We start from the raw sequence: 72,089 nt of genomic DNA, 5'->3' as shown, positions 1-72,089 counted from the left end.
GAAGGGAGCTGTCTTCATCAGCCCTCTGCGTCCCTGTGTCTTCTAGGAAGTGGGGGATATAGTGGTCAATGAGACGAGACCTTGACCATGTCAGGCTTGCCTAAGATCCTATAACCTAATTTTGCATTTTAACAAAGAGGAAACTGGGGTCCTGGACAGGGACTGCCTCCCGTCAGAGATTCACAGGTAGTCAAGCCGCTGATGTTGAAATGCCATGTCCTTCCCTGTTCTGCTTCGGGTTTGGGCTGCACTCAGTGATGGACAGGAGGCAGAGGCAACAGGTACATTTAAGTTTTGTAGGACTCTGTTAGAGAGGTTTGGCAGCTGGTCAGAAAAGAACTGCCTCCCAAACATTAGGAGAAGCATCCTGTCCAATCCCAGTCACCTGCTCTTTCAACACTGAACGGGGATGAATGCCAGATACCCTTCAGATATCAAGCGGAGACGAATGAAAATCTTTCAGGCCGTTATGTGAAAAAAAAGGAGAGCACAGATCAGTGCTTTAGGACACTCTATTCCTAGGAAAACAGTAAGGACAGAGCTATATGTTTGCACAGCCATAGAATATTTCTAGAACACACACACACACACACACACACACACGAAACTGCTAACATCGGCTGCCTCTGGGAGAAGACGAAGGTCTGGGGCGGAGGGAGATGTACTTATCATTCTGAACTGTTTTTCACACCAGGTGCAAATTTTTCCATGAATTACATTTCCAGTTAAAACAGGGAAAATTAGGACAGAAACAAGCAAAAGCCATAAATAGAACAACTCCTTCTTTGAATCTGACTGTAAGAGAGGGGCCAAGGTGGTGACAGTGACATGGCTGTTTGGGAATCCCTGGCTGCTGACACGCATTTGGCCTCTAAAGGGGCAGCTCTTCCCAACAGCCGTGGCGGTCTCAGCCCTTCAAGTTTAACAACAAAGTCTATGGTCTCCATTGTTCTCCGAATTCTTTGTATGCCCAGGCGACGAGATGAAGCTGAACAGCAAAGCACAACGTTCTTTTAGACACGGTCCCAGTAAACAGAGCCTTCGCTGCCAGGCGGGCGGGCTGGCTCCTCTTTCTGAAGATTTGGAAATACGTATATGCATATCTAGAAGCCTTTATTTTTTTTTTTTAAGATTTATTTATTTATTTGACAGAAATCACAAGCAGGCAGAGAGGCAGGCAGAGAGAGAGAGAGGAGGAAGCAGGCTCCCAGCAGAGCAGAGAGCCTGATGTGGGGCTCGATTCCAGGACTCTGGAATCATGACCTGAGCCAAAGGCAGAGGCTTTAACCCACTGAGCCACCCAGGCACCCCACTCTAGAAGCCTTTAAAAGTGAGAACCTATCAACCCCAGCGCTATGAATATATCACAAGGAGAGAACTAGCCCCATGCATGACTGGCTCAGTCGGTGCAACATAAGACTCCTGGCCTCGGTGTTGTGGGTTCGAGCCCCACATTGGGTGTAGACATAACTTAAAAACAAAATCTTTTTTTTTTTTTAACATTTTATTTATTTATTTGACATGCAGAGAGGCAGGCAGAAAGAGAGGAAGAAGCAGGCTCCCCACCAAGCAGAGAGCCTGATGTGGGGCTCGATCCCAGGACCTGGGATCATGACCTGAGCTGAAGGCAGAAGCTTTAAGCCACTGGGCCACCCAGGCGCTCGAAAAATATAATCTTAAAAAGAAAAAAAATAATAATAACTAGCAAGAACACAAGACTGGTTAAAACACACAGGCACATTTTTATAATGGAATACTGTATAGCCACCAAAAAGAGTAACAGGATTTATATTCACTGATATGCAGAACGACTTGTTAAGTAAAAAAACTAGATATAAATGAAACAGCAAATATTTACATGGCACTTGCTATGTGCCAGGGCTCTTCTAAGCACTTTACATACAGTACTTCATTTTTTATTATGATTTTGGGATGGGTACTTTTATTGTCCCCATTTTGTAGATAAGAGAACAGAGCCAAAGAGCTAACATGACTAGTCAAGGTCATATAACCAGTAAGCAGTAGAACAGGATTGGGACCTAGGCCATGTGGCCCCAGAGTTTGTGTTACTTATTTTATTTTTTTATTTTTATTTTAAGATTTTATTTCTCAGAGAGAGCACACAAGCAGGAAGAGTGGAAAAAAGAGGGAGAAGCAGGCTCCCCACTGAGCAAGTTGCCCGATGTGGGACTTGATCTTAGGACCCTGGGATCATGACCTGAGCTGAAGGCAGATGTTTAACCCACTGAGCTACTCAAGAGTCCCTGTGTTTTTTTTTTTTTTTTTTAAAGATTTTATTTATTTATTTGACAGAGAGAGATCACAAGTAGACAGAGAGATAGGCAGAGAGAGAGAGCGAGGGAAGCAGGCTCCCTGCTGAGCAGAGAGCCCGATGCGGGACTCGATCCCAGGACCCTGAGATCATGACCCGAGCCGAAGGCAGTGGCTTAACCCACTGAGCCACCCAGGCACCCAGCTGTGTTTTTTATTTTAAAGATTTTATTTATTCATTTTAGAGAGAGAGTAAGAGTCCTCGCAAGTTGGGGGAGGAAATTGTAGATTAATATTTGTTTTTTGTTTTTTTTTTAAGATTTTTATTTCTTTATTTGGTAGAGAGCTACAGAGAGAGCACAAGTAGACAAAGCAGGAAGCAAAGGGAGAGGGAGTAGCAGGACGTCCGCGGAGAGCCCAATGTGGGGCTTGATCCCAGGACCCCAGGATTATGACCTGAGCCAAAAGCAGTCGCGTAACTGAGCCAGCCAGGCGCCCCAATATTTCGTTTTCTACATGAATGACATTTGTTACGTTAATCTTCTTTTTTTTTTTTAGATTTTTAGTAAAATAAAATACCACACCCCACATGGGGCTCGATGACCTAAGATCAAGAGTCGCATGCTCCGCTGACTAAGCCAGCCAGGCACTCCAAGTCAATCTGTTCTTATTTTGGTGTTAAAAAGTATATATTCCCTTTGATTCAAAAACTCCATTTCTGGGGCGCCTGGGTGGCTTAGTGGGTTAATTCCTCTGCCTTCGGCTCAGGTCATGATCTCAGGGTCCTGGGATCGAGCTCTGAGTCGGGCTCTCTGCTCAGCGGAGAGCCTGCTTCCCTTCCTCTCTCTCTGCCTGCCTCTCTGCCAGACAGATCTCTCTCTGTCAAATAAATAAATAAAATCTTGGGCGCCTGGGTGGCTCAGTGGGTTAAGCCGTTGCCTTCAGCTCAGGTCACGATCTCAGGGTCCTGGGATCGAGGCCCGCATCGGGCTCTCTGCTCAGCAGGGAGCCTGCTTCCCTCTCTCTCTCTCTGCCTGCTTCTCCATCTACTTGTGATTTCTCTCTGTCAAATAAATAAATAAAATCTTTAAAATAAATAAATAAATAAAATCTTTAAAAAAAAAAAAGAACTCCATTTCTCAGAATTCATCCTCAGGACAGGATAACGGAAATGCCAGCCAGCTAAGACGGATGAATAAAGATGCATATCACAAGATAAATGTAATAACAGAAAATTAGAACCAATCCAAATGTCCAACAAGGGGTTGGTGAAGTAAAATGTGCTATCTGCATATGGTAGAAGAATAAATATTGACATAGTGAGATGTTTATGCTCTACTGAGGAGTGCAGAAAACAGCGAGCTACGTTTGTGAGATACAGCCATAAATGTAGAGAATATGTGTGGGAGGAAACATAGGGAAAAAGCGCCAGCAACCACCTCGGGGTGTTGAAATGGTGCCTTTTTTAATTTGTGGTATTTCTGAATCTTCCAATTTTCCTGCCTTGTGTGCGTTTTACCCCTATAGTAGCAAAAACTGTTATTTTTATAAAATGGTTGTCACTATTACCCTGCTGAAATACCAGATCTGAGGCAACAGAGTCCCCGGGGGGGTTACACTGCCTTCACTAGGACTCTCAGGAGACTCGACGCAGGGTTCTACTAGTGAAAAAAATAATAATAAATTAAACTAATTTCTACCTAAATAGCCAGCTTCTGCCAGAATATCAGGAAAAAGTCAAGAGACATTCGATGCTGCGGTGCCTTCAGTGTCTCCCCCGGCGGCAAGCCAGCCAGCAGCCCCTCTCTGGTCTGACGGTGCTGGGGAGTGCAAAAGGTTGATCAAATACGGATGCGCAATTCAAACATTTACTTTTCAAACATCTTCAGAAAGTTTATCATACACAAACAAGCACGAGAGAGAGAAGAAGGGTTCAAGTTCAAGCCAATTCATTTGCCCAGCAGCCCCAGGGAACACAAGCATCATATAGTCAGTCGACCATGAAGTGCCGCAGGGGTGGCTCCTCTTTGGATGGCCAAAGAGCTTAGCTGGCAGGAAAAACTCAGATTTGGTGGCTGGCTACAAAACATACTGTAGACTAAGTATATCCAGAGTCATCACCAGAAAGAGTAAGATGCCAAGTGAGCATGAGAGGGAAAATAATGGGAAAATAATTCAAGGAAAACGTTGGTGTGTCCACAATTGTCCGTAAGTGGCTCGTGCAATGTAGTTCAGTGAACACTCATATAACTTGTATAACTCGTATAACACGACGTATAATCAAGTGAGGAAGATTTTAAGGAAAACTGCAAGATAATATGCAAGCAATGCTTCTTTAGAATCTTATTTCTCAGATCAGATTTTTTTTCTCTTTTGCAAACCATTTGCTCATAAGGAAAGAAAATTATCCTCCATCCATCTTGAGCAGAGTAATCACGGAATGTTAAATGAGCATCTACAATACATACAGCAGGATGCTGGACAACAGCAAACCTCCCGGCTCCTTAGGGCACATGATCCAATGCCAACCTGAGAACAAAGCTGAAAGTTATCTGGTGTGACCACAAGCTCCTGGGCATAGACAAAATCATGTGACAGTGTGTATTATGCACCTGCTGGGTTCCAGGCACAGAGGCAGAGAGCTCGGTCCTGTCTCCTGGGGGCTCATAGTCTGTTGCAGAGACAGACAGGGGGACCCTTGATGGCATCAACAAGATAAATGCTGTCACCAAAGGCCTTCCCAGAATAGAAACTAGGAAAGAAATGTCACCCTGGGACGTCTGAGGCAGCTTCTGAGAGGAAGGAACATCGAGGTGAGTCCAGAAGGTAGAAAGGAATTGGGTGGGTACACTAAAGGCTCAGGGTCAAGGAGTTAGGGTAGAAGCCATAGCACAGGATTCATGGGGACAGAGACGGGATATGAACGTGAGCCCGCACACGGAGGTCCCTGTAAGCTGGGCATAGGAGTCTGGCTTCAGCTCACACCCAGTGCTTTTCAAAGTTCACATAGACACACACACACACACTCTCTGAGAAAAACACCGCATGAACAGATAAACCTCTATCACCCTGGATGTTCTCTCGGCACCAAAGCAAACCAAAGAGAAATTCAGGCACTTAAAATCGCACAACGGGATCACTTATAAAATAGTGATCCAGATAATCTAGTATAAGCTTTTATTAAAAATGTCTTAAAGATTATCATGAAAACTGAAACATAAAATCAAAATAACCTCATAGAACTCACAGTCATCTTGGTACAATTTTAAAGACCCCCAGGGGTCTGTGTCTCTAATTTGAAAAACACTCCTATAGGCATTGAAAAGTTTTTTTTTGTTGTTGTTGTTGTTTTTAAAGATTTTATTTGAGAGAGAGAGCATGAGCAGGGGAGAGGGGCAGATGGAGAGGAAGAAGCAGATCCCCACTGAGCAGAGAGCCTAACACAGGGCTAGTTTCCCAGGACCCTGAGGTCATGACCTGAGCTGAAGGCAGATGCTTAACTGACTGAACCACCCTGGTGCCCCAGTGAAAAGTTCTTAGCATATATTTGGGGTTGGGAAAAAAACAATGGGGACTGGATTAGCTTTCCACCACTTTCCTAACACTGACTCAGTGATACAGAACAATGCTACTCACATGAGGTAGGAGGGCTGGAGTGAGGGCACCAGTGGGGGGCACCTGCAGCCCCAGAGGCATTGAGAATGGAGGAGGAGACTATATTTCCTGGACATCTTCTATTCTAAGGCCCGAAGCTCAAACATGGAGACTGCAGAGAATGGGAACCTGACTCCTAGAATATGGGGAGGCTAGATGAAGATGTAAGACAAAAGAGCTAATAAATCATTAAAAAAAAAAAAACAAAAAAACAAAACAAAAAAAAAAACTGGGGCACCTGAGTGGCACAGTAGGTTGCACACCTACTTTCAGCTCAGGTCATGATCTCAGGGTCGTGGGATCGAACCCCGAATCAGACTCCCTGCTTGGTGGAGAGTCTGCTTCTCCCTCTCGTTCTGCTGCTTCCCCAGCTTGTGCTCTCTGTCAAATAAAGGAGTAACATTCTTAAAAACAAAACAAAACAAAACAACAAAAACGACTTAAATGTCCGTCAACAGATAAATGGGTAAAGAAAATGTGGTATATGCATATATAATTTTTTCCCTTAAAAAAGAAAATACCAGAGCGCCAGGTAGCTCAAGCAGTTGAGCATCTGACTTTTTTTTTTTTTTAAGATTTTATTTATTTATTTGTCAGAGAGAGAAAGCAAGCACAAGCATGGGGAGTGGCAGGCAGAGGGAGAAGCAGGCTCCCCACTGAGCAGAGAGCACGATGCAGGATTCGATCTCAGGACCCTGGGATCATAAGCCGGGTCAAAGGCACATGCTTAACCGACTGAGACACCCAGAAGCCCCATCTTTAGACCCATTAAGAATGGCACATAAATATATACAGCTTTTTTTATGTCAATCACACCTTAATATAAATATATATATGCATACATACATACAAAAACAAAATGAAAAAGTTAAAAGTCCATCAGAGAAAGTGGGATTTGGGGTGTCTGGGGGGCTCAGTCAGTTGTGTCCAGCTCTTGATCTCAGCTCAGGTCTTGATCTCAGGGTCAGGAGTTTAAGCCCTGTGCTGGGCTCCACGTGCTAGGCATTGAGCCTATGAAAAACAAACAAAAACTAGAAAAAGTAGGATTCTATGAAGGGCAGACTTTCCTTTGAACAATGAGTCCACTCCCCATAGTAAAGACTTCAAGGCGAATGAGAACTTAAGACATTAAAGCTTGGAAAATTGGGGCATGAAAACACTGTCCACAGAAACAGAGAAACAGCTTCCATGGAACGTGCTGGAAATCAAAGGAACAGATCCTGCTTGCGGAGGTCAGTCTACAGGTCCTCCTGAGTGCTTATGGAGCAGCGCAGTGCTTTCCACCAGACATATTCAAGGAAACCCCAGGGCACCCCACTTTGTTGCCACCTCATCAGGGCCTGGCTTCTAATCCCCCTCCTTTGAAAGCACAAGTCAGGGTGAAGTATGGTGCCATGAGATGGTTCCAGCAGGCAGAGTTTCTCTCCGTTCAGAAAAGCAAACTTTTAAACTGCTTTTAAAGGTTACTTTCCTCTGGCTGGATCCTGCATCATAAATACTTCCCTTATGAAACCACCCTCAACTTTTAGTCTGTGGACGTCTGTACCCGCTCTTGCTGGGGACAAGCGGCTTTTTCTACCTGCAGTTTCTCATCTGCCCAGTATCCTTCCTTGAGGGCATCCTAAGTAGGCTCTGCAGCTTCCCTTTGGTAGCCTTGGTCAGATCTGAGCCCCAAGCACAAGTTCAGAGACCGACCCTATAGACTGATGGAAAGGGCTTTCCCCACACCAGCCACCAACCTAGATTCCTTAAGACCTATGAAAGGGGTAGAGTTAAGAGTTTGAAGAATCGGGTGCCTGGGTGGCTCAGTGGGTTGGATCCTCTGCCTTCGGCTCAGGTCATGATCCCAGGGTCCTGGGATCAAGCCCCACATCGGGCTCTCTGCTCAGCAGGGAGTCTGCTTCCTCCTCTCTCTCTCTGCCTGCCTCTCTGCCTACTTGTGATGTAATAAATAAATAAATAAATAATAAATTTATATATTTATATATAATAAATAAATAATAAAATCCTTAAAAAAAAAAAAAGAGTTTAAAGAATCCCAGAGGGTACATGTGGATGGTAGTGGAGGGAAGTAAGTTTCCAGCATTGTTGTACAGACTTTGTAGTGAGACAACTCCTTTCTGCTGTTGGACAACAGTGTTGGAAACCATTAGCAGCCCAGATGGCCAGCTATTAAGGAAAGAATATGTTTTAAGGTTGAAGAAGAGAAACAGAGAAGACTCCAACAGGAGAGATCCCTTCTGAAAAGCCAGTGGTTTTGAATAAAATGGATATAATCAAGGTGGGGATGAGCAGAATTGCTCACGTATCCACTGGGGTTTAGGGACTGTCTCACATAAAAAGGTAAAGATTCATTATTGCCCAATTACTAACTCTTTGTATAGGAAAAAAGGTGTAACAATTCTAGCTCACCTCTCCTGTGACTACAGCACTCAAAACTCACAAACACCTTCTGTGGTAGGCAGAAATCTAAGATGACCCCCAAGATTCCTGTCCCCTGGTACACATACCTTGCATAATCCCCTCTTTGACTGTAGGTGGAACCAGTTAATATTACGGGAGATCACCCTGAGTTCACCAAATGGGAGACTGTCCTAGGTGGGTGGGCCTGATCTAATTAGGCAAGCACTTTAAAAGGAAGCCCCCAGGGACGCCTGGGTGGCTCAGTTGGTTGAGCAGCTGCCTTCGGCTCAGGTCATGATCCCGGCGTCCTGGGATCGAGTCCCACATCGGGCTCCTTGCTCAGCAGGGAGTCTGCTTCTCCCTCTGCCTCTGCCTGCCATTCTGTCTGCCTGTGTTCACGCTCTCTCTCTCTCTAACAAATTAAAAAAAAAAAAAAAAAAAAAAGGAAGCCCCCAGGGGGGGCCTCGGTGGCTAAGTTGGTTAAGTATCTGTTAGGGTCAGGATCTCAGGGTCCTGGGACTGAGTAAGCGCGCACACACACACACACCAATCCCATGGACTTGGCCCCCAAGGAGTTTTACTCAAGTCACCCATCAGCATTTTACTCTACTGACATGCTCTGATCCCTTAACTGCACAGAACCCCTGATGGACCGACACGTTTAGGCAGGTCCAGCAAGGACCCTCACCAGCACAAGGCAGATATTAAAGACCAGAACTCCACCCAAAGGCCAATGATTTGTCATTATCCATGTGTCAGGGGGAATGCAGAGGCCAAAGCCTTGAGAAACAAAAGCCTGAGTAAGACACAAGGGCCCACAGCGGCCACTGGGCTGAATGCAAACAGGCCCATCAGGGGACCTACCTCAAAATACCCATAAGCCCTAGCTGACCAAGGGGCTACTTACAACTAGGCACAGGTACCAAAAAAGAAAATTTCTATACATCCGCATACCTCCTCACCTGCCCTCTTAAGTGCAGCACCCCCACAAGTGCCTCCTGGCAGACAGTCTCTCCATTGCTGTCCTGCCCTCTGCTCCCTGGCCGTGTATTCAGTACACTTCTATCTCCTTAAAAATAAAACATTTAAAAAATGTTTTAAGTTAAAAAAAAAAAAAAGAGGCCTCAGAAGCCTAAGCCTCAGAGGCTCTCCCAGTGACCTGGAGAAAGCAAAAGCCATGTTATCTGAGGAAGGGACACACAGCAATGGATTCTTAAGAATCCCGAGGAGCGGAGAAGGTTCTCTAGCTGGCGGCCTCTAACTGGTAACCAGTAAGAAAATGGGGCCCTTGGTCATACAGTCACACAAGGCAATTAACTCTGTCAACAACCAGTGAGCTCAGATCATGATCCCAGGGTCCTAGGGCTGAGCCACAGGTCCGGTTCCCTGCTCATTAGGAAGCCTGCTTCTCCCTCTCCCATGCTTGTGCTCTCTCTCTCTGCTCTCTTGCTCTCTCTCAAATAAATAAATAAAATCTTAAAAAAAAAAAAAAGAGAGAGAGCGAGAGTCTGACTACTGATTTCAGCTCAGGTCATGATCTCAGGGTTGCGGAACTGAGCTCCAGTTTGGGCCCTTCCCTCAGTACGGGGTCTGCTCTCTCCTACTCCCTCAAATAAATCAATCTTAAAAAATAAAAATAGACAAACCATAAGTGACTCTTTTTTTTTTTTTTTTTTTTTTTTTTTTTAAGATTTTATTTATTTATTTGTCAGAGAGAGAGTGAGCGAGAGCGAGCACAGGCAGACAGAGTGGAAGGCAGAGTCAGAGGGAGAAGCAGGCTCCCTGCAGAGCAAGGAGCCCTATGTGGGACTCGATCCCAGGACGCTGGGATCATGACCTGAGCCGAAGGCAGCTGCTTAACCAACTGAGCCACCCAGGCGTCCCCCATAAGTGACTCTTAATCTCACAAAACAAACTGAGGGTTGCTGGGGGGAGGGGGGTTGGGAGAACATTGGACATTGGGGAGGGTGAGTGTTGTGAAGTGTGTAAACCTGGTGATTCACAGACCTGTACCCCTGGGGATAAAAATATATTATATGTTTATAAAATATTAAAAATTTTTTTAATTAAAAAAATAAAATAAAATAATTAAAATAAGAAACATCCAGGAAGTTGGAAGAGGACCACAAGCCTCAGATGAGACCCACCTCTGCCCATCCATTGCTTTTCAGTCTGGTGACAAACTTGCTAACGTGTACCCAGACTCCTGCCCCACGGATACTGCAAGACAATAAATGTGAATTGTTTCAGTCTCCTAAGTTGGTGGTAATTTTTTACACAGCAGGAAGAAACTAATATACTTGCATATCAAAAGACCCTAAAAAAAACCTGGGCAAAGCCTTCAGTCAGTTCTTGTCTTGACTCACACAAGAGCTCAGACAGACCTGCTTTGCTCCCAAGGGCTTTGAAACAAAAACCACAGACCAAAGTGGAAAATAGAAATGTATTTAGCAGACTGGAGAAAAAGCAGTATTAGAAGTTTCAATCGGGATGCCTGGGTGGCTCAGTGGGTTAAAGCCTCTGCCTTCGGCTCAGGTCATGATCCCAGGGTCTTGGGATGGTCCGGCTCTCTGATCAGCAGGGAGCCTGCTTCCTCCTCTTTCTCTGTGCCTGCCTCTCTGCCTACTTGTGACCTCTGTCAAATAAATAAAATCTTTAAAAAAAATTTTTTTTAAATTTGTTTCAATCTAGTCACCATTTTTTATCCAAAATCCAATCAATGTGGGGATAAATCAGCGTCTATTATACCCCACATTTCCCACTGTAATGTGAGAAAGCACACCTCATTGTACCTTCTTTCCAAATATGATCCTATCCTACTAAGTGATGGCCTGATGATAAGCCTAAGTGTTTAGCCAAAGTGATCCAGTTTTGTTTGTAAAATTCACAACATGAGGTTTCTTTACACTCCTAATGGCAGAAACGCACTTCTGTCATTTTCTATTGAGTAATAATTGGGAATATGTGAAACTGGCTCTAAAACTTGTTGCTTAAGCAGCACAAGGTTAGAAATGCCTACCGATAAGATCTGATGAACTAAAACAAAGGTAAGTCTATACTCCAGAATGATGTGTAATCACTGAAAAGAAGCAATAATACATCTGATTTTACAATCATTTTCAAGAGAGAATGAAAATCTAAAGAGGTAAGATAATGTTTACAGGATGTTACCATCTGAGCGTAAGTCTGTATATACTTGCTTCCATGTGAATAAATATCTGTAGAGTATTTATGAAATCCCAATACTAAGTTAAGAAACAAGTGGAACTATTTTTCACTGTTTACTTTTTTTTTTAAGATTTTATTTATTTATTGGACAGAGAGAGAGATCACAAGTAGGCAGAGAGGCAGGCAGAGAGAGGAGGAAGCAGGCCCCCTGCTGAGCAGGAAGCCCGATGTGGGACTCGATCCCAGGACCCTGAGATCATGACCTGAGCCGAAGGCAGCGGCTTAACCCACTGAGCCACCCAGGCGCCCCTACTGTTCACTTTTTGATTCTTCTGAATGTTGTATTGTGTGTCTGTATATCATCTATTTTTCTAAAACACTAATTTTTAAAAAAGAATAAGCCAACTTCAGAAAAAATCTTTGCTTTCAAGAAATATACAGACTGTCTTCAAAACTTGAACACAAGTTACTGTTCTAATCTCGTTCTACTCAATTATTTACGTCACTATAAGAAAATAAAATCTTTCCCCTGTAGATGCTGGTGATTCATCTAACCACCCTGATCGTCTTCAGAAATTTTATGTATATTTATGTGCGAGAGAGAGCTCAGGCGCCCCTAAGGAAGTCTCATGAAGACGGGATGAGGGCTTTGTGACTAACCCAGCAGCACCCGAAGGCGGACTCATAGGGCAGGACACAAGGGCTCTACAGTGATGAGTTTCTCAACCTCCTGTCTCTCTACTACCTGGTATGGGCCATTGACTAGGGCTTCCAACTGGTCCCATTTGATAGGGCACAGACACTGAATGTCAACAGAGCAAGTGAAGAAACCCCCAGCCAGGATGTAAGCCTTCACACTATGCAAGACAAGACTTGTAAGTTCCTGTCATTTAAGGAGATGCCTTGAGACAAAGTAAAAAAAGGTTTCTTTGTCAAGCTGTGGAAGGAAAAAACCATGCACAGGGGACAGACCACATGGAGACACGCAAGGACTGATGGCCGCATGACCACAGAGGCAGCCTGGGAGGGATACTTCTACAAACCAAGGAACACCAAAGATTCCTGCCAAATGCAAGGAGCTAGAAGAATCTAGAAAGGATTCTCCCCCTACCAAAAACAAAACAAAACAAAACAAAACCCAAGTTTAAAATACAAAGGATTCTCCCTAACAGGTTTCAGAAGGAAGCATGGATGGCCTGGCTTGATTTTGGACCTCTAGGCTCCAGCGCTGTGGAACTTTTATGTTATTTTAAGCCAAAGTGTGGCCCTTTCTTACTACTAAATGGCAGCCCTCAGAAACAAATACACTGACAAAAAGCCTCCATGAGGCTTCACTAGCCCATTCCCTAAATAGATAAAGAGTGAAAAAGAAGAAGTGCTCAACATCACTGGTCACCAAAGAACTGCACTAAAACAATAACAACAGACATTTTGTACTCCTCCAAAAGACTGACAACACTCAGAGAGAGGGCATGGGGGACCCAGAGATCTCAGCCACTGTGGGGGGCCACATAAATGGGAGTGTCACTTTGACGATTCTTCCTAAATTAAATATACGTCTATCCTATGGCCCGGCAATTCCACTAAGTATTTACCCAAGAGAAATGAAAATATAGGTCTACAAAAGGACCTCTATAATCAAACTTATAATAGTTAAATACTGAGAACAACCCAAAAGTCCATCATCTGAAAAATGGAAAGCCTGTGGCATATCCATACAATGATCTCCTGCTCAGCCACAAAAGGAATAATCTACGGGCTCCTGCAACAGTCAGGGTGACCTTCTAGAGCATTCTATTAAGCAAAAGAAGCAAGTCTCAATAAAAGATTGCTGGGGGCACCTGAGTGGCTCAGTGGGTTAATCCTCTGCCTTCAGCTCAGGTCATGGTCCTGGGATCCTGGGATCGAGCCCCGCATCGGGCTCTCTGCTCAGCAGGGAGCCTGCTTCTCTCTCTCTCCCTCTCTCTGCCTGCCTCTCTGCCTACTTGTGATCTCTGTCTGTCAAATAAATAGATAAAATCTTTAAAAAAACAAAAAAGAAAAGGAGCATACAATATAATACTTGAATCAGGCAAGAATCATCAACGGACACTAAAACAGTAGGGTAAAAGTTGGGGAACAGGCCATTTGCTTGACACCAAAGTATAGTGCCTCAAGGGAAAAACCTACCTGCTCCGGGGTCACCCGAGGGACCAGGCACAGCAGCGTTCCCAGCCGGACAACTCTTTCGTGCTTTACGACAAAATGCAACAAGAATTAGCACCCCCTGGGAAACAGCCTTGCCAAAATGTAGGACTTGAATTGAATCAAGCCTCTAGACCAAACTGTCAGTATCCAGAAAATATAAGGAACAGAGGAACAAGCCAGTGACACCAGGAAGAAAATCAGACAAATTCAGAATGTAGGATATTCTACAAAAGACAAGCGGTTTGGACTCACAGCACCACTGAGAGGTGAGGGGGGGGAGAAGTATAAGAAGACTGTTCTAGATGGAAAGAAACTCAGCACACATAAAAAGCCAAATGTGGACATCTGGCTGGCTCAGTACGTAGAGCACAGGAATCTTGATCTCAGGAGCATGACTTCAAGCCTCACATTGGGTGAAGAGGGGGAAAAAAGGCCATAAAAGGGGCAGTGGCGGGCTCAGCTGGTAGAATGTGAGACTCTCGATCTTGGGGTTTGAGCCTCACAATGGGTGTAGGGATTACTTAAAAATAAAACTTCTTTTTTATTAAGGTCATAAAAGTTCTTTGGGATGGGCGCCTGGGTGGCTCAGTGGGTTAAGCCGCTGCCTTCAGCTCAGGTCATGATCTCAGGGTCCTGGGATCGAGTCCCGCATCGGGCTCTCTGCTCAGCAGGGAGCCTGCTTCCTCCTCTCTCTCTCTCTGCCTGCCTCTCTGCCTACTTGTGATCTCTCTCTGTCAAATAAATAAATAAAATCTTTAAAAAAAAAAAAATTCTTTAAAAAAAAATAAAATAAAATAAAATAAAAGTTCTTTGGGAACAAATGGGGAAATTCAAATCCGAGAACCAGATATTTGATATCACACAATTATTATTCATTTTTAAGGTGAGATAACAGTATCATAATTATACAGGAGAATGTTCCCATTCTTAGGGAATGCATGCTACAGGCTTAAGTATTTAAAGGCAGGATGTCATGGACTCTGGAACTTACTTTCATAGTAGAGAAAAAAATTTTATTTACACAGACATATGTACAACATTAAGAAACCGCAGAGTGCTCAGCATCAGGGAAATACACATCAAAACCACAATGAGATACCACCCCACACCAGTCAGAATGACTAAAATGAACAAGTCAGGAAACAACAGATGCTGGCGAGGATGCGGAAAAAGGGGAACCCTCCCACACTGTTGGTGGGAATGCAAGCATGCGCAGCCACTCTGGAAAACAGTATGGAGGTTCCTCAAAAAGTTGAAAATAGAGCTACCCTATGACCCAGCAATCGCACTACTGGTTATTTATCCCAAAGATACAAATATCGTGAACTGAAGGGGCACTTGCACCCCAATGTTTATAGCAGCAATGTCCACAATGGCAAAGAGCCCAGATGTCCATTGACAGATCAATGGATAAAGATGTGGTGTATACGCATGCATATATAATGGACTATTACTCAGCCATAAAAAGGAAAATGAAATCTTGCCATTTGCAATGACGTGGATGGAACTAGAGGGTATTATGCTAAGCGAAGTAAGTCAATCAGAGAAAGACAATCATATAATCTCACTCATATGTGGAATTTAAGATACAAAACATGATCACAGGGGAAAAGAGGAAAAAATAAATCAAGGAAATCAGAGAGGGAGACAAACCGTTAAGAGACTCTTAATCACAGGAAATGAACTGAGGGTTGCTGGAGGGACCGTGGGTGGAGAGATGGGCTAACTGGGTGATGGACACTGAGGAGGGCACCTGATGGAATGAGCAGTGGGTGTTACTTAAGACTGATCAATCACTGACCTCTAACCTCTGAAACCAATAATACATTATATGTTGATTAATTAAATTTAAATTTAAAAAAAGAAATGGACAAAAAATTTTTAAAAAGGGGAATGTGTTGATACAGAATATATGAGTGTTCATTGTATATGTTATTCAAATCTTCTGTATACTTCAATGTTTCATAATAAAAACAGTGGAACATAATGAAGTCAGAGTCTAAACGTAATGTGGCACCTTCCTGAAATAGAAAAATGACATTAGCAGAAAAGCTGGTAAAATACGAATTAAGTCTACGATATAGTGAATATTCCTGTACTAATGCAAATTTCCCAATAAAGATACCATGGTTTTGTAAGATGTCAACACCAGGGCAAGTTGGATAAAGGGAGCTCCCCTTTATTATCCCTGGGAATTTTCTATAAATCTGAACTCATTCCAAAATAACAAGTCCTTAAAAAGTGGCAACTGGGGCGCCTGGGTGGCTCAGTGGGTTAAGCCGCTGCCTTCGGCTCAGGTCATGATCTCAGGGTCCTGGGATCGAGTCCCACATCGGGCTCTCTGCTCGGCAGGGAGCCTGCTTCCTTCTCTCTCTCTCTGCCTGCCTCTCAGTGTACTTGTAATTTCTCTCTGTCAAATAAATAAATAAAATCTTTAAAAAAAAAAAAAAAAAAAAAAAGTGGCAACTGGTATGTAAAAGCGAAAAGTTTTTATTTTATTTTAGTATGTATATAATTAACAACGTCAAGATCCAATTTCTGCAACAATGACCTTCCACACATCTCTACCTTGGCACAGACACTCCAAACAGGAAACATGTTTCCACGGGGCCACGTTACTGGGCAGAAGGGAAGCACATTCACACCCACGGCCCAGACACCAGAGCCGTGGGATCAGACAGGGGCCTCAGTCCTGGAAGGAGGGTGAAGCCGCCGTCTGGGCAGCAGCCACTCTGTTCTCCTGGCTCCGGGAGCTTTCTTTATTTCAGCAGAGATGGGTGCTGCGCCGTCTGCTTGTGCAGCACTGACTGAAGAGCTGCAAAGAGGAGGAACCAGCAGCATCAGTGACGTGTCCTGCCTCGTCTGCACAAGCCCAGCTGGCCCACAGCCCTCCAGCCGTGCCCACCTCTGCAGGCAGAAGCACACCCACCTAGCTGTGACCTTGGCAGGCGGACATCTGTGCCACGCTTGGGGCATCTTAAAAGATTTTCATGCCTATTATCTCACTTAATCCTGGTGGCTGGTGCTAGACCTTGCCTTACAAAGCACTAGGGGACACCTGCCCCCAACACCACCTTCGCTGAGTTAGAAACACTTCACCCAAAGGTCCCTCTTTATCCACAGGAGATCCTGGTGCCTCTCCCTCTCCAGACACGCTAACACCCGACTTCCTCCAAAGCCAGCTCTTGGTTTCCCAGAAGCCCTGAACAAACTACAACCACTCCTTCCCTCAAAATTTCTGCAGTCCTTCCACTGTGAAGGGAAGGATGTGGCAAAACTTGGACCCAAGCAAAACTTGACAACTTTCTGGACTGTGTGGTGGGTAAGAGCACTGAGCAGAGAGTCCCATGGCTGCTGTGCAGTGTCTGCCCCACCAGTACCACTGTGTGACCCTGGCCAGGCTCCTCACCCCCTGAGCCTTAGTGACTCATGTGGAAAAGGGAGATGATCTCACTATGTACCTCACAGGGTTGTTTGAAGACTAAATGAGATTACCTCAATGCCTGCCGCAGGACAAGAACTCAGTGCATGGTAACTGCTACCCTTATGCCTTGTATAGGCAGCCTCCATGTTTTCACTCTTGTTTTTTTAAAATGTTTTCTCGGGAGTGCCTGGGTGGCTCAGTGGATTGAGCCTCTGGCTTGGGTCGTGGTCTCAGGGTCCTGGGATCAAGCCCCGCATCCAGCTCTCTGCTCAGTGGGGAGCCTGCTTCCTCCTCTCTGCCTACTTGTGATCTCTCTCCCTCAGTGCCAAATAAATAAATAAATAAATATCTTTAAAAAAAATATTTTAAAAATGTTTTCTCTCTTAGTCCTGGAATTTGGGGCACAGAGGGCCATTTTAGGTAAGGAAAATTCTCAAATTTTCCCCAAAATGAGGTCTATCAGAAGAGGATCTTCAGAATGAAAGAGACTGTCTAGGTTCCCAGGAGGATAGGGATCATGAACCTATGCGTGTTCCCTGTCTTGTCACCATTTTATAAACACACGTCCATTATACCACAACCACAGCATGTACATCTTGCAAAACCAGATTTGACTAAAACACAGAAGATGAGACTTCACTTATTTTTTTTAGAGTAAACTCTACCTCTAATGTAGGGCTTGAACTCACAACCTCGAGATCAACTAACAGAACCAGCCAGGTCCCCGAGGACTGAGACTTTAAAACGGCAGTAATTATCATGAAAAATGTGTCCTGCATGAAAAGCAGAGAGGGACAAAATCTCACTTTCCTAAAAGCTGGGGTTTAGGCATCAAATCTCAAAAGAGAACTCAAACCTAACAATGAACCAAGAATAACTCTGGGCAGCGCCTTTACTTAAGCTCAGAAAGCCTGAATGACTAGAGATGAAGTCAGCAAAATGCCTGCTTGGCTGCCTTCCACCCCAGCATCGCAGCTCTCACCACCACCTTTGTGCCCTGGTGGGGTTGAGGGCAGCTTCGGGGCCTCTGGCGTCATCTCCCCCAGCCATACAGGAGGAAAGGCAGCACCAGAGAAGAGCTGGCCAGGCCTGCACTTAGAAAGAAGAGAGGAAAAGCCTGTCTTCCTGCGCAGACTCGGAGCCACAGCTGCATATCAATCAATCACTATCTTAAGTTATGACAGGTCCCGGTCCACCTGCCAGGCAGCAGAGAGGCGGTGCATCTCCCCGAGCCAAGCAGAAACAAAGTGCACCCCTCCGAGTGACGTCAGCGATACGCGTGCACATGATTACATGACATTCAACCTCGTGAGAATATGCTCCCTTTGCCAACTTCTTGCAATCCTCCTGGAGAGTCACAGTCAAGGAGTTTCTTTTTCTAGCAGTGCTGGTTTCCCATTAACACCTCCCTGACCCTCAGTAATCTCCTTTCTTAACCAGAAGCTAGAAAAGCCCTATGCTCAGAGACTGAGACTGGCAGTAGTTTCTAGCGGCAATACTCTTCTGTGGTCTCCTTATTAGGGTTACCTTCTATTTTACAGCGACTAACAATAATGTCCATTTGTTAGAAATGTATTTTCCTTTTCAAGTACATCTGCAGCTTTAAAACGGGCAGGGGGAAGACTAGGAAAATAGTAGGTTTCTACACTGTAAAAACATAACACACTTTCTTTTTTTTTTTTTTTTTTTTTTTTAAAGATTTTATTTATTTATTTGACAGAGATCACAAGTAGGCAGAGAGGCAGGCAGAGAGAGAGAGAGGGAAGCAGGCTCCCTGCTGAGCAGAGAGCCCGATGTGGGGCTCGATCCCAGGACCCTGAGATCATGACCTGAGCTGAAGGCAGCGGCTTAACCCACTGAGCCACCCAGGCGCCCCACATAACACACTTTCTTACCTACTGCTATAGCCTCTTGTCATATCCAGTAGCCTAGAACCACACTGACCACTTAGGCAGCCCCTAGCCACATGTGACTACTCTATAATTACTATGTGATGATACTCACTCAAATTAATTACACTTAAACACAACTGAAAATTCAGTTCCTCAGTCTTACCAGCCATGTTTCAACAGCCACATGCGGCCCACAGCTGTCACATCCAGCCACACAGCTGCAGAACATCTCCTCTGTCGCAGAAAGCGCCAGTGGACAGCATGAGCCTAGAATGTCACTCCCAGCTCGCTGGCTACTCACCTGGAGGTGGTACTAAAAGGCCTGGTTTCTCCCCAAGCAGCGGAGGCTTGGCACGCTTGGGGCGGGGGCATCCCAAAGGAGCAGGTCTCTTGGAGGGGGCTGCTGGGAGCAGGGGAAGGGCAAACAGACCTTTGGGATTGCCCAGTCCTGCAGAGAATGAAAAACCAAAACATAAACCAGAAGATATAGGATGAAGGTGATTTCTGCTGCTTCCACAAAGGGACTTTTCCTTAATCTTTAGAGAAGGGCTGAGCAGGAGCACCTGCCACACACATAAATCTCAACTCCTCCAAGCTCTACCAAGTCCCCTCTGGGCCCAGACTAGGCCTTAGTGCTTATCCAGGGCCTCGCAAACTAGAGTCTGGGGGCCAAAATCAGCCCGCTGTCTGTTCTGGTACAACCTATGAGCTGAGACAGTTTTCTCATTTTTAAATAATTATGCTTTCAGTGATTATATAAGTACGTACACAATATCCTTAACTTTGCTTCTTGGCCTGTAAACACTAAAAATAACGTATTTACTATTTGGCCCTTAAAAAGTTTGCAAACCCTTCATCTAGGTCCACATGTGCGTGCGTGTGTTTCTTGACATCCTGGTTCTCCACCCTCACCTTTCCACAAGTGGGATTTCTCTTTGACACTCAGAATGTATTCTCTCAGCCATCAAACATTTTCCCGGACAGGTCATAAAAGCAGATCCGTAACATATCTGAAGCATACTGTTCCCAAGAATCTAACATCCGTCCCCCCAGAACATCGGCCTGGGGGTCTCCCACATGGCCTAGCAACCTGTCACTCTGTCGATCTGCCCTGCCGTCCTCACCCTGTTGAACAGGGCATTTATTCCCACAGTTGATGCCAAGGCCCTGAGGCAGGCACCTAGCCCTATCTGAGGTCTGCATTTTTTTAAAAAAACCTTCAGCAAGGATGAGAAGCAACTCAGAGCAAAAAAAGCTCCCCCTGAGCCTTTCTTTTCTTAACTCACTGGCTTCTCACAGGAACCAGGTGTTAAGAATGTCCAGGGTGGACCAAGGGACTGGGCTGAGGCACAGGGTAGCGTGGTTGAGTGCAGCAGAAGGAAAGGAACAAGCACAAGGCATAGCAGGAGAGCCCCAGTTGTGACAGGAACAGAGAAGACTTGGAACTACACTCCCAATCATCCTAAAGGTCACCAGGTCAGAAAGGGAGGGGTCTCAGAAACGTTCACCCCTAGGGTGGATCTTCAACAGACACTGACTTCGCTAATAAGACATACACATGTACAGCGACCAAAGCAAAAGGACCCATTCTCTCTATTTTGATCCACGATAATAGCCAAGGTGGAAATATTGTGCTCATAAGGTTTTTGGGTAAAATGATCCCTGCTCACATGAAAGACCAAAGCAATATTTGACTCTTAGACACAAATGCATCCAGGGTCCAGGTTTTATTTGAGGCCCAGGAGAAAAGCCGCCTTTCTATCAAGACTTCACTGCCAACTTGTGTCTTTAACATGGCAGACTGAAAACATGCTCTCATCCAGCTTCTTCTCTACTCCCACTGTTAATACACAAGGAACACAGGAGAGGGGACAGAGTGTACCAACAAATATTTGGAAGATGAGAACAGAAGGAGTGGGACTGCATTCCGGGTGCCTATAGAGGAGTTAAAACTCTTTGACCTTGGGGTGCCTGGGGACGCTCAGTCAGTTAAGTGGCCAACTCTTGATTTCGGCTCAGGTCATGATCTCGGGGTTGTGGGGTCAAGCCCTGTGTCAGGCTCCCCACTCAGTGGGGAGTCTGCTTCTCTCCCTTCCCCTCTACTCCACTCCCTGCTCGCACATGCTCAATCTCACTCTCTCTCAATAATTAAATAAGTAAATCTTAACAAAACAAAAAACCTCTTTACCATCAAGAGGCAGGAAAGGCTCAGATACCAGCCACCCCAAGAACCAGAGGCATAATGGACACTGGGCTTGACTGGAACTTGGTATCCCAAGTGGTTAGCGCCACACCCAAGTCTCCTCCTAGAGAGAAGAGATGGATGTCTGGTAACAGGCTTGAGCAGCAGGATCCAGTTTGGCTGGAAGTGAGTCAACCCTGGGCATTTTCAGTTATGTAAGCCAGTCAGGTCTCCTTGTTTTAAGCTGAGTTAGGTCCCTGTCACTTACAATGGAAGGAGTCCACACTAATACAACCTCATTTTAGGCAGATGTCAGATACTATTTATGCCAACTACTCAGAAAAGCCTGGAAAACACTATAGAATTCAGAGTGCATATTAAGAGAACTCTGTTTAAGCCATCCTCAATGTGGCCACCAACCTTGATAAGAAAGCTCCTCTACACGTCCCCCATGTTAAAACTTAAGCAATTCACTCAAGAGAAATGGCACCCACTGAAACCCCAGATGTCTCTTCTGGTCTTCTGAAATCTTAGCATTCGCTGTGACTATGCCAAAAGACACTGCAACTGTTCTCAACTGTCTGCTCTCTCAGGGCCGTGAGCATAGAGGAAGCAGAACCCCCGTGAGCTCTTCCTCCTTTCCTGGAGGGAGGCACTGACCTGGTGGTGGAAGGAGACCCCCTCCCGGTCTGTCCCCTAACAATGGGGACTTGGCAGGAAGTGGGGGATGAGGGCCCGAGAAGGAGGACTTTCCGGGGGTTGGAAGAAGTGGAGGCAGCTTGCCCACAACAGAGGTACTCCTTCCTGGAAATGAGGAATGATCACTGGTAGCTGAAGACTCAAGTGTCTCATAGCCTGGAGAAATGAAGAAAATGAATGGTCACCAGAAGTCTGCGGCAGAGGCTCGAGCTGCAAAAGGAACGACTCAAGGAAGTCAAAGAAGACCGTGATGTTTCGGACTTAGAGGTTTCTACGATCAAAGAGAAACAGTATCGGATCATTATGCTGTATACCTGAAAGTCACAGAATATGTCAATTATACTTAATCAATTAATCAATTAATCAATGACATAAGCACTCAGGGGGAAAAAAATGTGTTTCAAGGTTACGAGCAACCCCCAACACAACCCTGAGAAGAAGGTACAAAAATGTACAAAAATAAAATACATTTTGGGGCACCTGGGTGGCTCAGTTGGTGAAGGGTCTGCCTTCAGCTCAGGTCATGATCCCAGGGTCTTAGGATCAAGCCCTGTGCAGAGGGGAGTCTGCTTCTCCCTCTCCCTCTGTGCTCTCTCTTGGTCTCAAATAAATAAATAAAACCTTAAATAAAATCCATTCTACATTTTAAAAGATGAACGATTTCTTTAAAGCTTTAACATGGCCCTAGAAGTTCAGCTATGTTTCCCCATAGGGACAAGTGATTATTATTTCCTTCTCACCTACTCAACTCAAAACAAATAAACTGAAAAGTCACCATTTTAACAAGTTTGGCTCATAACTGGAATGCTCTTTACAATCTTCAAGATTAGGAACTACTGGGGCGCCTGGGTGGCTCAGTGGGTTAAGCCGCTGCCTTCGGCTCAGGTCATGATCTCAGGGTCCTGGGATCGAGTCCCGCATCGGGCTCTCTGCTCAGCAGGGAGCCTGCTTCCCTCTCTCTCTCTCTGCCTGCCTCTCAGTGTACTTGTAATTTCTCTCTGTCAAATAAATAAATAAAATCTTTAAAAAAAAAAAAGATTAGGAACTACTTTTTTATGTTTACCATACACTTCAAAATAATCTACAAATGTTATCAATTAACAAGCTGAAACCTTTGAATCACAAAAGTAAACCGACAGGGAACAGAAACTATTTCCCACCTGTCCATCTATATAGAGAAGTCATCCTATTTATACATTAAAAATCTGATTCAAAAGGAAATTTAGCTTAAAAAAGAAAAGCATTTTAGTCTATAAAGGTTATACATTAAAAAACTGTGTAATTCCTGTGTGGAACATGTTCCTATCAGACACCTTTACATTACAGAAGTACAGTCTCTCGATTAAATAAGAAATTTTTAGTTTTACTTTCACATATGGATTTGCTGAATAGGATTTCCTGAGGTTTAAAATGGGGAGGGAAAACAGACAGTGCCAAATACCTTCCAGGTGCCCTTTCCTGGTCTTCAGGTAGTCGATGAGCAGATTCAACTCATTCCTGTACAAATGCATGCCCTCACTCAACAGGAAGAGGAGGTGCTGAATGCCCAAAGGGACGGAGTAGCTGGTCAGTTGCTCCCGGGCCAAGAAGTCATCTGCCAGATCTCCAGCCTGCAAAGCAATTCCAGCACGTTCCTGCTGCTCCCGTTTCGAGAAAAATCTCCTGTATTCTTTAGCCACCAGATCCAGGGCATCTTCCAGGGGCATATGACGATGTACTAAGGACGAGAAAGAGCCTGCTTTATATCAAATGGGCGCCCGGATTCCTTTTAAAATCAGAAAATAACATAGTTAATCCAACTACGTGTTGTTTAAGCTGTGTCAGCTTTCAGTACAGATGTGACTGTCTACTGATCCAACTGGCCTGGGACCCTCCAAAGCAGGTGCCTGTCGATTTCAAAATCAAACATTACGTTGTTTCAAAATTATAACATGTGCAGCTTGATTTACCTTTTCCATACAGACCCGCTTTTCACAGTTGGACAGCTTCACGCTATACCGAGAGAGAGAGAGACAGAAAGAGTATAGAAATAGGTGCCATGTGTATCAATGGGAATTCTTAATGCTAAGCAAATCTAGCCTAAAAAAAAGGCAGGATGCAACTTTACCCATTGCTGGCTACTGGGCATGTTTAAAGGAGAGAAAAAAACCCTAAAAGTGAAGGCGTTTGATTTGGTTCCAGCAATCCAGTGGATAACCTGAGACAAGAATGATTCACAGAAGAAACAAAGAAGCAGAGAACAGAGCCTTCAAAGAAGCGAGCAGGTGAGACATGGGGCTACTGGTTTTCACTACATGCCTTTTAGTGTTAATCTCTTCACTCTGTACATGTAGTACGTTGATAAAAGGCAGACAGACACACAGACATGTGGTGCAGGACTTCTAGGCTCTGTCACTGTAGGCTGAGGAGTAACCCACAATCCTCTGCGTGGCTCTGCAGTCTTTAGCTCAGGCCTCTGGGATCTTAAATCATGTTAAAAGCCTTTCCAGGTCAGGTCAGGAGTGCTCCAGGCCCTAAATACTACATATAAAATAAATTCTCGACACTAGGAATGGCTTTTACATAACTTAATGGCTACAGTCAATGCATAGGTGTCTCCTAATCTCTCCTGGGTTTACCTGCTGAGAATAAGACTTCATAAAAGTTTCATTTTAGATGAGAGGCCCCTACCCTGTCTTCCATGTATCACATCTGAACAAATTTAGGATCCAAGGGGCACTATGGAGCTACAGCGGAAATGATGGTATTTGGTTAAACCTTAAACTGTTTATTAGGCTTACATTTAGGAAGAAATATGAATGTATATTTGCCTACAAATGCTGAAGTTTCACTGTTTGACTGTCTTCTTACATGTTTGTCTCCGCACAGAAGCAGCTCCACGGGCTTCTGCAGAATGGCTGCGTGCAAGGTATAAAACAACACTGCCAGAAACAATGCAACGTCAAAGAGGGGCCTACTTACTTTAGTGGTTATTTCCTCAGCGATCTTGCATGAATGTAAACAGATGTGATTAGTCCTCGGCACAACCTGTTCAATTAAACTCCCCCACCCCCATCCACAGGAAGGTGGGGTTTGTAATTTCTGAGTATGCCCTTTCTTTTACACTTTGGTTTAGTCTTATTATTTGTTTAAAATAAATTAAACATTTTCTATGTTGAGAAAAACCATCGTTTCATGCTCTTGGGAACAGTGCTAAACCAGAGCTGGCTAGGTGGGTATAGGTCACTATACAGAAGCAAAGCAAATGGAATGGCCAGAAGATGTCCTGGCATCCCCCAGATTATTGGGAAGCCAATACTCACTACTGTTTTTTTCCAGACCCAACATTATAGCTGGTTTCTAGGACATCAGTCTGACACGGACTTCTGTGAAGGTCCCAAGAGCCACATGCAGGATATGAATTCAACTACTAGTGCTCCACTATGTATCTGCCCAGGGGAAAGGTCTCCCAACTCAGGGTGAAAATCCGACACCGCTAGGGCGACTCAAGCTGATAATGCGCCTGTTGGAGAAGCAGCCTGACTGCTGCCTACCTGAGCAGAGGAAGGAAGCAGGGCTGGCCTGCATCTCATGCAGTGCCTGGTGCGCATGAGGAACTCAGGAAGGGTGGACTGCAGAGAACAGCACCAAAAGCTTCCACAGAGCTAAGAGGACTACAGAACCCAGGTTCGTCTGGTTCTGACTCCAAGGGGGATGCTGAGGACCCTCCACAAGGCAGACTCTGGAAGCAGCAACTCTGCCCAGGCGGCAAACAGGACGGTGGTCTAGGATGTGTGCATCTGCCTGAGGCTATGTATTTTAGGGTAGAGAAGGGCTCATTTCTGTGCACTCTCACGAGCCTAAGAATAATGAAATGTCTGAGGTATTGCGAGAGAGGCAAAGCTGGCATGAAGGGTAGTCTAAGATTGCATGAACATTTTAGACTTACCACGGAGGGCAGAAAAGATGGTGGTGAGATTTGGTCAAAATATTCTGGATTCTTAAGTAAGAAGCAATAAAGATGATTTAAGTATCAATTATCCTAACACACAGGAGAGTATTTTGTGACACCTATTCAAGTCACCATTTACTCAACTAGATCAAGGTTAGTTACTGACAAATATGAACCTTCAAAGTATACCAGCATACGAAGAAAAACTATTATATTTTTAAAGCAGGATCCATTTTAAATGAAAAGTTCTAGATTGAGCTAAACTTACTTTTGATAGACTCATGAAGTATAATTACAGTGCAAGAAGAAAGTTTTACATTAGACTGTTCAACAAGAATGCAAAATGGCGACCTATCATCCTTAACTTCATGGAGCGCTCTTGTAAGACTTGACTCGGAAGAGAGGTGAATCATTTCCACCACAAGGCCGTGATCCTGTAACCGATGACCTATGCCTGTTGCATATTCCCTTTAAAAAAAAAAAAACACACACACATACCACACACACACAAGAAAAAGGTAAGGTTATTGTCAACCAAACGAGAGGGGGAAAAAAAACCAAAACCCTACCTCACCAAGCGGTTGTTCCACAGGTATTTTGATGACAAGTTTAAGTAAGGCGGAGATATTATATTATTACTGTACTTGTGTAAATGAAGTGGAGGATGCTGTATTTTTTTCAAAAATCATGCAGGCCATGGAACTTGTTTTCATTCTTAGACATACTGAAAATATATAGTTAGAGGGGCGCCTGGCTGGCTCATTGGGTTAAAGCCTCTACCTTCAGCTCAAGTCATGATCCCAGGGTCCTGGGATCAAGCCCTGCTTGAAGAAGCAGGGGAGCCTGCTTCCCCCCTCCCTCTGCCTGCCTCTCTGCCTACTTGTGATCTCTCTGTCAAATAAATAAATAAATAAATCGTAAGAAAAAATTTCAGTAGTACGTTATCCCTTTATGGAATCAGCAAGAGAACTGGAGACCGCTCTAACCAAAGGAAAACTTATTTTTCTGAAAATGTGTTGTCCTCATTCGGGTGACCGTATACAGAGCTTTATAAAAGCAGCAGAGCAGGTGAGAGCCGTGTTTTTGTGTGGCATGATACACTGGGTAAGTAAGATAAACGGGGCCAGCCTTTTTCAAGATGGACTCATCCAAATGTTATTTGATGAAATCATTTCAATTTAAAGACCATGAAACAAAATTTAAGATTGTTTGAAAGAACAGTTAAGACTAGTATCTTCAAAGAAAATAAGAGAATGCTCATCTACAATTAGTTCCGGGGACAGACCAGTATTTGTCTGCAACTGTGACAATTCCTTGCTAACAAGTGAATTGGTGAGGGGCGCCTGGCTGGCTCAGACAGCGGAGTGTGCGACTCTTGATTACGGGGTTTTGAGTTTAAGCCCCACATTGGGGGGTAGAGTTAGTTTACTTAAGTAAATAAATAAGTAAGTAAATGTATAGCCAAACAAACATGCAAAAAAGAGTAAACAGGTGATTCTAGAGTTAACCATCTCAGTCAACACCAACCATCCCATAACCAACCTTGGATCAAACCCCAGAGTCCTCTCATCTCCCATTTTCTCAGCCTTGGGTCTTCAAGTCCTAGAGAATCGATCCCAGAACTCTCCTTTGGGTTTCTGCTCCCCTTCCTGCCCAATGCTTACTTAGAAACCTGCACAGAAACTTAAAATCTCAAATGACATTGATTCCCTGAAACCTCCCTGATTTACCTCCTTGGACCCTACAACGGTAGTCTGCTCTTCCTCTTACATATCCTCTGCTTAGAGCAGGAACGACTCAGCATATTGCATCTTCCACTTGTTAGTTATGCGCATGTTTTACCTTAACTTATCAGGCTGCCTGTGGTACAAAAGAGGAACTGTGACTTAATTATCTGTATGTTCCTCGCTGACCTTAGCACACATAACAGGTACACATTAAGTGCCATGTTCTGCGTATTAAAAATTAAAATGATGTCCGGAAAAATGCTTTCTAGGCAATTTAGGAACATAAATGATGATTTCAGAAAACAAATTCAAGAGGAAAACAAGAAAAACAAGACATGGTTTGTATTTACAGAGTAACAGCCCTGGGGTCAAAACTATCACAATAATTAAAAAAAAAAAAAACACCTATCACAATAATAATTCACATTGGAGGACATGATGTGAAAACTAATTACTGTTTAGGAGTATAAAGGAATGAATTAGCCAACCAATGTATCACTACAAATCTCTTCCGACATCAAAGTGACAACAGAGCAGGCAGCAAGGCCCAGTTCACAGACTCTGGCAGACGCAGGATGCCCTCGGCCGAGGAGTTCCTAAGCTGCACCCGCCGAGGGTCCTAATCCGTGGCTAAACGCCAGAACTGCGGAACGCCGGGCAGAGGAGCGGTTTCCGAATACCACCCCAGATGGTGGGGGAGCAGAAGAGCAATCTCAAGGACTCCTCTCCACCACACAGCACTGTGCTCCAGTCCACACCAGCCAGCCTGACTCTGGAGTGGGAGACTGGCAAGGGCATCAGGGTGCGGGAGTCAAATGGCCACTGGAACCCATCACCGCTCTGAAAGAGCTACAAGGTGCTACAGATCTGATGTGATCTGTTCTAAGAAAGCCAATTTAGTCAAAGATTAATGCAATTTCCCTGGTTGATGCAAATGACTATAGCAAAGTTGCTAAATGTTGAGGGAAAACCAAGCCACTATGCATGCTGAGTCTTTACTGCCTCTGATTCAAAACTGGTTTAAAATTACCACATGATCAAATTAATCCAGGGCATGTCTGCTTGTCTTTCAATTATTAAAGGGAAATCCCATAATTTTCTAATGTAAAAGGAATTGGCCTCTCCACCCTCCCCATGCTGTGACTGACCTCATTTCTTCCAGGCCGTTTTCTCCCAAGATCCAACCCAAATACCCTCCAAATGAGATGAAGCTATAATTTTGCTTTCACAAACTCTAACAGTAAAGATGCTACCTACAAATACATTAGGTTTCTGTAAAGCAGGTATCACAGAATAAGAATTCTGAAGTCATTTCAAGATTGTCAATTTTCACACAGAGTGAGAACACCAGTGCTGCCTTCATGCTGAGTTATGTTTTGTGCGTGCCTGGTCTCCTGTTCAGGAATGATTAGTTCTCATGTCTGAAGTCTGCAGGATCCCTCACTCTGCACCTCGCCTGGAGTAAGTGCGCATGCCTCCCACCAACCATTTGTCGACACGGTCTTCGCCAAGCACTACGAAACCCGACAGAATCCAGAGACAATTATCATCCCACATTAATTCTCCTGTCCGCCTTCAAGTGATAGCAATGGTGTATAAGATCAGGGCACTATGCAGACCCAAAGGACGAGCTGGAGACAGTGAAGAGGGCAGGAGACCAGGCCAAAACAGGCCAAAAGTGGCGTGGATGAGTTGCAGGTGTTAAGTAGCCTATACAAGTTACAAGTGTTAGCTTGCACGAGTTACAGATGGAGAAGGAACGGGCATTCCACATCGAAGGAAAAATAGCAAGGACAAAGGCTGAAAGGAATTCAATAAGCAGTTAAGAAAGGAGAGGAACCCATCTCTGAAATTATCAGTGAGGCCAACTTGTGGGTCCTACACTAGACTGTCAGCACCCCAAGGTAAAGGTGTGTCTGTTACGTTCACTCAAGTACTCCCAGAGCCTAGGACAGTGCCCAGCACACAGAACCCAGTCTGAAAATAGCCTTGTTTTTTTTTCTCCCTGATTACAAAATCGATGGACACTCATTGCAGAAAACTTGAGCAATACAGAAAACTGAGTAAGAGAGTTATCATAAAAAAAAAAAAAAAAAAAAAAAAAGTTATCATCAGAAACCTCCCCAGCCACAGCCACAGGATGGTAAACCCAATAGCACATTCTTGTAATTCCTAGAGCGGTGTTCTTTTTTGTTTTTTGTTTTTAAGATTTTATTTATTCATTTGAGAGAGAGAGCATGAGAGGGGAGAAGGTCAGAGGGAGGAGACTCCCCATGGAGCTGGGAGCCCAATGCAAGACTTGATCCCAGGACTCCAGGACCACGACCTGAGCCGAAGGCAGTCGCCCAACCCACTGAGCCACCCAGGCGCCCCCTAGAGCAGTGTTCTAACAGCATTTCCTGAGTCTTTTCCATTCTCTTTTAGTGACTTATGTACGTAAGGCTGAATACTTAATTATTCCATTTGTACACATTCTTATTCGACAGGCTAGAAAGAAATAAAATATACCTTTGCTCGTTGTTGATAGAAACAATAACACAGTCTGAAGGCCTCTCTCGATCACGTTCTTTCTGAATCATTTGATAAAAGTGCTGGAAAAGCCGTTCTTTCTGAGTGTCCCTGCCACCGGCATCACCTGAAAAATATTGACGTGTTCATGCTCTTGCAAGGGCAAAAGCAATCACTGAAGGTTTTCAGGGTTTTTTACAAAAGTGAAAATGAATGGCAACAGCTCTATGAAGAATAGATGAGGAAAACAGGAGGATCTCAGCAAGACTCTTACCGAACTGAGTGGACTGGGGCCGCTCGTGGTTCTCTTCGTGCCTTTTTGAATAATCAGCCACATTCCGCCGTAATTCTTCAACGCTATTGGATGCATGAAAACATAATAGTTTGTGCAAACTGAGTTTCCCTCTCAATGCGTCCCCAAAAGCCAAGAAATAAACACCAGGTCGCCTGGCACAATGCATATGCACCCAAAGAAGGGCTGTGTCTACACAGGGATAGAAACACGCTCAATAATCTGTTCTCATTTTAAAATTATGGCGAGTTTCTGGAGTTTTTCTGTTCTCTCCCATTCACTTCCTCTTGCCTGTTATGACGAAAAGTACTACGTGGAGCCATTGATCTTTGTCAAGACAGACTGATAGAAGCCCATACACGAAGCTGTTTATTTTATTTATTTATTAAAAAGATTTTATTTATTGGGGCGCCTGGGTGGCTCAGTGGGTTGAGCCGCTGCCTTCGGCTCGGGTCATGATCTCAGGGTCCTGGGATCGAGTCCCGCGTCGGGCTCTCTGCTCGGCAGGGAGCCTGCTTCCCTCTCTCTCTCTGCCTGCCTCTCCATCTACTTGTGATTTCTCTCTGTCAAATAAATAAATAAATAAAATCTTAAAAAAAAAAAAAAAAAAAAAAAAAAAGATTTTATTTATTTATTTGACAGAGATCACAAGTAGGCAGAGAGGCAGGTAGAGGGGGGGGGGGTGGGAAGCAGGCTCCCCGCGGAGCAAAGAGCCCAAGGCTCGATCCCAGGACCCTGAGGTCATGACCTGAGCCGAAGGCAGAGGCTTTAACCCACTGAGCCACCCAGGTGCCCCGAAGGTGTTTATTTTAAAGAGGAGATAATTCTAGCAGCCGTGTACACCATTTGAAGAAGCAGCGCTTACCTCTGAAGGTCTTCACTGGCTACGGGTAAAAAATGAGGCAATGAGGTCTGCTCACTTTACTCCTGAACACTCTACAGCCCCTGTGAGCCAGCCATTTTCCCTTGCTGAAGGCATGCAAAATAGCGCACAGATGCTGGGTAATCTATTAGCCATCTAAAGTAGTCCCCTTTGCTGTGATTTAACAGAAGAAAGGGGGGAATTCGAGGCACTCTGTACCCTAAATCGGGCATTTTTACTGCAGCTCTCCAGCATCCAGACACCAGTGTGTCTGTCCACAAGGAGTGTCCTGCCAGGGAGAGAACCACCTCGGCAGGCAGCAATTAGTTCCTTTCTCACCAGAGGCATCACGCTGCATGGCAAAGCAGCCACGGAACACGCTCAACCCACAACTATTCAGCAAGCTGCCAGCAAATGTCGATCCCTTTGCTCGTCTCCTATACAATTTTCATTTGGGTTGTTGGCCACAACCAATTCCCTGACACAGCAAAGACATGGCTCCAGACTCTTAAGAGGCAAAGCTTTTGCCTGAATCCAGGCCTCCCCTACTGCCTGAGCACCCTGAGCTCCCCAAGAATGCTTCCTTTCCCCACACAGACTTCATCTTTGTGTACTGTCTCCGACAAACACTAGCCGTTGGCTCCCGAGGCCATTCCTCAAGTTGCCTGCTTTCTCTACCCCTTGCTAGGCTGTGTTCTTGCTGGCTTTCTCTCACAGGTTATTCAGAATCTTTTTCAAAGTAGTCTGAAAACTGCTCACCACCACTCTAAGTAAATCAGACAGGGTTGGGAATGCACCCCAGAAGCTGGTATGTGGCCATCCAGGAAAAGCAGCCTGATGTTGAAATTGCAGCTGCCTGGGTATGAATCTCAGTGCTGTCACCTACTAACTGGGAAGCTTGAACGACTTACTTAACACTGCTCGGCCTCAGTCTCCCCACCTGTGAAATGGGGCTATCGGAACCTCCCTAGAAGTGCTGTTATGAGGATCCAATGAGTTCAAGTAGGTAAAGCCCTTAGTACAGTGTCTGATGCAGGAGAAGCCTTCAACAGATGCAGGCCATTCTCATCCATCTCTGCCTTTAGGCTTCCTTCACGCCAAAGCTAAGAAAATCCCTCCTTCAGAATATCGCCGACCGGTGCAAGTATTCGGAGTCTCATTGTCAGGAAACATTACCTGAGAGAGACTAACCCCCATTAACAGTCACTCCTGAATTCTATACTTCCAAGTGCTTCCGCAGTCGAGGAAGGCATTTTTCAATTTTGAATTATTAATCTAATCTGACACAAATCTCATCTTTAATGCAGGCAAGAGAGAGGCCCTGTCAAGGTTCATACATATAAAAATCAATTCAGATACAGTTCAAGGAAAACTGCTTTTACCAAAACTACAGAGGTAGATCCAAAGCAGGAGTCCTGTAGTGCCGTGTTGATTTACCTCCTTAGTTACTTGGAACTCCACTGCTGAATGTGGAAGACAGACTCAACTACGTGAGATTACCTTCGAAACTGGTTTACAGACTTTGGAATCCTACGTGGTGGTCAAAACCGATGAGGATCAATAATCCTTCGTGACATTTTACTTGAAAGAAAGTTCTAGAACAATATACCAGGATGAGCCATTTCAATTAAAATTAAGGGCAGAGTGGGGCGCCTGGGTGGCTCAGTCGTTAGGTGTCTGCCTTCAGCTCCGGTCGTGATCCTGGGGTCTGGGATCGAGCCCCGTGTTGGGCTCCCTGCTCTGCGGGGAGTTGCTTCTCCCTCTCCCACTCCCCCTGCTTGTATTCCCTCTCTCACTGTCTATCTCTCTGTCAAATAAATAAAAATCTTTAAAATAAATAAATAAATAGAGGGAGGGTGGGGAGGACTCTGAAAGGGATTTTTATTTTTTAGTATCACTTTTTAATCTATTTATCCGTTCGGGAGAGAAAGAGAACACGGGAGAGGGAAGGGACCGAGAGAATCTCAAACAGACTCCATGCTAAGCACGAGCAGGGCGCAGAGCTCCATGGCACAGCCCTGAGATCATGACCTGAGCAGAAATCAACAGTCAGACGCTTAACTGACCCAGCCACCCAGGTGTTCTTTCCCTTGCATTTCCCTTCCCAACCATTTTTCAGGGACTTTATTTGTACTGGAATACTGATTCACCTCCTAACTAAAATACATTCGCATTTTTAGAGCATCTACCCACGGTCAGATGGTGGCACAAAAAAAGGTGGGGAGGTGTGGAAGAAGGGAGTGGAGGGCCCGCTGCAGCGGGTCACCCAGGGAGAGCTCACAAAGGGGCTCGGGTGGTCGAGTCCCTCCAGTTCGTAAGCCTGTTTTAGTTACTCGAGTCCAAATGGCTATGGGAAGGGAGAAGTTAAAGCAGAAGGGCTTAATATGATCAAGCTGACCTGAGGGACTTCCCAAAAAGCAAATATTAATAGCATCAATTTTAACAAACACGTAAGTCTGCACAGTAAGAACACATCTACATTACTACTAAAGCTTTTAGCAAATTGAGCCAGAACAATAAAACTTTACCTTAGCATGTCTTCACCCTCCTTTAAGTAGCCCTCTTGGGGAGAATAAGAAGTCGGCGGAAAAGGTTTATATGGCTTGCTGCTAAAAAACCAACAAAGACAAAATTACACTTAAGAAGAAATTATTTCCCATAGCCCACATGTTACTTTCCACAGTTCTGGTACACTCAAAGGTGATTAAATCTTCAGTGAGACTGGATTTTTAAAACTCGAACAATGCTTTTCTGAAGACTTCTTTTTTTTTTCTTTCAGAATCTCTATTCTATTTTGTAATGCTTATTTCTATTTTCATCTAATTTGTTTGCTCAATGCTTTTCCAGAGCTGACAACTGAAGGCAGAGCTCTCTCACAAGAAAAGACCATTATAAATGCACGAAAGGAAAGGGGCTTCAACATAATGAATCAGATTTACCCAAATGAACTGAATTAAACCGAAAGAGAAGTAAGAATGCAATGCTGGTGGTTTTTGGTAATTTTTTAAAAATCCGATTTTTTTTTTTAGAAGCTTCTCTTTGGTAGATGCTCCACCAACATCACCATAAATTTTCACAAATTATCAGGCACCTTTAATGTATGTATCTGACACCAACTCCACAATGGCACTTATCAAGAACATTCCTGAATCATTCGTGTGCATCAGTTCTAAGCAGTCGAAGTCCTCGATTAAAACCACTGTTAGGTTTACATGCCAAATGCATTCCATGCACATCGACAACGTCTTCCTCATTTAGAAGTGGTAGTGGTTAATGAATTAACACTGATCTAAATCCAAGACAAAAATAAGGGGCAAAGCCTAAGAAGAAAACGCCTGCTCCAAATTGTTAGCTGAAAGAAACAAGGGGCTAAACAAGAGGAACTACGATGAATTTGGACCGAGAGGGTTAAAGAGTTATTAGAAAGCTTTCCTTTTCCAAAAAGGATCAGGAGCACAGATGCTCCACTCGACCCTCTTCTCAATGATCCTAGCCAAGTTTGAAGGCCATGAGAAGGAATAAGCAGATGGTTCAATGTGAGTAAGTCAAAAGGAAGTTGCATTTGCCTTATTCGGCTTCCTAGCAACTAGACTGAATGATGCCAAGAAAGCCAGCCGGCTCTAAGGAGAAACACTGCAGGACACTTGGAACCCAGTGGCTGGGCAGGGGAGAGAAGGCCCCAGACACCTTCACCTGGCAAAACAAATCCAGCGCCACCGGACACCCACACTTCCCACCTCATCAGGACCTTCCCTTTCGCCTGCAGTTCCCACTCTAACCGACCTGGCCACACTAATGCCAACCACTCGACGACAAGGACAACCTTTCAAACTCCAGTAACATCAGATGAGCAGTCTGGCCCGGCCATCAAAGAGTAAGTCCCACTTCTCCATGGGAGAGAAGGCCCAAAGCACTCAACGCACCTCAGCCAGCTGGACAAAGGAGTCCGCAGGCCAAAAGGCCCGCACTCAAATACGGCAGCTCCCGCTCTGAGAAAGGCAGACAGCCGTGTACACTGGCTGGGATCCCAGACGCCTGAGAAACATCCCTCCCAGAGCCACGGTGTGTTCCTTTTCTCCTCCTTAAAAACATTCCCTAAGTACCGTGGATGCTGGTGGTTCACAAATTGGGCTACTAAAAGGAACCACACTCAGAAGGAATTGTCTTTGTGTAAGTACATAAATAGGAACAGGAGATAAATCCACAAATGGCCAAAGGAAGGCCTGGATGTTATTAAACGCTGCAAGGTTATCTTAAGCCCTGGCATTTTGCTATGTATTCTGGGCCTCCCTCTAACTGGTGGCACCCATTAAAACTTCAATTCCTCTCCTACTCCGTGGGTAGCAGGTCAGTCAGAAATGGGACTTCTAATTACAAATTATATCTTGGGAAATGAAGAGTTTCCAAGATGTTCAATGAAAATGTTTTCAATGCATTATACTTAAGACTTATAACAACCAATCAAGCTGAGTATTACCAATCTCCCAACGCTTTTTAGAAAAAGATGAGGAAATGGAGAGTCAGTTCACACGACTTGCTACAAAGCTAAGCCATAAAGCCCAAATTCAAATCCAGGTATGTATGACTCAAAAACCCAGGCTCCCTCCAATACCTCATAGCCCAGAAAGTCTGGGCTTAACACAGGAGGTCTGCAAGCAAAATAAAACTAGGAAAAGCCATGAAAGAAGGATAAATCTTAACGAATAAAGATATTAAGCCATTCTGTATTTTTATGGAATGTAAATTCACGTGGGCATAAATTCCCATTTGAGAACACTCTAGAGAGTATGGCAGCGGGCTCCCCAGGGAAAATGGCTGCCTGCCCACGTGCGCTAGCAGGTGGAGAGCCTCCTCCGCACATCTGGGTGGACCACCTAAGGATGAGCGATTCAAAATTCAAGCCTCAAGACTGATATAGAGGAACCAGAATTCTCATATGCTGCTAGTACAAATGGTACAATCACTTCAGAAAATCATCTGACAGTTTCTTAAAAGGTAAAACACATAATCAAGCCAGTAGATATTTACCAGGTAAAAATGAAAGCACAGATCTACTAAAAAACTTGTGCATGAATGTTCATAGCAGATTTGCAAAGAGCCAAAAACTAGAAATGTCTAACCACAGAAAGATGACAAAACAAACTATGGTGTAGCCACAGGTCTTAGCCTGCCCAGGCCACAGTAACAAAACATCACAGTCTGGGTGGCTAAAACAAGAGAAGTTTATTGTATCAGAGTCCTGGAGGCAGAAGTCCAGGACCAGGATGTCTGCATAGTCCAGTTCTGGCGAGAGCTCTCTTCCTGGTTTGCAAAGGCCACCTCCTTGCTGTGCCCTCACACAGCCCTTCAATGGTGCAGAAGGAGACTCCTTCTCCTCCTCTTATAAGGCCACCAGTCCTGCAAGATTAGGGCCCCAACCTTTTGACCTCATTTAACCTTACTCAGCTCCTAAAAGCCCTGGTCTGCAAATACAGTCACGCTGGGGGTTAGGGCTCCAAAATGCAATTATAAGGAACACAATTCAGTCCATGGCACCATAAATTAGAATACTACTCAACACCAAAGAAATGGAAGTACTGATCCACCCAACAGCACAGATGAATCTCAAAATAATTATTCTGAGGGAAACCAGAAACTTTTCCATACAAATATACACTGTATGATTCCATTTAAATAATTCACATAAATTATATATACAATATACAGAAACTTATAAAAAATGCAAGCTAGGGGAGCCTGGGTAGCTCAGTCGGTTAAGCAGCTGCCTTCAGCTCAGGTCATGATCCCAGGATCCTGGGATCAAGCCCTGTGTCAGGCTCCCTACTCAGTGGGGAGCCTGCTTCTCCCTCTTCCTCTGCTTGTGCTCTCTCACTCTCTGTGTCAAATAAATAAATAAAATCTTAAAAAAAGAAAAGAAAATGCAGGCTAATCTATCATGACAAAAGTGACAGACTAGTTGTTGCCAAGACAAAGGGTAATGACAATGACAAATAAGTAAACTTTGGGGAATGATAGCCGTGTTCATTACCTTGATTGTAGTGCCGGTCGGTCATTCACATGTCAAAACTGAAGTTGTACATTTTAAAAATGTGCAGGGTATTTACTATGTATTATTACACATCAATAACCATACGACAATAAAACAAAAAAAATCCAAGCCTTTCTCCCGTTTTATACCTTCCCTCTGTCACATCAATTGTGTTTTCTTTCTTTCCTTTCTTTTTTTTAAAGTTTATTTATTTATTTTTAAGTAATCTCTATACCCAACGTGGGGCTCAAACTCACAACCCCAAGATCAAGAGTCACACAGTCTTCCGAATGAGCCAGCCACACACCTCAACATCAATGTGTTTTCAAAATGTTTCAAGTTTTAGCACCAGTCAGAAATCATGCATTCTGTTGTCTTTACATGGAGAGAAGCTTACACATCTATGGAAAGAGAGTCCGTCGAAACACTTCCTCACTATTTCAAATTAAATGTACATGTCACTCCCAAAGCCTCCAGGAATGCTAGTACGATTATTTTTAACTTGTTACTATTGTATCTCAATTACTTCAACTTATTAGACAGCTGATCTATTAAGTTCTCAGGGTAGGACCCACTGGGGATAAATTTTAAAATTAAAAAGATTTTTAAGAATCTACTCTTAGAAGTTCCATCATAATTTCAAATTTCACTGAAAACAATTTGAATTTTAACACTCCTCTGGAGAAATTTCAATCAAGCCTCCAGAAATAGGAAAAGAGTAGTAGCATGGCACTGTCAAAGGACACAAATCAAAAAAAGTCATAGGTTTCCTCTCTAATATTCTTTAAAAAAAAAAAAAAAAAAACAGGCTGAGTAACAGCTGAACAGTGTCACCATGCAATTCAGCAATCACACCCCACTGATTTGAAAACGTTATGTCCACACAAAAACCTCCACATGAATGTTTATAGCAGCTTTATTCATAATGGCCCCAAACCGGAAGCAACCAAGATGCCCTTCAGTAGGTGACATAGATAAACTGGCACAACCAGACAATGAGAATTATTAAGTGATAAAAAGAAAACAGCTATCAAGCCACAAAGAGACTTGGCTTAATCTTAAAATGCATATTGCTAAGTGAAAGAAGCCAGTCTAAACAGGATATATACTGTATGGTTCCAATTACATGACATTCCGGAAAAGGCAAAACTATAAAGATGGGTGAAAAGATCAGTGGCTGCCAGAGGTTTGACAGGATGGAATTGAATAGGCGAAGCACAGGGGTTTTTTCCAGGCGGTGAAATTATTCTGCATGAAACAGTGATGGTGGATACATGACACTATGCATTTGTCAAAACCCACTGAACTTCACAGCATAAAGAGTGAACCTTAATGTATGCAGATTTTAACAAATCATTTAGGAAGTTGAGAGAATCCCAGGATGGAATACAGAATGTGACAAAACAATTACAAATTGTCTATGAACGTATGAAACCACCTCACGGAAGGGAGGGAGGGAAGAGGTAGGAGCTCACCTTTGTACAGTTTTGCAGAGAACCCGGTGGGATAGGATTTGGCCTGCGGTTGTAGGTTTCCAACCCTTGCTCTAAAGCCTAACGAGGCCCTCAAGTGGTAACTTTCAGAAGCCTGTGAAAGGAGGGCCATGTGATGTGGGATCTGTGCCACAGGGAAGGCGGCCAGACCCACGGCTTTGCCCGCATCTGGTCCAGAGTCGATGCCAAAGTCCTGATCTGGACTTAAAAGATACCTAATGCCCAGCCCCCACCCTGCCACAGCCCCCCCACCGGTCTGACCTAATTCTCTACTTCCACCTGCACTCCTGGGGGGCTATGCCTTCTAGGTCTGTCTTAAACACCACCGCCCCACCACACCCCTGCAAACACCCACATGGCTTCCATCCAGGGCTCTGCCCAAATGTTATCTTATCTGTCCAGCCCTCCGTCACCATCCTTACCACCTGTGCTCCCTACCCTCTGACCCAGCTTCAGTTTTCTCTCTGTCACTCATACACACACACACACACACACACACACACACGTTTTAAACATAAACTTTATTTTTTACAGCACTTCTAGATTTTCAGAAAAATTGTAAAGACAGTACTATGTAAGAAATCTCCCAGATAACTTACACTTAGTTTCTCCTATTATTAGCATCTTTTAAATTGGACTATGTTTACTACAACTAGTGAACCAATGCTGATACACTCTTATTAAAACAAGTCCATACTCTATTCTTTTTTTTCATTATTTATTTATTTATTTGACAGAGAGATCACAAGTAGGCTGAGAGGCAGAGAGAGAGAGAGAGAGAGAGAGAGAGAAGCAGGCTCCCCCCTAAGCAGAGAGCCCGATTCAGGACTCGATCCCATGACCCTGAGATCATGACCTGAGCCGAAGGCAGAGGCTTAACCCACTGAGCCACCCAGGCGCCCCCATACTCTATTCTGATCTTCTCCCTTTTTACCTACTGTCTTTCTTTCTGGTCCAGGATACCACATTTCATTCTTTGGTCATGTCTCCCCAGGCTCCTCTTGGCTGAAGCAGTTTCTCAAACATTCCTTGCTTTTGATGACCTCAACAGTGTGGAGGAACACTGATCACATACTATATATTTTTACTTATTTGGATATTATCTCATCCCAAGCAGGAAGGTAAGCTTCTAGAAGACAGAAGATATCTAGAAGATAGACGGTAAGATTCTAGAAGGTAATCTTCTAGATTTTTGTCTGTTTACAGTTTCCCCAGCAAATGGAACAGGGCTTGCCACAATGTAAGCTGTTCAATGAATAACTACGGAATCAATGAATTTACTAAAATGAATTTTTTTTTTTTAAACTCTAAAACTCCCTAGACTTTCAGGTTTCATAAAGTCCAGCCCTTCTCATTTAACACATGTAGACAATTAGGTCTTGAGGATTAGGTAACTTTCTTTTGGTTCTTAAGATTTATTTATTTGAAGGGCGCCTGGGTGGCTCAGTTGGTTAAGAGCCTGCCTTTGGCTCAGGTCATGATCTTGGGGTCCTGGGGTTGGGCCCTCCATCAGCCTCCCTGCTTGGTGGGGAGTCTGCTTCTCCCTCAGCCTGTAGCTATCCTTGCTTGTGCACTCTCTCTCAAATGAATAAATAAAATCTTAAAAAAAAAAAAAAGATTTGAGGGAGAGTGAGTGAGCATGCAAGCAGCAGGGAGGGGCAGAGGGAGAGGGAGAAAATCCTCAAGTCGACTCCTTGCCAAGCCCAAGCTCAACACAGGGCTCAATCCCACAACCCTGAGATCATGACCTGAGCCTAAATAAAGAGCTGGACACTCAACCAACTGAGCCATCTTGGCACCCCAGGCTAGGTTAACTTTTTAGTTACAGGAACCAGAACTGGAATTTCCTCGACCTTTTGTGACTGCCACACACAGAAAACCGGGATTTCACTGCACACAAGGACATCTCAACCACTGCCGGTCTGACACTTCGTGTTACCCACAGGGAACCTGGGAGCAGATACTCATTCTCAGCTATCTCAACAGCTTTTTCTGCATAACGGTGTTTATTTAGGTCAATAAGCATCTAATACTTTACTGCATTTTTGCCCTTATTATTTTTTAAGTGTAAGTAAAAAAAAAAAAAAAAAAGGAAAAAAAATGCTGTAATTAGGAGAAGTAATTAGGAGTAATTAGGAGAAGTCACCTAGCAGGAGACAAAGAGGAGTGAGATCTTTTAGGTCAAATCAAATTCTGCGCAGGCCTTGGATGATCACCTAAAACCAGCACCAAGTGCTAGAAAACCCTATGAATGACAGTGTGTAAATGGAGAGACGTGAATTCCTGCCACGACAGATAGACGGTTCTATTTTTTTACTCATTCCTTCCTCTTTAGTATCTTTTCAGGAAAAGATGTCAGGGATTCTCCCCACTCATTATACCTGTTTTGCAACCTTTCAACATGTGCTTTAGTGATAACCAAATGGGAATCCAGTAACTGCTGGATAAAATCGCTAAGCAAGAACTTCAAATATATACTTTCTCAAGTCACCCAGAGCCCAATACATAGCATGTGTTAAATAAATACTTATGGAACACATGAAAATCAAGTGATTCAAAACTTTATCAGAAATGAACAGTATGTGGGACGCTTGGGTGGCTCAGTTGGTTAAGCACCGAACCCTTGATTTCAGCTAAGGTCATATCTTGGGGTTGTGCCCCATGTGAGGCTCTGCACTGGATGTGGAGCCTGCTTAAGATTCTCTTTCTTCCTCTCCCTCGACCACTGCCCTCACCCTCTCTTTAAAAAAAAAAGAATGCTGCATAAACATGGAAAAATTATTTCTAGTGCTTCTACTCTTCTATATATTCCATGCAAATATCAGCTATTAAAGCAAATACTTTTTAGATACACAGAGGTGTCCTCTGCCAAACCCGTATTCTGGGAAAATTCATGAACTTCAAGCATATCAAACAGACAGACTTAAGAAAATTTTACTTATGTGTTTTTTACTCTATATTCTTCCAAAAGCCTTAAGGGTGCTACCTAAGAAAGTTGATTCATATATTAACATCACATTAAGCAGTATGATTGGGATATATGGTAGTTCATACACACACAGAGACAGAGTATCAAAGCTTTTCACTTTAAGATTTTTCTTTTTTTTTTTTTAATCTTTCTTCCAAGATTTTATTTACTTACTTATGAGAGGGAAAGTGCATGCTTGAGCACAAGCACGGGGGGGTGGCGGGCGGGGGGGAGATGCAGAGGGAGAAACATATTTCCTACTGAGCAGGGAGCCCCAGTCAGGACTACATCCCAGGACCCTGGGACCATGACCTGAGACAAAGACAGATACCCAACTGACTGAGCCACCCAGGTACTCCATCTTTAAGTTTTATCTAATCAGCTTTTCTAAAATGTACTAGACCCATCTTGTCCTCCTTTAACAATTAAAATAGTCTTTCATTGTTTATCTGTTTGTTGGCTACTCCAAGTCAGTTATGACCATCACTCCCCTATTTTCTCAAATGTAAGACATGTACTTTTTCATATATGAAATTAGGGATCCTTCTTACAATAATATATACATTTGATGTTGGGTGTTTTCCTTTTATTTTTTTTAATTTTTTAAATAAAGATTTTATTTATTTATTTGACAGAGATCACAAGTAGGCAGAGAGGCAGGCAGAGAGAGAGGAAGGAAGCAGGCTCCCTGCTGAGCAGAGAGCCCAATGTGGGGCTCCATCCCAGGACCCTAAGACCATGACCTGAGCCAAAGGCAGAGTCTTTAACCCACTGAGCCACCTAGGCACCCCATGTGTTTTCCTTTTAAAAGCTACTACTAAGGGCACCTGGGTGGCTCAGTTGGTTAAGCAACTACCTTTGGCTCAGGTCATGATCCTGGGGTCCTGGGACTGAGTCTCACATAGGGCTCACCATGCTCTACAAGGAGCCTGGTTCTCCCTTTCCATCTGCCTGTGCTCCCTATGCTTATGCTCTCTCCCTCTCTCTCTCTGTCAAATAAATAAATAAAATCTTTTAAAAAAAGGTTAAGCCACCTATTAAGGGTGGCTCAGTAGCTTAAGCGGTTGCCTTCAGCCCAGGTCATGATCCAGGGGTTCTGGGATCAAGGCCCAGGTCAGGCTCCCTGCTGAGGAGGGAGTCTGCTTTTTCCTCTCGCTTTACCCCTCCCACTACTTGTGCTTTCTTTCACTTGCTCTCTCAAATAAATAAATAAAATCTTTTTTTTTTAAATATACTTTATTTTATTTTATTTATTTATTTGACAGAGAGAGATCACAAGTAGGCAGAGAGGCAGGCAGAGAGAGAGAGGAGGAAACAGGCTCCCTGCTGAGCAGAGAGCCCGATGCGGGACTCGATCCCAGGACCCTGAGATCATGACCTGAGCCGAAGGCAGCGGCTTAACCCACTGAGCCACCCAGGTGCCCAATAAATAAAATCTTTAAAAGTAAATAAAAAATAAATGACACCACAAGATGCAATTGGCATAGACGATGGGAAACTAGAAGACAAAAAGGACATGCTTCTTCAATTAAAAAAAACAAAAACAAAAAAAAAAATGGGGGCGCCTGGGTGGCTCAGTGGGTTAAAGCCTCTGCCTTCCACTCAGGTCATGATCCCAGGGTCCTGGGATCAAGCCGCACATCAGGCTTCCTGCTCAAAAGGAGCCTGCTTTCCCCTCTCCCTCTGCCTGCCACTCCCTCTGCTTGTGCTCCCTCTCTCTCTGTCAAATAAATAAAATCTTTTAAAAAATATCTCTAATCAACAACCTAACTTTACCACTTAAGGAACTAGAAAAATAAGAACAGATAACCCAAAGCTAGCAGGAGGAAGGACATAATAAAGATTAGATAATAAAGATTAGATCAGAGATAAATAAAGATTAGAAAAACAATAGACAAAAATCAATAAAATGAAGAGTTAGTTCTTTGGAGAGATCAACAAAATTGATAAACCTTTAATCAGGATTAAAACACACACACACACACAAATAACTAAAATCAGTTATAAAAGAGAAAACATTACTACCATTTTAACATAAATAGAAAGGATTTTAAGAGTACTATGAGGGCACCTGGGTGACGAATTCACTTGTATGTCTGACTCTTGGTTTCAGCTCAGGTCGTGACCTCAGTGACATGATCTCGGGATTGTGGGACTGGGCCCCACGTGGGGCTCAGCACAGTCTGCTTGGGATTCTCTCTGCCCCTCCCATTCATAGGCACTCTCTCTCAAAAACAAGTATTAATAAAAAGAGAGGACTATGTGTAATGATACACGACAAACTGGATAACCTTGAAGAAATGCACAAATTCCTAGAAATATACAACCTACCAAGACTGAATCATGAACAAATAAAAAATCTGAAAAATCTGTAACTAGTAAGAAGATTAAGAACTCCATGGAACACTCTACTTCCAGGGACCATTTCTATAGTTTGTTACTAGAAAAGTTTCTCTGAATGTGTGGAGTACTAAATACCCTGAGGAAGGGTGTAGTATTCTCTCCTGAGCAAAAAGCCAGCTCTGGCTGTTGCTTCTGCAGCTGCCTTTTGCCACTGTTGACTGTTCTTATTCTTTGGGAGAGCAAGAGGTGAAACAGAAACAAAAACAAGAACAAGCAAGCAAGCAATTTCCATAAAGAACACTCTAAACCAGATGGCTTCACTGGTGAACCCTACCAAACATTTAAAGAAGTAACAGATCTTTCTCAAACTCCTCCAAAAAACTGAAGAGAAGGAAACACTTTCTTACTCATTCTATGAAGCCAGCATTGCCCTGATACCAAAGCCAGAGAGACACTACCAGAAAACTGTAAATCAATGTACTTTATAAACACTGCTGCAAAAACCTTCCAAAAATGGTTAACAATTGGGATTCAAAAGAACATTAAAATGACTATTATACACCATAACCAAGCACAATTTATTCCTTTAATGCAAGGATGGTTCAACATATGAAAATCAATCAATGTGCAGTTAACAGGATGAAGGAATTCACATGATCTTAACTGATGCAGGAATCACTTGACAAAATTCAATAACCTTTCATGATTAAAAAAAAAAGTACTCTACAACTATTCTACAAATTAAAAATACAAGTAAACTACCTCAACATAATAAACGCTATATATGAAAAGCCCAAAGCTAACATCATGCTCAATGGTGAGACTACAAGCTTTTCCTCTAAGATCTGGAACAAGACAAAGATGCCCACTTTTTTTTTTTTTTTAAATATTTTATTTATTCATTTGACAGACAGAGATCACAAATAGGCAGAGAGAGGCAGGCAGAGAGAGAGGGGAAGAAGCAGGCTCCTTGCCGAGCAGAGACCCCGATGCGGAGCTTGATTCCAGAACCCAGGGATTATGACCTGAGCCAAAGGCAGAGACTTTAACCCACTGAGCCACCCAGTCGCCCCACAGATGCCCACTTTCACCACTTCTTTCCAACGAAAGACTGGAAGTCCTAGCCACAGCAATTAAGAAACAGAAAGAAATAAGAGGCATCCAAATTGAAAAAGTAAAATTATCTCTAATGATCACATGATGTTATATATGTAGAGAAAATCCTACAAAGCACTGCACCAAAAACAACTTAAAAAAAAAAAAAACTGTTAGCCCTGGGGCTAATAATACATTGTATGTTAATAAAAAAATTTAAAAACAAAAACAAAAACGGGGCACCTGGATGGCTCAGTGGGTTGAAGCCTCTGCCTTCGGCTCAGATCATGATCCCAGCATCCTGGGATCAAGCCCCACATTGGGCTATCTGCTTGGCAGGGAGCCTGCTTCCCCCCTCTTTCTCTGCCTACTTGTGATCTGTCTGTCAAATAAATAAATAAAGTCTTAAAAAAAAAAAAAAACCTGTTAGAATAATAAACAAATTAAGCTAAATTGTAGGACACAAAATCAACTTGCAAGAAACAGTTGCAATCCTATACACTACCAATGAACAATATGAAAAGAAATTCAGAAAACAATTCCATTTACAATAAGAAAAACCAATAAAATACTTAGGAATAATCTTAAACAAGGAGGTCAAAGACTATGTACACTGAAAACTATGAAGTGTTGTTGAAAGAAGTTAAAGAAGACACCAATAAGTGGAAAGATATACCATCTTCACAAGCTGGAATATTTAGTATTATTACAATGTCAATATTACCTGAAACAATGTACAGACTCAGTGTAATTCCTATAAAAATCTCAATGACTTTTTTGCAAAAGCTGAACATTCCATCCTACATTTCATATGGAATTCCAAGGGACCCAAAATAACCAAAATAATCTTGAAAAAATAAAAAAAAAGAACAAAGTTGGAAGTTCCACACGTCCTGATTTCAAAACTTATTACAAAGCACAGGAATGAAAACAGTGTGGTACTGTTATAAAAACAGATACACAGACCAAAAGAACTGAAAGTCCAGAAATATACCCTTAAATATGAGGGTTAAATAATTTTTTAGGAAGTGCCAAGACCATTCAATGGGAAAAGGATAGTCTTCAACAAACTGGGCTGGGAAAACTAGCATCCACATGCGAAAGAATGAAGTTGGACCCTTTTACCTTACACCATTTACAAAAATTAACTCAAAGTGTATCTAAGATTTAAATGAAAGACCTGAAACTATTAAAGCCTTAGAAGAAAAGATGGGGGAATAGCTTTATGACACTGGATTTGGCAATGATTTCTTGAATAGGACACTAAAAGCAAAGACAACAAAAGAAAAAAACAAACTGGACTACACCAAAATTACTTTTGCACATAAAAGGTTACTTACAGGGTGAAAGGCAACTCACAAGATGAGAGAGAATATCTACAATCCATATAACTGATAACAGTCTTCTATGCCAAATACATAAAGAATCCTACAATTCAACAACAAAAAAACGAACCCAATCCAAAAATTAGCAAAGAACTTGAATAGACATTCTCCAACAAGATATATAATAGGCACTCAGCACCTAAAAAGATGCTCTATTTCACTAATTATCAGAAAAATGCAAATCAAAACCACAATAAGGTATGCCCGGCTGGCTCAGTTAGTAGAGCATGCAACCCCTGATCTCAGGATTTGAGTTTAAATTGAGTTTAAAACTCAAGCCCCACACTGGGCATAGAGCTTACTTTTAAAAAAAAGAAAGAAAGAGAGAGAGAACACAGTAAGATATCACTTCACACCCATTAGGATGGCTACCATCAAACAACAACAACAACAACAACAACCCAGAAACAAGTATTGGTGGGGTTGGAGAGCAGTTGGAACCTTTGTGTACTGTTGGAGCGATTATAAAATAGTGTGACGGCTATGGAAAATAGTCTGGAAGCTCCTCAAAATTTTAAAATCAGAACTTCATATGATCTCACAATCCCACTTCTGAGTATATATTCAAAAGAGCTGCAATATCGAAGAGGTATTTGCACATCCATGTGCGTAGCAGCATTATTCATAGTTGCCAATAAGTGGAAGCAATCCAAATGTCATCAATGGAAGAAGAATCAAAATGTGGTTTACACATACTGTATTTGTTAGTTCTCCAGAGAAACACAACCAATAGGACGTATACATAGAGATTTATTATAAGTAATTAGTTCATTTCACTACAGAGGCTGGCACATGTAAAATCTGCAGGGTAGACTGGCAAGCTGGAGACTAAAGAGAGCCAATGTTTCAGTGTGAGTCTGAAGGTAGTCTGCTGAAGTACTAGTGAGAGCTGATGCACCAGATGAAGTCCAAAGGCAATCTACCGGAGAATTCTCAATTGCTGAAGAAGGTGGATCCTTTTTGTTCTCTTCAGGCTCTAACAGATTGGATGAGGCTCATTCAGATTTTGAAAGGCCATCTCTTTTATTTAAAGCCCACCAATTTAAATATTACTCTTCTCCAAAAACACCCTCACAGAAATATCCAGAACAATGTTTGACCAAATACCTAGGCACCACATGATCCAGCCAATATATAAAATTAACCATCATACATACCATGGAGTATTATGCTGTCTTAAAAGGAAGGAAATCCAGTCACATGCCACAACATGTATGAACCTTGAGGACATTATGCTAAATGAAATAAATCAGTCACAAAAGTACAATGATAGGATTTCACTTAAAATATGAGGTAACTAAATGTAGGTTAAGTGCCTGACATTAATTAAGCTTCTGACTGCCAAGACATCCATTTCAAAGATATCACCCTGAATAAACATATTACCAAGGTATATGACACAGACACTAGGTAAAACAACCAGATTAGGAACTAGGTCACCAGTAAAGTTCCCCTTATAGAAAAATGCTGGACCACCTTGAATAAACATATTGCCAAGGTATATGACACAGACACTAGGTAAAACAACCAGATTAGGAACTAAGTCACCAGTGAAGTTCCACTTATAGAAATATGCTGGGTGATGTAGATAACTGACCACTTAAATGATCCTGCTTCCACTCTCCCATGCCCTCATTTCTGCTCTTATGCTTCAAATTAGCCAATAATGAGTGACCCCTCAAAACCCCAGACATTCCACCTGCAAACCCTAATGAAGTCAGAGGCCCAGCTCCTCCCTCTATCTCTCTCTCTCTGCTTGGGACCTTACTTGTATCATAACCTCCAGGACTTGAAGTAATAAATCCTGTTCCTCAAAATTCCCTGATTTGTTTTTGCTGAGGTGCATCCTGTGATCATTAAGAACCAAAACCAGAGGCACTTGGGTGGCTCAGTGCGTTAAAGCCTCTGCCTTTGGCTCAGGTCATGATCCCGGGGTCCTGGGATTAAGCCCCACATCGGGCTCTCTGCTCAGCAGGGAGCCTGCTTCCTCCTCTCTCTCTGCCTGCCTCCCGACCTACTTGTGATCTCTGTGTCTGTCAAATGAATAAATAAAATCATTAAAAAAAAAAAAAAAAGAAAAAACCAAAACCAGTCACAGCCTCGACCCCCCGCGGGGTAAGTATCAATGGAGCCCACCATCAGAGAGGCCCAGGTATTCCTAGCTGACAGCATCACCATCAAGAGGCGGGGTGGAACACAGCACTGAAGTAGTCAAACTTCTAGAAATAGGAAGTGGAATGATGGTTAATAAGCTGGGAAGGGTGGGGGGGGTGCCTGGGTGGCTGAGTGGGTTGGGGCCTCTGACTTTGGCTCGGGTCATGATCCCAGATCCTGGGATCGAGCCCCACCCACATCAGGCTCTCTGCTCATCAGGGAGCGTGCTTGCCACCCCGCCCCCCGCCTGCCTCTCTGCCTACTTGTGATCTCTGTCAAATAAATAAATAAAATCTTTGGGACACCTGAGTGGCTCAGTTGGTTAAGCGGCTGCCTTCGGCTCAGGTCATGATCCCAGGATCCTGGTATCGAGTCCCACATCGGGCTCCTTGCTCAGTAGGGAGCCTGCTTCTCCCTCTGCCTCTATCTGCCTCTCTGTCTGCCTGTGCTCACTCTCTCTGACAAATAAATAAATGAAATCTTTAAAAAATAAATAAATAAATAAATAAATAAATAAAATCTTTGGGAAAAAAAGAAAAAAAAAAAGCTGGGAAGAGGGCAAAGGGACTTGTTCAATAGGTACAGAGGTAATTAGGGTACCTGGGTAGCTCAGTCAGTTAAGTGTCTGCCTTTGGCTTTGGTTATGATCCCAGGTTCCTGTGATCAAGCCCCATATGGGGCTCTCGGGGTCCCTGCTCAGTGGGGAGCCGCTTCTCCCTCTCCCTGTTCCCCTGCTCCTCCCCCTACTTGTGCTCTCCAGCTCTCTCAAATAAATAGTCTTTTTTTAAAACATGGCTAAAATGGTAATTTTTATGTTATATATACTTTACCCAATAAGAGAGATAATCAACTAAATGTAGTATGTAGGCTTTATTCAGATCTCAATTCAAATTAAATAACTATAAGATAATCAAGAAAATATAAATGGTGTCTAGATATCTAATGTTATTAAACTATTGATTTGGGGGAGTTATATTAGTAAGCAGTGACTATGTAATAAAAACAGAGTTCTTAACTTCCAGAAACACATATTGAAATATAAATATATAAACATGTTCTCAGAGATTGGCTTCAAAATAATTTCAAGCTGGGGTGAGGACCAAGACTAGGCTCAGGGCTAGCCAAGGGTCAGTAATACTGGAAAAAAGTGATGGGTACAGAACAGTACATTACACTGTTTCTCTAATTCTGCTTATGTTTGAAAAAAAAGGGGTTTTTTTTGGTTTTTTTTGTTTTTAACGAATGGCATCTTAGAATTAAAGAAACAGTAACAGTGCTATCCCATCACGGAGCAATGCTCTCGGGTACTACTGAGACCACTGGTCCTAATGTCCTGCTGCAGGCAGAATGGCCTAAGACACATCCACAGCAAAACTGCTAGAGCTTGTGAACAGGTTAGTTTATGTCCCAAAGGGGCTTTAGATACATGATTAAGGACACAGACTTCGAGCTGGGGGAACCACACTGAATATCCGAATGAGTCCAATGTAATCACTAGAGTCCTTTAAAAGCAGAGAACCTTTCTGGTCTACAATTAAGAGAGAAGAGTTGGGAGGAGAGATCTGAAGCGTGACAGGGACTGGCTCTGAAGACAGAGGAAGGGGTCTCCAGCCAGGAATGCCAGTGGCCTCTGGAAGCTACGAATGGCCCTCAGCTGACAGCCAGCAAGGAGATGGAGACGTCTCCTCAGTCCTCCAACTGCGAGGAACTAAGTACCACCAACACTCTGCACAAGCAAGAACATGTGCGGTCTCTTCCAACCTCTTCAGAGAGGAACACAGCCTGCTGACACCTTGAATTTTAGAATGGAGAGACCCAGGTTGCTCTTCTGACCTACAGAGCTATAAGGTAACAAATGTGTTCTTTTAAAGTGCTAAATGTATGCTAATCTGACATGGCAGAAATGGAAAACCACACATGGTCCAAAACATCTAGGACTTTTTTTTTTTTTTTTTAGATTTTATTTATTTATTTATTTGACACGGAGATAGTGAGTCACAAGCAGGAGAGAGGCTGGCGGGGGGGGGGGGGGGGTCCAGGCTGAGCAGAGAGCCTACTGAGCCACCCAGGCGTCCCAAAATGTCTATGACTTTTAATGTTTCTGTCTGCCTCTACATTTTTTCTCTACTGTCCTTTGGTGTAAGGGTATAGGCTATGACTGCTGCTTATTCACCACTTCATATGTGCTATGGCAGTGGGAAGCAAATACACGTTCGCTTGCTCATTCAGTCAACACCAGTGAGCAGCTATCCCAGCAGTCCCTGCTCTATATCAGGCAGGCAGCAAGGTGGACACTAGGGCTGTCATGGGGACCAGCTTAAGAGACTGGTCTGTGTACCCAGACCTACAGGGGCACCCACACTGGCTTCATCTACAGCACCCAGACTCCAACCAAACACAACCAGCCATGAGTGCTGGGTGGAGCTAGTCTTCTCAGGCTGCAAAGTTTCTCAGATAATTGGTACCAGCAATTTGCAGGTTCTAAAATCCAAAGCAGGAGACATACAAGCTGCGTAGTTAAATGTGCATCTCCCTTGGCCCAAGACTTCAAAAACCAGCAGGGATGCGGCCTGGGAATCTGTATTTTATCGGGCTCTTCAACTGATTCTTAGGCATCCCTAAGCTTGAGAAGCAAGCCACAGTGGAGTCCTGGGGCCCTAACCCCATCTCTCTGGGAGTAACAAGGCTCTGAGTAAGGGCTGCAAAGTCGATAAGTAAAAACTTGTCTAAAAACAACAGTTGAGGGGTAAAAAAAAAATACAAACATCTAACGGTAACTGTTTTGGTGACTGAAGAGGTAAAATGCTGAGTATACAATTAAATTTACAGACTATCCTCGAACATGTAAAAATTAAGAAGTTTGTGGGGCGCCTGGGTGGCTCAGGCAATAAGCATCTGCCTTCGGCTCAGGTCATGATCTCAGGTTCCTGGGATCGAGCCCCGCACTGGGCTCCCTGCTCAGCGGGAAGTCTGTTTCTCCCTCTCCAACTCCCCCTGCTTGTGTTCCATCTCACTGTGTGTGTGTGTGTGTGTTTCTGTCAAATAAATAAATAAAAATCTTATTAAAAACAAAAAAAACAGAAGTTAGTTTGCAAGTTTCCCTAGCAATATAACAAAAACACGAAGAGCACGTACCAATCTGTTAACAATGCCAAATGCTCAAGAGTGGGCTTATAGAAGATTTGCACTTTTTTGTATTATACATTTCAGTGTTGTTTGAAAAATTAAAAACAAGTGTTTACTATACTTCTTAAGCATCTATATTCCAAAATAAAAAGTTTAAAGAACGTGTTACTTCTGCTCTTAGAAGACTGAAAAAAATGTCATTTTGTAAGTTATATAAACTAAAAGTAAAATCAGCAACAACTGCTAAAATTATTTCTTTTTAAAGATTGTATTTATTTATTTATTTGACAGAGAGAGAGATCACAAATAAGCAGAAAGGCAGGCAGAGAGAGAGGGGGAAGCAGGCTCCCCGCCAAGCAGAGAGCCCAATGTGGGACTCAATCCTAGGACCCTGGGATCAATCATGACCTGAACTGAAGGCAAAGGCTTTAACCCACTGAGCCACCCAGGCGCCCCTAAAATTAAATCTTGACATCTTCATCTAATTTTGCTATTTTACCCTGGGAACATGTAAAAACCAATACACATATTTAAAAAATATTTCAGGGGCGCCTGGGTGGCTCAGTGGATTAAGCCGCTGCCTTCAGCTCAGGTCATGATCTCAGGGTCCTGGGATCGAGTCCCGCATCGGGCTCTCTGCTCAGCAGGGAGCCTGCTTCCCTCTCTCTCTCTCTCTGGCTGCCTCTCTGTCTACTTGGGATTTCTCTCTGTCAAATAAATAAATAAATCTTAAAAAAAAAAAAAAAAAAAAAAAATTTCAGTTTACCTTTTAGCTACCGAAGATCTTCCATATTGTCTTCTGCGAAGCCTGGCAGACGAAGACATCTTAAGTCCTAGGAAAAGAAGTTGAGGGTTTTTTTAGGATTAAATTAGAAAACCATTTTACAATCAAGAGCAGTGTGAAACATTTACAAGCAGCAGTGCTTGCTTCCAACCTCAACCCATAACAACTCTTCAAGCAAACACAATAATGAAGACCAGCTAATTACAACCCTAAAATACCCTCCCAATTCTATTTCTCAGCTAAAGAAAAAGTCGAAGTCATCTAGGGAAGTTCCAAGGGGCACTGGCAAAAATGCTCACAGATTGGAGGAAAGGAAAAGGGGTATGATTTAAAATGCACAGTGGCGGGACACGTGGGTGGCTCAGTGGGTTAAGCCGCTGCCTTCGGCTCAGGTCATGATCCCAGGACCCTGGGATCGAGTCCCGCATCGGGCTCCTTGCTCAGCAGGGAGCCTGCCTCTCTCTCTGCCTCTGCCTGCCTCTCTGCCTGCTTGCATGCTTTCTCTCTCTCTCTTTCTGACAAATAAATAAAATCTATAAAAAAAAAAAAAAATGCACAGTGGCAAGGTGAAACAAACAAATGAAACAAACTTGATTTCAGGGATTTCAGTTCCACTTTGGTGTCCTGTCTTCCTTTAGAACCATGTGATGCTTCACAAGGAGACATGGCAAAGGCAAACAACCACAAAACACACTGTCCAGATTTGGAGCCAGAAAGGATACTTTTCTTTTCCTTAATGAACTGATTTGTGCATTACCTACACTGAAAGATGCTGAGATGTCTAGGACTAAAAGGGAGAACAAATAAACCATTAAAATGAGGAGAAAAAGAAGCAAAGTATTTTTTTAAAGACTTGAGGGAGAGCACACATGTGCACACACTCGCAGACATGTGCGGCAAGGGGGGAGGGGCGCAGAGAGCTCCCAAACCGACTTCACCGCAAGCATGGAAGCCTGATGTGGGGCTCCACGGCACATGAGATTAAGAGTCAGCTGCTCAAATGACTGTACCACCGAGGTACCCGTCCATTATTTTAAATGCTATAGTTCACACACCATAAAATTCACCCTTCTAAAGTTAAATTTTATGGTGTTTTTTAGTACATTCACAAAGTTGTGCAACCATCACCACTTCTGAAATTCCAGAACATTCTCACCATTCTCCCTCCACCAAAAAAAATTCCAGCAGCAGTCACTCTCTATACTCTCCTCCTCACAGCCTCTGGTAACCAATCATGAACTTCCAGTCTTTTTGGAATTATGTTATTTCAGACTGTGATATAAATGGATGTCCTCTTTTATGTCTGGCTTCTTTCATATAGCATGCTTTGGGTTGTTGTAGGATGCATCAGTATTTGTTCCTTTTATGGCTAAATACTATTCCACTGTATGGATATACCACTTGTTCATCCATTCACCAGTGGATGGTCCTTCGGGTTGCTTCCATTTTTTTGGTTATTATGAACAATGCTGCTATGAACATTTGTGTAACAAATTTTTGTGTGAACACATATTCAATCTCTTGGGTATGCACTTAGGAGTGGAACTGCTGGGTGACAGGGTAATTATGTTTAACTTTTTGAGGAACAGCCAGACTGTCTGCCACACATGCTGTACTATTTTATTTTACATTTCCACCAGTAATACCATACATGAGAGTTTCAATTTCCCCCAACCTTGCCAACACCTGACATCAACCTTAAACAGGAAGACATTCTGTGCGGATCATAAGCATGAGCATGATGGATACTCTCAACGCAACTGCAGGCCCCCAGCTTCCACAAGTACTCTTTCTCACAGGGACTTCATCTAACAGGCTGAGGAAAGGCCTGTAACCTCCTCCTCCTCTCCTCTCGCTCAATCACACTATCCCACCACACAGAAGACAGACCAACTGCCCACCACCCAGAATCTCACTTGATCCAGTGGATTACCGCAGTGTAAAAACTTCAGAATGAGATTAAAGCAAGCAGAGAAGGCAGAACAATGCAAATAACTTCAGCAAGACATACTGAAGGAAACGAGAGTCTTATTTCATCCAGTTCCCAGCATGGTTCTAAGCACTGTCCATCCTAGAAGACTGGAATGTTCAACATAAAGATGGACATGTTTGATTACACCATAACCAATAATCAACTAAAAACTGATCACAGACCTAAATAAAAGAGTCAAAGTATATAATTCTTAACTTTTAAAAATATTTTATTTATTAATTTGTCAGAGAGAGCGAGTGAGTGAATAAGCCGGGGGAGTGGGAAGCAGAAGGAGAAGCAGGTTGCCTGGTGAGCAAGGAGCCTGATGTCGGAGTCAATCCCAGAACCCTGGGATCAAGACCTGGGCCAAAGGCAGACACTTAACTGCCAGAGCCACCCAGGTGTCCCTGAAGTATGCAATTCTTAGAAGAAAACACGGGAGTAAATATTTACAACCTTAATTAGAGAAAGATTTCTGGATATGGCACCAAAAGCCCAAGCATTAAAAAGCTGACAGGCTGGGGAGGGGGGGGGGGAATGCCTGGGTGGCTCAGTCAGTTAAGCATCTGACTCTCAATTTCAGCTCAGTCTTAATTTCAGGATCATGAGATCAAGCCCCACAGCAGGCTCTGTGCTGAGCATGGAGCCTGCTTAAGATTCTCTCTCTCCCATGACCTCTGCCCCTCCCCTCCATCGTATGCTATCAAAAAAAAGTAAAAAACTTGACAAGTTGGGGGTGCCTGGATGGCTCAGGTGATAAGCATCTACCTTTGGCTCAGGTCATGATCTCAGTGTCCTGGGATCAAGCCCCACATCCGGCTCTCTGCTCAGCAGAGAGTCTGCTTCCCCCTCCCCCTCTGCCTGCTTCTCTGCCTAATTGTGATCTCTCTATGTCAAATAAGTAAAATCTTTAAAAAAAAAAAAAAATTGACAAGTTGATTTTATCAAAACTTTAAAATTTTGTGCTTTAGGGCGCCTGAGTGGCTCAGTGGGTTAAGCTGCTGCCTTCAGCTCAGGTCATGATCTCAGGGTCCTGGGATTGAGTCCCGCATAGGGCTCTCTGCTCAGCAGGGAGCCTGCTTCCTCCTCTATCTCTCTCTGCCTGCCTCTCTGCCTACTTGTGATCTCTCTCTGTCAAATAAATAAATAAAATCTTTAAAAAAAAAAAATAAATAAAATAAAATAAAATAAAATAAAATTTTGTGCTTTAAAAGACACCATTAAAGGGCGCCTGGGTGGCCCAGTGGGTTAAGCCACTGCCTTCGGCTCGGGTCATGATCTCAGGGTCCTGGGATCGAGTCCCGCATCGGGCTCTCTGCTCAGCAGGGAGCCTGCTTCCCTTCCTCTCTCTCTGCCTGCCTCTCCATCTACTTGTGATCTCTCTCTGTCAAATAAATAAATAAAAATCTTTAAAAAAAAAAAAAAAAAAAGACACCATTAAAAATAATATTTGTAGGGGCACCTGGGGTGGCTCAGTAGGTTAAGCATCTGCTTTCAGCTCAGGTCACAATTCTGGAGTCCCCAGATGAAGCCCCACATTGGGTTCCCTGCTCAACAGGGAGTCTATTTCTCCCCAGTGCTCTTCATCCCACTTGTGTTCTCTCTCTCAAATAAATACATAAAATCTTTTTTTTTTTAAAGGATTCTATGTATTTATTTGACACAGAGATAGAAATCACAAGTAGGCAGAGAAAGCAAAGCAGCAGAGAGATTGGGGGAAGCAGACTCCCCACTGAGCAGAGAGCCTGATGCGGGGGCTCAATCCCAGGACCCTGAGATCATGACCTGAGCCGAAGGCTGAGGCTTAACCCTCTGAGCCACCCAGGTGCTTCTAAATACATAAAATCTTAAAAAATAAAAAAAGAAAGAAAGATAATACAAAGAGGAAATCTTTAAAAAAAAAAAACTTGTAAATCTTGTATCTGATAAAGACCTTATATTCAGGACATAAAAGGAACTCTTACAATTCAATAATAAAAAGAAAAATAACGCAATTTTAAAACAGGCAAATGGGGAAGCCTGGGTGACTCAGTTGGTTGAGCTGATGCCTTTGGCTCAGGTCCTGATCCCAGCTGGGATCAAGTCCCGAATCAGGCTCCCTGCTTGGTGGGGAGGCTGCTTCTCTCTCTGCCTCTGCCTGCCACTCTGCCTGCTGGTGCGCTCTATCTCGCACGCGTTCTCTCTCTCTCGCTCTCTCTCTGACAAATACATAAATAAATAAATAAAATCTTTAAATAAGTAAAATGGGCAAATGATTTTTTAAATTTGATTTGAATTGACTGATTTGAGAGAAACAGCACAAGAAGGGGGAGGAGGAGAGGAAAAGAATCAAGCTGACTCCATACTGACCGTGTGTGGAGCTCAACTAGGGGGTCAATCCCAAGACCCTGAGATCATGACCTGAGCCAAAACCAAGAGTTGGACATTCAACTGACTGAGCTACCCACGTGCCCCTAAAATGGACAAAGGATTTAAGTAGACATTTCTTCAAAGAAGATGTACACATGGCACAAAACACATGAAAAGGTGCTCAACATCGTCAGTCATAAGGAAAGTACAAGTCAAAACTACAATGATATCACACCCGTAAGGATGGCCACTATAAAAAAAAAACAGAAAATAATAAATGTTGGTAGATGTGTGGAGGAACTGGAATCCTTACACACTGTTGGCGGACATGTAAAATGGTGCAGCCACTACAGGAAACAGAATGGCAGCTCCTCAAACAATTAAAAACAGAATTATCTATCATTCAGTAATTCCACTTCTGGGTATATACCCAAAAGAACTGAAAGCAAGGTCTTGGGAGACGTTTGTACACCTATATTCATGGTAGCACAGTTCACACACAACAGCCAAAAGATACAAGCAATCCAAGTGTCCATCAATGGAAGAATGAATGAACAAAATGTGTTATATACATAGACTGGAATATTCACCCTTAAAAAGGAACGAAATTCTGATACACTCTACACCATATGAATCTCGAGGACATTATACCGGATGGAATAAGCCAGTTACGAAACAGCAAACATTTTATGAATCCACTTATATGGGGTTATCTAAAGGAGTCAAATATATAGAAACAGAAAGCAGAATGGAGGTTGCCTGAGGTTAGGAGGAGGGAGAATGGGGAGCTGCTGTTTAATGTGCAAGAAGTTTCAGTTTTGCAAAAAGTCCCAGAGACTGGTTGCACATAAGGTAAACATACTTTCCGCCACTGAATTGGACACACAAAAGCACTTAAGATGAAAGCACCTGGGGTGGCTCAGTCAGCTGAGCATCTGACTCTTGATTTTGGTTCAGAGCCCCACGTGGGGCTCCACGCTTAGCAGTGTACTTGAGATTCCCTCTCCCTCCCCCCATACATGAATGCTGGGGTGCCTGGGTGGCTCAGTGGGTTAAGCCTCAGCCTTTGGGTCGGGTCATGGTCTCAGGGTCCTGGGATCGAGCCCCGCGTCGGGCTGTCTGCTCAGTCGCAAGCCTGCATCCCCCCCTCTCTCTGCCTGCCTCTGCCTACTTGTGATCTCTCTCTCTGTCAAATAACTAAATAAAATCTTTTAAATAAATGTCAAAATCAATAAATACATAAGTAAAAAACAAAATGAATGTCTTTTTAAAAAAATGGTTACGACAGCAATTTTGTCATGTGTGTCTTACCACAATTTTTTAAAATTCATGTACTAGTGACACACATTCCATTCATTTCAAGTGTGCCACCCAGTGACTAGTTACTCAATAAGTCTATACATGGCACTATCCTCACCACAGTGTCATCAGCATCTGTCACACACAGCGCTATTACAGTACCACTGGCTCTAGTCTCCGTTTGGTTTTGTTTTTCAGTTTAAATCACAAAGAGACAGCACTTCACTGACTAAGATGGGTATCACCGAAAGTGTTGTGTCAACGGCCCTGGGAAAGCACGAGGAACAGTAAAATGGCCTCCAGGCCGCCATCTTCCCCTACCCAGGACTTTCCCACCAGAAGGACATCTGTCAAGGTCACCCTAAGTAAACCAAAACCTATACCAGAAACAGAAACCAGCCACTTTGGGACTTTCCAACCCCAACCTCTAACCTTACCAAATATGGTTATGAGCCCCCACCCTGCCCTGGCCTAGTAAATGCTCACTTAACCCCTTACCGCACGACTTCACCTACTGTCCTCTCCTAGGAGAGTCGCAGAACCTCACCCAAGGGTGCCTTTAATAAAGCTTGCCTTGTGCCTATCTGGCCTTGGTGTTGTGTATCTCGCCTGTAAAACCTTACAAAAAGGTCAAAGGCTGGTGAGGAGGTGAAGAAACTGGAACCCTCATCTACTGCTGCTGGGAATGTAAAATAGTATAGCCCCTCTGGAAAGCAGTTTAGAAGGTTCTTAAAAAGTTAAACATAAACAGCCATTCAACCCACCTACCCAAGAGAAATGAAACACACATCCACACTCAGACTTGTGGGCGAATGATCACAGAAGCATTACTCACAAGAACCAAAGACGAAAACAATTCAAATGTCCATCAACTGGTGAACGGGTAAAAAGAAAAAAATGTGGGATATCCGTGCCATGAAATACTACTCAGCAATAAAAAGGAATTAAGTACTGAGATATGCTACAACATGCATGAATCCCAAAACCAGCACACCACAGTGAAAGCCAGTCACCAAAGGCTACATATTACTGGTGGAGGTGGTCACTGAGACGACATGACCTGTGAGCAGGATCTCAGCAACAGGAGGCTCCTTACCCCCTTCTCTGTCCTTGGACTATACATCCAGCTTGCCATTCCTACTCCCAGAGGCTGCCCTAGAACAAAGCCTTCAGAGAGCAATGTGATGTTGAGACCATCTGGACAGTACATGACTGAATGCAGGTGAAGATCTCTATAGAAACTGGTAAGATTTGGCAGGTAGGTGCAGAGATCTACTTATCTTGTAGCTGCTCAAGACACATCTTCTATTTGAGCTCCTTTGCTTATTATACCTCACACCTACCCATCGGCAGTGGTCTGCCTCTTTCTTAGGTCTCTCTCTGCCCTCTGCCCATTTCAGATTATACCCAGAAGCTTCCAAGGAGCTTACAAACCAACAATTATATAATTATGATTCTATTTATCTGAAATATACAGAAAATGTGAATTCAAAGAAACAGAAAGCTTACTGGTTGCCCAGGGTGGAATGGGAAGTGACTTAAATGGGGTACGGGGCATCTTTCTGGGGGGGACAAAAATTCTCAAAAGGGACTGTGGTAAAGGTATTATGTAAATTTACTAAAAACCATTAAATTTAAAATGACTGAATTATGTGGGATGTAAATTACACATCTCAGTAATATACTGTTTAAAAAGTGAACTCAGACTTCTCGGTTGGACACTGAGGGTCAATTTGGCCAGAACGGTGCTCTGCCATTTAATTTCCATAAACCAAATGAGTGCAATCTATACCTCCTGGATTTTACTCAAAATAGGACTAAAACATACATATGAAAACCACAGCATAGGATGGTCATGATACCCTTTGCAAGTCCTTATTAGTATAATAAAAACATACATTAGTTGTCAACTTACAAGTGTGTAAGAAGGAGATAAATTTTTCCACCGTGAGCTTGGGAAGAGGGTCACCCCACAGGTCAGCCTGTCATGGGAACTAGCAAAACCTCAGAGACCCACCCAAACGCAATAGCATTCTCAACGCTTAGCTAAGGGCAGGATTAGAGAGCCAACACTGCCAACAAAAGGCAGGTAGCCTTTTGTCTGCTCCCAGTCCCCGCCAAGGCTGGAGGCATTTGCCTTGCAAAATAGGTAGCCTCAAAAAAAACACAAAAAACAAGAACAAAATAGGTAGCCTCTTGGCGCCGCTGGGCTGGGATAAAGCTGAATTACAAAGATGACCAAAGGCAAAACAAAACCATAAACCTCAGTTTGGAGCTTTCAATATTCAATTCCTTCAGGAGTCGTTATTTTATTTATTTAAAGAATCTCTACACTCAAAAGGGGGCTCAAACTCAGGACCCCCAAGAACAGTCTCAAACTTCTCCCACTGAGCCAGCCATGCACCCTTCCTTCAAGACTCAATACTGACCTTGGGGAGCCTGGGTGGCTCACTGGGTTAAAGCCTCTGCCTTCGGCCTAGGTCATGATCCCAGGGTCCTGGGCTCGAGCCCTACATCGGGCTCCCTGCTCAACAGTGAGCCTGCTTCCTCCTTATCTCTCTGCCTGCTTCTCTGCCTACTTGTGGTCTCTGTCTGTCAAATAAATAAATAAAATCTTAAAAAAAAAAAAGAGAGAGAGTAATACTGACCTTAACTCATTTCTTTCCCAATCACCAGACTCCCACAGAAGACCTAAACATGCCATACTTGTTCAAATGCCTCTTTCAGACAGGGCAAAACCCTCTTGATCACTCCCATACTCCCAGCCTAGCCAACCTTAACCTCAGACTCCCCAACTCCCCAACTAGGCATGGAGCTTAGTGCAGGGGATACAGGGCGAGCAGGTAAGAACACTGTCTTGCTCTCCTAGGAATAATTTATTAATCAAGCATTACGCAGTCAGAACGGTTATTAAGTAATCACTGAAGCAAAATTAGAACTGTATGGTAATAGGCAGGGAAGCACAGGCACTTTGGAAATGGTGCAACAGAATGTATCTGTTCTCAACTTTTATCCATATTAACTCATTGAACCATCAAAAGATCCTATAAAGTGAGATCTATCATTACCCTATTTTGGGGATGAGAAAGTGGACACAGAGAGGTAAGATAACTTGCCCAGGTACACACAGCTCGTCAGCGGTGCACCCACATGCACCCACGCATCTGACCGCAGAAGCCTGGTGCAATCACCCAATCCGCTGCCTTGGTAAACACTGGCAGAAAGAATGAACTGTAGACCCTCACAGCACATTAGCACATTACCCCACCCACTCCCAAGGAGGTAAAGGGAGGCCGAGGCAGGGCTAATCCAGATGACGACGAGGACAAGCCAAAGCGGGACGGCAAGAGGATGCACAGGCAGGCTGTAAGAGGCAGGGGAGGCTGCCGGGGGTTCCCGGTTCATCCCCAGGTAATGCACCAGGCCCACCTGCCCACTTCCCAACTGGAGAAACTGAGGTCCCCAAGGAGCCAGAACATAGGCTCTGAGGCACCCACCGGCCTCCACCTCCCCAGGCTCTCCAGCCGGGAGGTGGTTAGGGGCACAAGGCCTGCAGGGAGGCAAGACCGGGGCCCCTCCGCCCTTGGTGGGGCACTTACCCCGCGGGACCAAGGTGTTCTTCCAGGGTTCCCTCACTCAGCGTCCCGCGCCTTTCCTCCTCAAGCCTTTCCACTTTCACCTCGCCCTACGCGCCTGCGCGCCTGCGGCCCCGCCCCCCAACAGGCCCCGCCCCCCACACCTCGCGGGCAAGCGGCCCACAGCGCCCCTGCAGGCTGGGAGGTGTAGGCCCACTGCCTTCTTGACTGGTCTTTCTTGTTCGTTTTCCTCTGCCCTTTCCTTGCACATCCCTCTTTGCTCTTCCTTCCCCCCTCACCTTCCCTTTGCCTTTTTCATGTTTTCAATCACACAGTAGTTCTTTCACTCATTCCTACATTAAACAATTATGTGTGTGCAAAACAGACAAACAAGGGACGCCTGGGTGGCTCAGTTGGTTAAGCAGCTGCCTTCGGCTCAGGTCATGATCCCAGCGTCTTGGGATCGAGTCCCACATCGGGATCCTTGCTCAGCGGGGAGCCTGCTTCTCCCTCTGCCTCTGCCTGCCATTCTGTCTGCCTGTGCTCGCTCTCCCCCGCCCCCCGATAAATAAATAAAATCTTTCTTTTTTTTTTTAATTTTTTTAAGATTATATTTATTTATTTGACAGAGAGAAATCACAAGTAAGCAGAGAGGCAGGCAGAGAGAGGAGGAAGCAGGCTCCCTGCGGAACAGAGAGGCCAATGCGGGGCTCGATCCCAGGACCCTGAGATCATGACCTGAGCTGAAGGCAGCGGCTTAACCCACTGAGCCACCCAGGTGCCCCAGTAAATAAAATCTTAAAAAAAAAAAAAAAAGACAAACAACAACCAAACAAAACAATTAAATGTGCTCCGGAAACTGCTCACTGGGGAGAATGCAGGGAAGACCAAAATCCTGTGCCCATCAGCTTACATTCTAGAAGATGACGACAACAAATGAGTGACTTTCTAACTTTGTTATCCCCACTCACAGGTCCAACACATTTTACATCCCTTTCCAGTGTACACACACACACACACACACACCCATAAAATTAAAACTCAAGTTTCACAAACTAATACTTGATAGGCAGCTCAAGAGACAACCAGAAAACTTGTGACCAAGCACAACTAACTTTGTTAGACTTCCTGCAGTAATGGAGAATTCTACATTGACAGTCTCAGTAGTATCTCAGACAGGGGGGACAAGGAAAGGAAATTTAGAGGGTTGGGGTCTGGACTTGGGTAGTTCAAGCAGGTCTTTCAAGACAAGACCTAATAGGCAGGAAAGACGTTGCAAAGCAGGTAGAAAGATTGAATTTTTTTTTAATATTTTATTTATTTATTTGACAGACAGAGATCACAAGTAGGCAGAGAGGCAGGCAGAGAGAGAGGAGGAAGCAGGCACCCCACTGAACAGAGAGCCCGATGCGTGGCTCGATCCCAGAACCCTGGGATCATGACCTGAGCTGAAGGCAGCGGCTTTAACCCACTGAGCCACCCAGGCGCCCCGAAAGATTGAATTTTAGAAGGACATTTTATTTCCTTTAGTTTACTGGCTATCAATTATTGAATTTAAAAGGCTATGGAACTTCCTCTTTAATAAAGATTTTATATATTTGTTTGACAAAGAGAGAGAGAGACCACAAGCAGAGGCAGCAGCATTCAATGGGAGAGGGAGAAGCAGGCTCCCTGCGGAGCAAGGAGCCCAGGACTCTGGGCTCATGACTTAAATCAAAGGCAGATGCTTAACCAACTGAGCCACCCACGTGCCCCCACATTTTTTTTTTTAAGTAGGTCCGCACAGAGCACAGAGCCCAAGATGGAGCTCAAATTCACAACTCTGAAATTAAGACCTGAGCAGAGACCAAGAATAGGTCGCCCAACCAACTGGGCCACCCAGGCACCCAATGATATATATTATAGCTTTAATGAAAAACATCCTCCTAATTCAATTTGTTTTAATTCTTATTTATTTGAGGGAGAGAGAGAGAGGGAAATCACAAGCGGGAAAGAGGGGCAGAGGAGAGAGAGAGAAGCAGACTCTCTGCCAAGCAGGGAGTCAGATGTGGGATTTGATCCCAAGACCCGAGGAGTATGACCTGAGCTGAAGGCAGACGCGTAACTGATTAAGCCACCCAGGTTACTCATTCTCCTAGTTTGAAAGAAATGTTAAATGTAATTTCCTTGATATTTATGTACTAAATAAATTGTAAGTTAAATTATTTTTAAAAACAAGGATTGTCGGGGTACCTGGGTGGCTCATTGGGTTAAAGCCTCTGCCTTCGGCTCAGTCATAATCCCAGTGTTCTGGGATCAAGCCCCGCAAGAGGCTCTTTGCTTAGCAGGGAGCCTGCTTCCCCCTCTCTCTCTGCCTGCTGCTCTGCCTACTTGTGATCTCTGTCTGCCAAATAAATAAATGAAATCTTTAAAAAAACAAAAACAAAAAAAAAAAAGGATTGTCTGAGATTGGGCAAATGTCTTGACATAAATTTTAGGATTAGAGAACACATCATGGCATGGATCTTAAAGCAAGTCTCAGTAAGTAAAACTGTTCTCCTAGATGCGCAATCCCGATGAGATTCCCAGTGTGAGAGCCCATCCTGCAAACTGTCCAGAAAAGTAGGTTTAAACAAATTCCTAAACCAAACAATTATATACTGATTTATAGACTTATCTTACTGAGCACAGCATCATCTTTGCTGTATTCTACAGGTCAAAGCAATAGCAAAGAGCATCCAGACTCAAGGAAAGGGGAGGAGACGCCCATCTCTTGATGCAAGGAGTATCAAAGAATGTGACCAACTTAAATCTGCCACACATCTGAGGGCACCCGTCTGGCTCAGTAGGTAGACCATGGGACTCTTGATCTTGGGGTTGTGAGTTCAAGCCCCATGCTGGGTGTAGAGATTACTTAAATTTTTTTTAAAAAATCATCCACATTTGGATTATTTGGAAAATAAGGAGTTCCTTAGGGAACTCTCCTATATCCTTCGGGATATAGGAGAAGCAGGCCACATGGTATTGGCTGATCATTGTAAATTAAACTTTCCTTCTGGGGGCACCTGGATGGACCTGCCTTCCTATCAGGTCATGACCCCAGGGTTGTGGGACTGGGCCCTGCATCCAACTCCCTGCTCAGTCGAGAGGTCTGCTTCTCCCTGCTTAGTGGGGAGCCTGCTTCTCCCTTTCCCAGTGCCTGCCATTCCCACTGCTTATGCTCTCTCTCACTCTCTCAAAAAAATAAAATCTTTTAAAACAAATTTTTTTAATGAAATAAATAAACTTTCTTTCTGGCAGGGAAACCTAATTATAACTTCTCTTAACACTTTCTAGTGCCAACCTTGGGTCTCAAAGTTGGGTCCAGTCTTTCCAAATACATTTTCCTTTTCTGCAAACTATATCAAAACATGAATTAGGCTGGTGTTTGTTAGGTCTATGACTGTACCGATTTTCTTTTTTTTTTTGTCTTTTAAAGATTTTATTTATTTATTTGACAAAGAGAGATCACAAGTAGGCAGAGAGGTAAGCAGAGAGAGAAAGAGCAGGAAGCAGGCTCCCTGCCGAGCAGAGCTGAGCAGAGCAGAGCCTGATGTGGGAATCAATCCCAGGACCCTGAGATCGTGACCTGAGCTGAAGGCAGAGGCTTAACCCACTGAGCCACCCAGGCGCCCTGTACTGATTTTCAAGAAAGTCCCATTCCCCTATGCTTTTGTTTTCTTTCTTTCTTTCTTTCTTTTTTTTAAAGATTTTATTCATTTGTCAGAGAGAGCGAGCGAGAGCGAACACAGGCAGACAGAGTGGAAGGCAGAGTCAGACGGAGAAGCAGGCTCCCTGCGGAGCAAGGAGCCCGATATGGGACTCGATCCCAGTGATGACCCGAGCCGAAGGCAGCTGCTCAACCAACTGAGCCACCCAGACGTCCCTCCCCTATGCTTTTGTCTCTGAAAAGGTGTTTTACCTGTTTTGGCTACGAAATGAGGAATATTGGAAAGCAACCAGCATACATAGCAAAATTGGAAATATGCATAGTGATCACTTTTTTCCCAAAGATTAGATACTTAATGAGCCATTTGTAACCAGCTATAATAGCATACCCAGAAAGAAAATGATAAAACTAAAAAAAAAAAAAAAAAAAAAAGGTTAACTTAAAAGCAATTCTTTCCATCTTTATGGTACAGTAAATAGGCAGAGAATGCAGAGGAACATGACTAGAATTAGCCTATGAAGATCTCAAGAGTAAAACCAGAAAGACAAGGTGAGAGTTTGATTCAGAATTTGTAAAGTATTCTTCATTTCATCTACTTAGTCTGATGGCCTTGGAATAGCTGTTCTTCTTCTCATGCTGCTTGCTTCTAGAGGAATCCGAGAATCTTGAGATGGCAGCCCAATTGTCAAAAGGTAATGAATCGGTAACAAAAGGTGTAGAGACATATAGTGGAATATTATTCAGCCTTCAAAGGGATGGAAATTCTGACACATTCTGACACATCCATGATGTGATGAACCTTGAGCACCAAATGTTAAGTGAAATCAGTTATTCACAGAAGAGAAAATACTATTTGATTCTCCTGACATGGGGTACTTAAAGTCAGAATCATGGAGACAGAAAGTAGAATGGTGGTCACCAGGAACTGGGGGAAGGGAAGGTCAGTGTTTAATGGGTAGTTTTAGTTTTGCAAGATGAAAAGTATTCTGGACATGGTGGTAGTCATCATTACACAGCTATGTGAATGCACTTAATGCACCAAAACTGTACACTTAAAAATAGTTAAAATAGGAGCACCTGGGTGGCTCAGTCATTTGGGTCTGCCTTCGACTTGGGTCATAATCCCAAAGATCCTGGGATCAAGCCGGGAGTTGGGTATCCTGTTCAGCTGGGAACCAGCTTGTCCCTCTACCTCCCCCACGCACCCTCCATCTCACTCTCTCTCTCCCTTTCTTGAGTAGCTCAGTGGGTTAAACGGTCACCTTCAGCTCAGGTCTTGATCTCAGGGTCCTAGGACTGAGTCCCACATTGGATTCCTGGCTCAGCGGGGAGCCGGTTTCTCCCTCTCCCTCTACCCCTCCTCCCTGCTCGTGTACTCTCAATCTCTCTCTCTTTCAAATAAATAAATATTTTTCTAAATAAAAAAATAAAATCTTTTTTTTTTTAAGATTTTATTTATTTATTTGACATGGAGACAGAGATTACAAGTAGGCAGGGAGGCAGGCAGATAGAGGGAGAGAGAGAGAAGCAGGCTCCCCACTGAGCAGAGAGCCTGATGCACGGCTGGATCCCAGGACCCTGGGATCATGACCTGAGCCGAAGGCAGAGACTTTAACGCACTGAGCCACCCAGGTGCCCCAATAAAATCTTTTTTAAAAAATAGCTAAAATAAGGGGCACCTGGGTGAGTCAATCACTTGAGCATCTGACACCTTAATTCAGGTCAGGTCAGGATCTCAGGTCATGATCTCAGGTCCTGGGATGGAGCCCTGCCTTAGGCTCCATGCTCAGTGTGGAGTCTGCTTGCCCCTCTCCCTCTGCTCCTTCCCCCACTTAGGCTCACTTTCTCTCTCTCCCCCTCAAATAAATACATAAATAAAACTTTTAAAAAACATTAAAATAAAAAATAGTCAAAATAGTAAATGTTGGTGTGCCTGGGTGGCTCAGGTGCCTTTGGGGGCACCTGGGTGGCTCTGTGGGTTAGACCCCTTCTCAGGTCATGATCTCAGGGTCCTGAAACTGAGTCCTGCATTGGACTCTTGGATCAGCAGGGAGCCTCCTTACCCCTCTCTTTCTCTTTCTGCCTGCCTCTCTGCCTACTTGTGATCTGCCAAATAAATAATAAATAATCTTAAAAAAAAAAAAAAAGAAAGAAAGAAAGAAAGAAAGAAAAGAAAACTCACTTAAAAAAAAAAAAGCTTCTGTCTTTGGCTCAGGGCATAGATCCAGGGTCCAGGAATGGAGCCCCACATCAGGCTCTCTGCTCAGCAGGAAGCCTGCTTCTCCCTCTCCCACTCCCCCTGCTTGTGTTCCCCCTCACTGTCTATGTCAAATAAATAAATAAATCTTTTTTTTAAAAAAGTAAATGTTGTTCTGTTTATTTTACTGTAATAAAAAATACATTTAGAAGGGCAATAAAACCCAAAACGTGTTAAAGAGTCTTTCCTTGGGGCACCTGAGTGGCTCAGTGGGTTAAGCCTCTGCCTTCAGCTCGGGTCATGATCTCGGGGTCCTGGGATCGAGCACCTCATGGGGCTCCTTGCTCAGCAGGGAACGTGCTTCTCTCTCTGCCTCTGCCTGCCTCTCTGCCTGCTTGTGCGCTTGCGTGCTCTCTCTCTCTCTGACAAATAAAATCTTGGAAAAAAAAAAAAAGATTCTTACCCTGATACTAGAGCAAGAAAGGTGAATTTATTGAAGATGTAAAGGAAAGACTCTTTTTTCTTTTTTTTAAAGATGTTATTTATTTATTTGACAGACAGAGATCACAAGTTGGCAGAGAGGCAGGCAGAGACGAGGAGGAGGTGAGCAAGGAGCCCAAGGTGGGACTCGATCCCAGGACACTGGGATCATGACCTGAGCTGAAGGCAGCGGCATAACCGACTGAGCCACTCAGGTGCCCTCAGGATAAGAATCTAATCTATGCTCACAGGAAACTGTTTCTAGAACACGTTTTCAAACATCTGCAGCTTTACTAAACCCCTCTGGCTCCCAATACAATTTGGATCTTTTAGGTCATCTTCAGGGTTGTGTAAAGTAATAAAAGGAAATCTCAATAAAATAAAGCCAAGAGGCCAGATGCGGGAGGTCTTATGCCATATCACTTGATGTCAAACAGAGGAAGAGTGGTCAATTACAGACCCAGCAGAAGTATAATCACAAGAAAGAATGATCATTACAGACCCCAATAGAAAAGATGTTCACTTCATCTCCTCTAAGAAATCAACTACGCCAGCTACTCAGCTAATGAGAACCATTATCACGCTGAAATCTTGCTTTTTTCTAGGGGACTTTTGTTCAAAACAACCTCTCCCAGATTCCTCCTTCTTCTCCATAAAATAACATTTATCTTTCTTTGTTGTACTAGCCTATGGATTTTGCTGCAGTGGCCCTGTCCAGAATTGCAATTTTCTGATATTCCCAAATAAACCCATTTTTTGATGGTAAAGTAACTGTTTTATGTTTAGGGACATTACTTGGTGTCATAAGTGGGATCTGGCAAGGACGTGCGCGTGCGCGCACACACACTCACACATATACACACAAAACTCCAAGACTGGTAAGCAAACAGGAGCTGGTATCCACAGGGCCTGTTGAGCTCTTTGCTTTCTTGCTGACTCTAGAGTTGAAGTGACGTATGTCTCTCCTGAATTTCTAACTCTGCTGTCTGCATTTTAAGCTCCCTGGCCTTTATTTGGGGATCTGTCTGAAGGGTTTTCCTTTCTGAGTGTACTCATTTGGCCTTTAGTCTGACTCCATTTTGGAACTGTACTGTTCCTATCATGATTGTGCTGGTTGTTGGCCCAATTCCTTTTGGGAACTGGGCCATTCCTATTAGAATAGCAGTTTAGGAATTTTTCTTTTTGCTCTATAGAAAAACCCTTAAGGGGCGCCTGGCTGTTTCAGTCAGTAGAGCACGTAACTCCTGATCTCAGGGTTGTGAGTTCAAGCCCCACATGGAGTGTAGAGATTACTTAAAAATAAAATCTTTAAAAAAAAAGAAAGAAAAAAAAAAAAAACCTCTAAGAAATGGGATTCCAGGGACACCTGGGTGGCTCAGCTGGCTAAACGGCTGCCTTCGGCTCAGGTCATGATGCCAGCGTCCTGGGATCCAGTCTCACATCGGGCTCCTTGCTCAGCAGGAAGCCTGCTTCTCCCTCTGCCTCTGCCTGCCACTCTGCCTGTGCTCACTCTCTCTGACAAAAAAAAAAAAAAAAAAAAAAAAAAGAAATGGGATTCCAGTCATCAAAATATTTTGAGTCACCCCACACACACACTATTTCTGGGACTCCTGCCAGTTTTATGTTTAAAAACTGTGGTCTTGGGAGTGCCAGGATGGCTCAGTCGGTTAAGTGTCTGCCTTCAGCTCAGATCATGATCCCAGGTGCTTGGAATCAGGCCCCCAGGACAGGCTCCCTGGTCAGCAGGGAGTCAGGGTCTCCCTCTCCCTCTCCCTCTGCCTCTTCCACCTGCTCACATGCACAAACTCTCTCTCTCTGAAATAAATAAAATCTTTTAAAAATGAATTTAAAATGGCGCCTGGGTGGCTCAGTGGGTTAGGCCTCTGCCTTTGGCTCAGGTCATGATCCCACCTGGGACTGAGCCCCACATCGGGCTCTCTGCTTGGCAGGGAGCCTGCTTCCTCCTGTCTCTCTGCCTGTCTCTCTGCCTGCTTGTGATCACTCTCTGTCAAATAAATAAATGAAATTTTTAAAAATGAATTTAAAAAGACTAAAAATAAATACTTTGGGGTGCTTGGGTGGCTCAGGTTGTTAAGTGTCTGCCTTCAGCTCAGGTCATGATCCCAGAGTCCTGGAATGAGTACCACATGGGTTCCCTGCTCTGTGGCGAGCCTGCTTCTCCCTCCACCTCTCTCTCTGTCTCTAATAAACAAATAGAATCTTTAAAAATAAATGAATATATGAATGAATGAATGAATGAAAATAAAAACTCTGGTCCCTTGGTGAGCCTAGTTGGGTCAATCAGGAGAGTGTGTGACTCTTGATCTCAGGGTTTTGAGTTTGAGTCCCACAGTGGGGTGTGGAAATTACTTAAAAATAAACCAATTTGGGGCGCCTGGGTGGCTCAGTGGGTTAAAGCCTCTGCTTTCGGCTCAGGTCATGATCCCAGGGTCCTGGGATCGAGCCCCACATCGGGCTCTCTGCTCAGCAGGGAGCCTGCTTCCTCCTCTCTCTCTGCCTGCCTCTCTGCCTACTTGTTATCTCTGTCAAGTAAATAAATAAAATCTTTAAAAATAAATAAATAAATAAATAAACCAATTTTTAAAATAAATAAATAAATATGGGGGGCCTGTATGGCTCAGTTGGTTCAGCATTTGCCCTCGGCTCGGGTCATGATCTCTCTGGGTCCTAGGATCAAGTCCTACATAAGGCTTCCTGCTCAGAAGGGAGTCTGCTTCCCTCTCTCTCTCCCACTGCTCATTCTGTCTCTCTCTCAAAAAAAAAGAATCTTTAAAAAAAATAAACTACGAAAATAAATAAATAACTAGAAACTATTTTCTAACTAAATGGACTGACATAACCAAAAATAATTCCAAACACCAATGTCCATTACAGGGAATTTTCAGTCTCCCCAAACTTACTTTTCTCAAAACCAAATTGCACAACCATGGCTTTAGAGTTGTCAAAGCTGAAATGGATGCCTATTTTGATAAGTATTATGAAGCTTCCAAATATTATCAGGAATCTAAAATTACCACTCTGGGATGCCTGGGTGGCTCAGTCATTTGAGCGCCTGCCTTCTGCTGGGGTCATGAAACCAGTGTCCTGGGATCAAGTCCTGTGCTGGGCTCCTTGCTCAGCAGGGAGCCTGCTTCTCCCTCCGCCTGCCACTTCCCCTGTATGCATGCTCTCTCTCTCTGACAAACAGATAAAATCTTTTTTCAAAATGAATAATAAAAATAAAAAATAAAGTTGCCCCTCTGCAAAATACAATGTCCAGACTAAGTGAGACAAACAATTAGAAAAAGACAAACAGGTTTCTAGGGGACCAAATAAATCTGAAATTTCTTACATTCCCAGGACAAAAGCCGGATTGTGAGCCACAGAAAAAGAATTTCCTAAAGTGACTGAGGACCTCCATAGGTTTGCTGATGAATTTAACATAGTTATTCAAACCGATCCACCTGGTTTCTCAGATCTGTATCACTGAGCCCACATGCTTGTTGGTGACAGCCAAGCCAAACAGTGAAGGACATTTATCCATGGGAGCATGCTGAACAGGATTTAGAAAAACAAAACCCTAATTTTTGGTAAATGCTGAAAACACATGCGGAAAACTTCCACAGAGCAATTGTGGTATCGCCTGGTTGGCCTGTCGACTGGAACAAATTCAGGCGTGCGCACAAAGATTTGAGGAACTTGTTTATGGCTCTTATACTACAGATTTTTTTTTTAAGATTTTATTTATTTATTTGACAGAGAGATCACAAGCAGGCAGAGAGGCTGGCAGAGAGAGAGGAGGAAGCAGGCTCCCTGCTGAGCAGAGAGCCTGACTCGGGGCTTGATCATGACCTGAGCCGAAGGCAGCAGCTTAACCCACTGAGCCACCCATGCACCCCACTACAGATTGTTTTCAAAAAAAATTCTGGGCTTCCTTCAGATGTTGAATCCAC

At 43.6% G+C, this 72,089-nt stretch overlaps 1 protein-coding gene and 1 pseudogene across 1 annotated transcript; one reads left to right on the top strand and one right to left on the bottom strand.

Moving 5' to 3' along the window:
* Window positions 1-16,157: 16,157 nt before the first annotated feature.
* LOC131818712 (uncharacterized) lies at window positions 16,158-61,880 on the bottom strand. The gene is made up of 10 exons (XM_059153351.1): window positions 61,796-61,880; window positions 52,559-52,625; window positions 33,729-33,809; window positions 30,321-30,403; window positions 30,047-30,173; window positions 26,080-26,279; window positions 23,322-23,597; window positions 21,842-22,036; window positions 19,301-19,447; window positions 16,158-16,498 (listed from the first exon to the last, which is right to left on the bottom strand). The coding sequence occupies exons 2-10, from the start codon at window positions 52,615-52,617 to the stop codon at window positions 16,443-16,445; spliced, it is 1,224 nt and encodes a 407-aa protein (XP_059009334.1). The 5' UTR covers window positions 52,618-52,625; window positions 61,796-61,880; the 3' UTR covers window positions 16,158-16,442.
* LOC131819042 (small nucleolar RNA U3) lies at window positions 44,092-44,280 on the top strand (annotated as a pseudogene).
* Window positions 61,881-72,089: the final 10,209 nt, after the last annotated feature.

This window comes from Mustela lutreola, chromosome 16 (genome assembly GCF_030435805.1).
Source record: "Mustela lutreola isolate mMusLut2 chromosome 16, mMusLut2.pri, whole genome shotgun sequence".
Taxonomy (NCBI): Eukaryota; Metazoa; Chordata; class Mammalia; order Carnivora; family Mustelidae; genus Mustela; species Mustela lutreola.
This window is presented reverse-complemented; position numbering and strand designations above follow the sequence as displayed.

What these genes read in the sequence shown, in the direction of transcription:
- LOC131818712 (XM_059153351.1), bottom strand. Translation starts at nt 52,617, where the DNA reads ATGTCTTCGTCTGCCAGGCTTCGCAGAAGACAATATGGAAGATCTTCG. An exon ending in TCTATCAACAACGAGCAAAG is followed by an intron (nt 26,280 to 30,046) that starts GTATATTTTATT and finishes TTTTTTTTAAAG; the next exon opens with GGAATATGCAACAGGCATAG. An exon ending in CCTTTTAGTACCACCTCCAG is followed by an intron (nt 16,499 to 19,300) that starts GTGAGTAGCCAG and finishes TCCTCTTTGCAG; the next exon opens with CTCTTCAGTCAGTGCTGCAC.